Source organism: Ursus maritimus, unplaced genomic scaffold, assembly GCF_017311325.1.
Source record: "Ursus maritimus isolate PB19 unplaced genomic scaffold, ASM1731132v1 scaffold_10, whole genome shotgun sequence".
Classification (NCBI taxonomy): domain Eukaryota; kingdom Metazoa; phylum Chordata; class Mammalia; order Carnivora; family Ursidae; genus Ursus; species Ursus maritimus.
Window position 1 is genome coordinate 78,957,619 of NW_024423344.1, and position 62,495 is coordinate 79,020,113.

The window sequence follows — 62,495 nt, forward strand, 5'->3', positions numbered from 1 at the left end:
GGTGTAGCCCGGCTGGAAGTAAGTTTAGATTATACGAAGAGAAATGCAGAGGACTAGTAAACTATATAAAAGATGTTCATTCTCATCAGGAATTTTTTTAAATTGAAATTAAGATAATATTCTACTTTTCACTATCAATTAGGAAATGTTTGGAAGTTTGATAGTATCCAGAGTTGGCAAGTATGTGAGAAAACAGGTGTTTTCTTTATGTTTTTATTTTTTAAAAGATGCTTTTAGTGGGCAATTTGATATACTTGTTAAAGATTTAAATGCATATATTCTTTGCTCCATCTTTTTTAATATTAGGGATTTCTGGTAGAGTGATTAAAAGGTGTACAGTTTTGGAGTTATAGTTTCAAAGTGGGACTGTCCTCTCTCTCCCCTAGAGGTAACCTCTACTGCCACTTTCATTTGCACTCTCGTAGCTCTTTCCTGTGATGTAAATATATAATCTTTTCTTTCTTCAATGGGATTACTCTGTATATGCCATTTGTGTGTATATCTTGTAACCTGTTCTTATTCTCTATTGTGGGCCTCTTTCCATGTCAGGACTTGGTTTTTCATGGGCACAGAGTAGTTGGCTGTGTGAATGTACGGGAGCTTGGCAGTGCCCTTGTTGAAAGGCATTTAAGTTCCTTCCATCTTTGCTGGAAATAACTTTACGTAAAACATCCTGGCACAGAGATTCCTATATGCTTGTTAGATTGTTTCTTTAGTATAAAATCGTTGCCCATTGGCGCACCTGGGGGCTCGGTCGGTGAAGCGTCTGCCGTCAGCTCAGGTCATGATCTCAGGGGCCCGGGATCAAGTCCCAGATCAGGCTCCCTGCTCAGCGGGGAGTCTGCTTCTCCCTCTCCCTCTGCCCCCCCCCACTTGTGTTCCCTCTCGCTCGCTCTCTCTAATACATGTCTTTTAAAACCTAAGTAAATAAATAATAAAATTGTTTCCCTGGAGTTACAGGGTCAAAGAATGTGTACTTTTGTTAGTTTGACCACCCTTTGCCAAATGGAAGTCTGACAGATTTTTACCAGATTTCAGCGTCTAGTGTTACAGGGGGGCCAGCCCTCCATCCACCTGCCCTTTGCCCACCCTGTTCTTACAAAAATAGTTCATTGCCATTTTTGCTTGAATTTCTTTGAGCATCTTTATGCCATTTGGTAGCTTATGCAAATTATGTAGTCTTTTCTGATCCTCAATTCTTCGTCTTTTAAAGTAGACATAATACCACCACAGGTCGTGTGAATTAAATAACAGTGTTTACAAACCCTCTTGGCCAAGCACCTGTCAGCACTTTAGAAACGTTGATGACTCTAGTACCAGGAGCCATTTGTGTTTTTGTCTAATTAATTCCTTGTTCAAGTCACTGGCGCACATGCTGGCATATTCTTTCTCTTCTTAGTGCTTGTCCTTTATATATTAAAGAGATTGACCCTTCATCATTTGTGACAGATAATTTTGTGTTTTGAGATTTTTTTTTCCTTTCCCCAACGTGGAAGTTTTTAAGTTCTTAAGTATAGTCTTTTCCTTTATAGTTTCTGACTTCAGGATCGTGCCTAGGAAAAACCTTCCTTTACTCCAACATTTAAAAATAATTACTTGTATTTTTCTAGTAGTTTTTACATTTAAGTTTTTCTTTGAGCAACGTAGAAATTATTTTAATATCAAAAAGCACTCTTTCTATTCTAAAACTGAATTGAAAATACCATTTTCTGACAACTTATTTGAATTGTCACCTTTATTTATTAAATTCACATGTTATGGGTCAATTTCTCAATTCTGTTCTATAAATTCTGTTGATCTGTTCCATAGCCAGCACCCAAATTCTTTTCATTAATGTACCTATTCCTATAAATTTATTCTCCCAGTGAGCTTGAGATTAATTTTGTCCTGTCTTTGTCCCTCAAATAACATGGGCATTTTTTATTCAGACTGCATTACACTAATTTTCAGTTTTTATTTTTACCATATACTAAATCTGATTCATAGCCATGTTTGTATATACAGGAGTATAAATCTCTTCTCTCCGTGGGAGTGTTCTACTTAGAGTCTTGCATATTTCTTTATTAGATAGTTCAACAAATACTTATTAAGCACCTTCTCTGGGCCAGGTCCTCTGTGAAGCACTGAGAATTCATCCATTAACAATAATATATTCTCACAAATCTCTGTTTCAAGGAATTTTGAGCAGACAGGTACCCGATGATTACACATTGATGAACTTGTTAGACTTGAGGTCAAAGTTAGGGTGGAGAAGTACAGGAAAGGCTAATGCCGTGGGCCAGGGAAGACTTTCCCACCAAAGGCAGAGCTGAGCCGGGTGAGGCCTGAAGAGGCAGGTCACAGACAGCTCTGTAGAGACTGGTCACACCTACGAAGGGTTTGGGGAAGGCGCCGAAGACTTGAGGCAAGAAGGGCCAAGAAAATGCACCGGATAAAGGGGCATCTTCTCTGTTGACATGCATGACTAGTTATTACCAGTATGTATATATGAGCACCGTTTATCTTGTATCCAGCCACTTCACTAAACTCTCATCATCTTTGACGGTTTCTCCGTTGGTTTTCTTGGCGTTTTGGATTTGTAGCTCTTGTACAAACACTTACCATGTGTCTGCTTCTTCTCAGTAGCCTCTCTAGTTCTCTCAGTGCGTAGCTAGGACCTCTGAAATGACTTTGTTTTTAAGTAGGCTCCAAACCCGGTGCGGATCAAGGTCAGAGTCGGATGCGTAACTGACTGAGCCGCCCGGGCGTGCACCCCCACCCCCGAAATAACATTTTTAGGAAGTAATAGTGCTGCCAGGCATTTTCTTCACTTCCTGATTTATTTATTTTAAATCTCAGGTACAGGAAACATTAACCTTTTTGGGGTCATGGATCCCTTTGGAAAGCTTGGCTTCTGTCTTTCTGAAGCGTACTTACCTCGCGTACGTGCACGGCCCTGCCTCTCCCCTGCCTGCCCGAGATCTGCGGATCTCCATCAGGTTGCTCTGTAACATGAAGTTGTTACCAGTATTTGCCATTTGCTTCTGATAATAGCTTTTTATCCTGTTGAGGTTTTTTTTTAATTGCTCCTTATATGTTAACATTTGTTTTAGGTCAAGACTAGGCTGAGTTTTACTGTGTCTTCGCAGCATCTGTCAAGAGGGTCATGTACTCTAACCTTGAAACTGCTGTGATACTAGTTACACGAGTAGGTTTCCTGATGTTGAGCAAAGCTTCCAGAATAAACTCTGCTAGCTGTTACACTTTTATTTTGATTTGTTTTTTTCCTGGCTACCAGATCTAATCCAGGATTATATAGAGTTGATGTAGTATTTTGTAGCTTTTTTAGAAGAGAAACCTAAGTTTATTTTTCAAGGTTTGATGTTGAAGTCTTGCTGTCCTTGGGAAGCTAGGTTTTGCTTGAACAGGTAAAAATGCAGAACACAGCAGAACAGAATTTACCCAAAGTTTGGTCTTTCTTTGCATCAGAAGTTTTTCATCAGGGGCGCCTGGGTGGCTCAGTCGTTAAGCGTCTGCCTTTGGCTCAGGGCATGATCCCGGCGTTCTGGGATCGAGCCCCACATCAGGCTCCTCTGCTATGACCCTGCTTCTTCCTCTCCCACTCCCCCTGCTTGTGTTCCCTCTCTCGCTGGCTGTCTCTATCTCTGTCAAATAAATAAATAAAATCTTTAAAAAAAAAAAAAGTTTCTCATCAAACTCAGCAATATGAAATGACACTGAAATACACCTTTCACTTCACTCTCTCGTGCGTATGCAGGTGGAGGAACAAGTCAGCACCACTGAGCGCGTGTTTCAGGACAGACAGTATCAGATTGACGCTGCTATTGTCAGAATAATGAAGATGAGAAAGACTCTTGGCCATAATCTTCTCGTTTCCGAATTGTATAATCAGCTGAAATTTCCAGTAAAGGTAAATGTGTATGAGCTTACTTAAACTTGTAGGATGGTGCTGGACATTGAAAAGCACAATCAGTTCTTAACACCATAGACCCCTTTGTCCTGTGTCACAGGTGATGGTTTCCTGCACAAATATACCTTTGTGTGCCCACCAGGTGTCCAACAACCGGCAAGTGATGACAGTAGGGTCTTTATCTCAGATGTGGTTCATCAGCGTCATAGGAATGAGAAGTCCCTAAAACTCCCCCTTGTAGGGATGTTGTACTCGTTACCTTTTCAGGAGGGGAAGAGGAGGTGCGTGGCGGTGCTCCAGTCGGTGTTTCTCAGTAGTGTAGCTGTTCAGGTTATGCCATGGGAATTTGAGGAAATCCTGCTGACAGCTCATTTACTCAGCATTGACAAACTCCAGAGCATTTTCTGTTTTGACATATCTTCTTATTTCTGTGCATGAGAAAGACAACCCTGAAACCGCTCAGTCCATGCGTGTTTCTAGGACTGAGAGCTACTGCCCTGGGCATAGGGATGTATGTAGAGTACAAACCAGTTAGGGAAGCATTAGGAAAAGCTCTTTAAAACATGAGCCTCCACCTAGAAAGTATGGGACTCGCATGAGACCTGGCTTTTCAGCGCCTGGGCCTGGCCCTGTGTTTCTCTGGGCTGGAAGTTCCCTGATGCTGTGTTGTCCAGTTGGGTAGAGGAGCAGCTGAGCCTCCATCTTCACCGAGGGGGTCGAGTTGAGGTGGATCAGTGAGCAGACCGCCGATACGGCCGGAGCTGTCTTACCTGAGCAAGCACGGGGCTGCTGTGCCCTGCAGCAACAGCGCGTTCTCCGCAGTCTCGCGCAGTCACAAAACCCTTCTGCAGACACCATGCTTTCCTACCTCTAGCCAGGGCGAGTGTTCGTTTTCCCTTTGCCGATGAGACCCAGCAGGTAAAGGGCTAAATGGTGGGTGAGGTGTGCGGCAGCCGTAGTGGCAGTGCAGCCCTGATCCATATCTTGTGAACGTATGATCTGTCACTGAGCGGTTAGGCCTTTTGAGAGAGAGCGTGTGCTCTTGTACAGGGAGAAGCTGCTCATAAGTGACACAAGTGTGCTTCCTACCACAGCAGAGCCGGGGGCGCCCTTCCCGAGCAGCCCCGTCCTGATGCCGTCACCTGCTTTCAGCTCGGGAGCACTCGCGGTCTGGGGTCCCCCTCCCTCCGCAGAGCACAGATAGTCAGTACACACTAACACAACACAGTACTTAAGGAGACAGGTCCTTACAGAGGATGAAGATGCCCTGAGACGTCATCACATTTCCCCATCAGACAAACGAAATGTGTTACCCTGCAGTAGGGTCTGCCGTGCTTGTGAGTGAGTGAGTGAGTGAGTGAGTGAGTGCTGGCAAAGAGTGCGCTCACCCTTGACCACTTGTGGCTGCTCTGACTGTCAGTGCACACAGGAGCACTTCCATCAAGAGGTAACGTTAGCATTGTCTTTGAAGTGTAGGGACTTCCATTGGGTTCATTTTATAATTAGCTTATGATTATAAATAGTTTACATATAGATTTGTACATTTTCTATAATTATGTATGTAATATGTGTACATAATTAAAACCACATACTTCGTGGTGTTCTGTTGCCCTATGTGTGTAAATTTAATGCCTCTATAATGAAGGGGTTTTGTTTTTCTTTTTCAGCCTGGAGATTTGAAAAAGAGAATTGAATCTCTTATAGACAGAGACTATATGGAGAGAGACAAGGACAATCCGAATCAGTACCATTATGTGGCCTGACGTGTCGGCCAGCTGTTTTCTCTCAGCGAGACACTAGAATGTATCTTCAGAGCAGTGACGCACTTCCGTGCTGTTTCCAGGACTTCTGACACAGCCAGCACGGAGACTTTGGGATTAGAAGGAAAAGAGATGATTCTTGGATCACCCTTCACAAAGCTTAAGGGTTTGCAAACGGCATATGTGTCTTTCCCTCCAGTTCTTCCTCTTACTCTCTTTGGTGTTTAAATCGTTTCTGTTGCTCTGTTGCAGAATAACTGAGATTGGACAAGAAGATATTGGTTAAAAGAGTTTCCTTTGTAAGATGTTGCTCTTGCGGCGGAAGGCTGAAGGTTTGGTTTGGGGTGTGTGTGATCATGAGTGCACAGCTGAACAGACCTCCGTGCTGCATGTGCGGGCCGCAGAAGCGGCTGCTGGACTCCTGAAGGCAGGCGCTCTCGGTGGGCGGGACGCTTGGGTTAGAAATGAGCCCCTCGTGGGTGAGCGTTAGGAAGAAATAGTCGGTGTCAGACACTGGCTGATCGATTATGCAACCTCATACTGGCATCTGTTTGTTTATTTTCCATACGTTTTAAGCTCTGATGATTGACTTCAGAGCGAGGTTTCTCAGTGAGACTGTCCCGTGTGCCGGGACAACACCGGGTCGGGCGTGCCTGCTGCGGGAGCCCACGCGCGTCTTTGTTCTACTTCCACTGGGTTGTTTGTGAATTTTCTGTTTAGGGTTTGGGGCGGTGTGTTTGTGTTTACTCTGCTAAGATTGCGTCCAGCAGCCCCTGTTTTTGCATCGGGGTAACTGCTGTTTGATTTGTTTAATTGCTCGAATAAAGTTTGGTTTGTTTTTACAGTCCTGCGCAGGGACAGCCGTTTGCTCTCTGTGCTGTGACCAGTGTAAAAAGTTTTATAGGAGACTCCAAGTCTTGATATTGTGAAGCAGAGGTTATTTTGTCAAAAGATTAAAAGGATTTTGTTGGCACCTGGTTTCGTGTTGTGTGTGTATAGGCGAGGTTGAGCAGGGGGACGATGATGTTGGTACCGTAACTGTAACAAAGATACTTTTCTGGTAACATTTAAAAGTACTTTATATTTTACATAATAGCATGTTTCATTTTGATTAAAAGCTACCAAAGGAATTTTGATCATGGTATAAGTGTTTAAAGCAATATTTTCTGGGATATACCAAGTTTATATAATTTAATTTTGTGCTAAATTATTAAAAGTTTCTCCCTTTTTGAAACATGCGTGTTTAAAATACGACATCTTGTGGATTTCCATGTGAAAACCCTCACCCTTGAAGTATCATTATTTCTATATTTGAAAATTTTCATTTGTCAGTTCTATAATATGTGGTCTGTAAAAGACCAAATAGATTTCTACTTCTTAAACTCTGCGTTCGTTGTCTCTAGAGATTGTTAATCTTGTAATTTAATGTAGATTTAACTCTGAATAAAATTAGTTTAATTGGCCTTAAAATTACGTTAATAAAACTTGTGGTATGCAAGCTGCACATTCCTCATAACTCTTCAACTTAAAGTCCACGTCCAGGACAGCGGACAGAGAGACACAGAAGTGGAGCAGACGGGGCCACCGTCTCGGGAGTTGAGCTGTCCCGTCCTCTCATGAATCAGGGCTCGGGGACGGTGTTGTTGCAGTAAAGGCCAATGTGGCCGAACAAATGGTGTGGGAAGTGAGGGAGAAAGAAGCCGTGAAATTGGAGAGGAGGCGAGTCCAGAAAATCTAAGAGAAGCAGAGAAAAAGCTGTGACCAAAAAAAAGAACTAAGTTTTTAACAGAACACAAAATTAACAGAAAAGCCAAAATATAATGGAAAGTCATGTTTTCAATAGCCACAAAACCGTGACAAAATTCCTAGTAGCAAACAGGGAAATACGCACATGAAAAGCGTGTTTACATGACGTGGGAGCAGAGAGAAAGCCTGAGGAAGGAACGTAGTGGCTGACCTTAACGCTTATCTGCAGCGTCTGAGGACGCCATACGGCCCTCAACGTAGAAGACAGACCAGGTGACTCTGGAGTCGCAGGAGAAAACAGACGGGCAATTGCCACAAGTTTTAGAGCCTGTCCTAGCGTGGTGTCAATGAAATGACATGCTCCTGGCACGGTGCCGCGTGAGGGGCGCGTCGTGGAGCGGGACCTGAATTACCACCTCGAGAAAACCACAGTTGGATCATCTCCTTCTTGACACCAAACTAAATTGCCGTGGTCAAAGATTGAAGTGTTAGCAAAAAAAACGAAGCCATAAATAGAAGAAAACATGAGATACAAGTTTTTTTTAATTCTCATTGGAAAAAAGTCTAACCATGAATTAAGATACATTCTTTTCTCAAGTGACAAGCGTTCTGAAAGTTTTCATGGGGAACGGTGTGCCTGGGGCTTCCGGATAGGACTCGAGTACTCATTACTTGAGTGCGCATACAGTGGCCGGTGGACGAGCGTAGGCCAGCAACCTGTGTGTGCATGGAGGGTGCGTGCTCTGGGTGAGCTTTAAGAGAAGGGGCCAGGCCGAGGAGATGGTTACGATGAGCGCCCACCCACTGTGGTTTCCAGAAGGGAGAGAAGCCACGGCTCGCGGCAGAGTGGATTCCAAGGGATCGTTTTGAGACACGTCAGTTCAGAGCTTTGCAGATGTTTGGGCACCATCGTGCGGAGAGGCTTCCTGAGCCAGAAGGGGTGCCACCTGGGTGGCCTGGAATGGGGGACAGGCCAAGTCTGCCCCTGGGGGTGAGCCGGCTCCACGAAGGCTGGCCGCCGGGTGAGGAATTGTGAGGGTCTGGGCCGAGAGGGAGGGGCGGAGGGAGATGGGAGGGCTGGGACGACTGGGGCCTAGACACAGAAGCCAGGGTTCACAGACTGGTCAGACTGGCCTACGGGGGCAGTGAGTGGAAGGGAAGCCCCATACCCCGTGTCTAGGCCCAGTGGCCAACATCCCTGGTCGATGCCGTCACTACCCGCAGGGGAGAAGGGGAGGTGCGCAACCCGCCTCCCCTGCCCCCCCCTCCTCCCGCGGGAACTGAGGAGGCCTGGCGGGAAGAACCACGACCTGGGCAGACGTGGGGGCTGGGCCAGCAGAGGCGGGAGGTTGGGGCGGCCACGCGGCCGTGGAGGGAAGCACGTGTGGCAGACCAGGCGTGCCCTTGGCAGTGATGTGGAGTGACGGGGTCTCAGCGAACATACAGGCCTGTCTCAGCTTCGGAGGTGCCCGTACCTTTGACCCAAGAGATTCCATTTCCAGGTAATTACTGTGCGACGTGCTGCCACTCACTTCCTGGAAGCACATCTGGTGCCGTCACGTTACAGAAGAATTCCTGGGTGTCCACCAGCACGTTTCAGTGTGTGTCCCAGCGAGTGTGCGAGGGACCGAGGGGCGAGTGTGCATGGCGTCCTGGAGGGCGAGGAACAGGGCAGAGTGGGCTTGCACTGCGTACCCTTCCCACTGTCTGAATTTCTGTCAAAACAACGTAAGTACCATTAATGACAAATGAAGAAAAACAGAGTGGCGCCCCCTCTGGCCCCACACCCCAGCTGCGTCATTTACTTCCTGTCATTGTTCGAACCTCCGATTCCTTGAAACCAAATTTGCTGTTTCTCAAGAGAATCTGTGAACAAGAGGACGTTAGGCCCGTATTTGCCCCCAGCGCTTCTCCCCTACGTCTGTCCCGATTCTGAGCGCTTCGGTCAGATTACTGTACGTATTTGTATTAATCAGACTTTGCACATTTTTGTCTAAAAGCCGAATGCTTGTCCCCGGCGTGGTGGTATTGTGATTCACCCCAGAGCCGAGGAGCCGGCCTGGCCCTGCATCCGCCACACACGGCCCCGCTCAGCGCCGTGCTCAGAGTCCCAGACACACCAGCTCCCGGCGCTCAGAGTCCACGTCCCGGGCACGCGCTGTGTGGGCGTTGGCTTCGTGCTCTCTCGGGGTCTCCACTTGTTCTGCCCACGAGAGAAGCGCATGTCTCGTCCTGTCGCTAGGGTCGGCCGTGTCCTGACCACCTGCCCTTCCCCCCGCGGGCCCCCTCGCGGCCCTGCGCGGTGACTCTCGGAGAGGAGGCATGGGGGATGCCCGTTCTGGGTCCCTGCCGGTCTTGTTTGCGTAGAAAGCTCTAGGATCCAAGTCGTTTTCCTCAGGACTGTGGAGGCTTTGCTCTGAAGTTTCCAGCTAAAGTCTACTGCCATTTTGTAACCTGTTGTTTCGAGTTTTTCCACAAAATTTTGAAGCCTTCTGTTCCTGAATTTTGTGCTGCTGTTCCACCAGAACTCCTGGCTCCATTCTGGGAAGTGTTCTCCCTACCTTGCATCTTCCCATCCCACCTTCTTTGAGAGAAACTCGTTCAGCAGACAGACCACAAGATGTATCGAGAAGCAGCAGCCGTGGCCCCTGTCGCCCCTGCCCGCGGCGCACTGCTCCACGTGTGTTTCTGCGTCGGACTATTATCTCTTGTTTTCTGAGCTCTCCGTCTTAACAGCAGCCCCTTTTATGGCCACGGTATCTTCTTGTACCTCAGAGACCCGGTTTCGAAGTTGTTCTCAGGTTCTCAGGGTTGGTAAAGGGCTGGACGGTAGGGAGCTCGGGCTCGGTTGGCTGTGTGCAGTCGCTGTTGTGTCTCCCCCTTTATCTGACTTGCGGTGTGTGTCGGGGTCACGGGGCTGGGCTCGGGACCCCCCTCACAGCCTGCGTCCCTCCGGTCCCAGCTTGGCAGGACTGTCTCCTCGAGGAGAGTCTTCCCGGCCCAGTTTGGCCCTGCACGGGCAGCGTCTGGTGAACGGTCCACATTCCCTAAACACCGATGTGAGTGATGAGGTGCCGGTATGACACACGAGCAAGGACTAGAGCCAAAGAATAAACACAAGTGTGGGTGCTGAGGAGCTGAGGAAGGAGTTTGAGCAAAGACATGGTTCCTGCACCAGGAGCTGGGAAACATCCAATTTTTGTAGCAACCAGGGGCCACTGCTGCTGGGACAGCCCGTGGCAGGTGGAGGCCGGGGCACAGGCAGCGTTTCTTCTGGATGAGGAATCGAGCAGGTGTACAGACTGGGAGGAAGGGGCTGCGGAGGGGAGGGGTGAAGCCCAGGGGCATATGTGTGTGTACGTGTGTGGGAGCGAGTTTGCACATGTCTCTGTGTGTGCGTGTGCCTCTGTGTATACACACATGTGCACATTTGTGTATACACGTGTGTGCATGTGCGTGTGTTTTTGCTAAGACAGGCCCTCATGTAAACATAGGCAAAGATACGGATGAATGCAAAGCAACAGGCTGAAGACCTGAGGAGGTCTGTAAGGATCCCTGTTATCAGTGATGTGCAGATCAAGGTCAACTGCTTTGTAGCCGAGACCTTGCATTTTACATGGACGCGGTGTTCGGTCTGCTTCTCAATGATGGCACATTCTTGAGGCACCAGAGTCCGTGCAGAGAGATGGTTTCAGGCTGCAGCTTTGAAGTCAGACGGCCCAGGGGTCCGAGCCTGGCTCTGTCACCATCGGGTGCCCCTACAAAAATTACTTAAACTCTCTCAACCTGGTTTTCTTGTCTTCTTGAAGGGCATAGTGCTGGTTGGCTGGTGGGCTTGTTCTGAGTTAACACGTACAAAGGTACCCCTACTACGTACCGCCCGCCACAAAAGGGTGAGTGGGGTCAGTGCACATCACAGACGAAACCAGCCCGCAGGAGGGCAGGGAAGTGTGGGAAGGGAATAAAGAGCAGAAATAAAGTGACCCAAACACCCTGAGAGACAAAGATTCCCAGACCGAGAATTAAGACCTATGTCTCCATAATCCACCAGACAGGCAGGGTAAATAGAAAAACACACATGGGGTAAAATAAACAATGAAAAACTACCTACCACAAAAACGGATCAGGAAAGCTGCAGTGGCCTCACTCATGCCAAGCAGTTCCGAGGACAAGGAGCTCTCCCAGGGACGGAGGGCCCACTTCAGAAAGAGAAAGGACACATGGGTCACCTTGAACCCTGACTGCAGGCCTCTAGGAACAGACCTTCGGAATGCACGGAGCAAGACCCGACGGAGCGGGAGAGGAGCAACGGGGACGGACAAATCCGTACTGGAAGGCGGGGGCGTCAACGCTCTTCTTTCAGTACTCGAGAAACAGAAAATCAGGAAGAACCCAAAATGTGACTGGGCCCTTACAGAGTACTGCCCCCACAGCAGAACATTCTTTTCGAGTGCACGGGGACATGCGTGAAGGGAGGCCTACGGTGGGACATTAAACAGTCTCAGGTTTAAAAGGATAAAATTATACAGAATATGTCATCTGAACACAAATTAAATTAGAAATCTAACAAAGATTACTGTAAATAACCAAATGTTTGGAAATTAACCAATACATTTTTTTTTCTTTTTGAAGATTTTATTTTTAAGCAATGTCTACCCCATGTGGGGCTTGAACTCAGAAACCTGAGATCAAGAGTCGTACGCTGCACTGACTGAGCCAGCCAGGTGCCCCTAGCAATACACGTCTAAATAAATAATCCAGTAATTCTAATATAAATAAATAACGTAAGTAAATTACACACTTTTAAGTCACCCATGACTCAAATAAAACAAGGAAAATTAGAAAGTATTTTGAGTAAATAGGAAAACACAACATGTAAAAGTTTATTTAAAAAACAGCTAAAGAAATGCTTACAGGGAAATTGATAGCTTCAAACGTTTACAGTAAAAGAGATGGAAGTTTTAAATACAGTGACCGAAGCATCCACCTTCAAAAACTAGAAACAGAAGAACAACTTAAAGCCAAAGTAAATGGGAAGAAATAATAAAAGTAGAAATTAAAGAACTAGAATACGAGCAGATAGAGAAGACCCACAAAACTGACGAGCCTCTAGCCAGCCTAGTTGGAGAGGAAACAAAAACGAGCGATACCAGGACGGAAAGGACACGGTTCCAGGTCCTGCGGAGAAGGCTCTGAGTCGTTCACGCCAGTAAATTCTACAGCTTATAGCTGGCAAGGCCAAATTCCATGAGAGTCAAGCTGTCCAGATGCACACAAGAAGAAACAGAAAATAGTTGAATTTGTCATTTTAAATCTTTCCACACACACACATACACGCACACGCAAAGTCCACAACTGGAGGGTGTACTGGTGAATTCTCTTCAACTTCTGGGGAAGAAGCAACACCAATCTTACACAGTCTTTCCGAAACACAGGAGAGAATACCTCACAACTATTTTATGAGTCCAGCATTACCCTGACACAAAAACCAGACAAAAATATTACAAGAAAAGAAAATGACAGGCCAATAGCCCTTCACCAAATATTAGCAGTTTGAATCCAGCAATATATAAAATAAGTAATACACCAAAACCAAGTGAAATCTGGTGCAGAAGTGCATGGTTAACTTAACATTTGACAATCTAAAAAACAAAATAACAATCATCTCAATAGAAGCAGCATTTGATGAAATTCAACAGTGTTGATTTAAAGAACAGCTCCCAGCAAAGTAGGAGTAGAAAGGCACTTCCCTGAGCTGAGCAAGGACATTGACGTCATGCCTCAAACAGACGGAAAGCTTTCCCCCTGCGGCTGGGACGAGGGCGTGGAAGGAGGTGGTAGCCGCTGCGCTAAGACGGGAAAAAGAAAGAAAATGCAAACAGGTGGGAGGCAGTTTGTAAAGTCGTCTTCAGTCACACACAGCAGGAGCATGTGGGAAAGGAAGAAATCTACCAAACTGCTACTAGAGCCAATAGGCCAACTGAGCGCACTCACGGGAGGTCGCGAAACAAAGGTCAGCTGTAGTTCCACATTCTAGCGGCAGCTGGAGAATGGAACTTAACGGTGCAGCCCCATTCGCAACAGTATCCAGAAACGTGTGAGATACTTGGGTTACAAACCGCACAAAAACACATTCACTAGAAACTACAAAGCATTGCTGAAAATTATTCAAAGAAGAAAGCAAACGAAGAGCTGCATCATGTCTGTTTTCTCCAACTTGGTATGTGCGATCAATCAGTGCCCACCAAAATCCCAACGGGGTTTTCCTTTATAGAACAATGATGAGCTCGTCTTAGAATATATGTGGAGGGGCACCTGGGTGGCTCAGCGGTTAAGCGTCTGTCTTCGGCTCGGGGCGTGATCCCGGCGTTCTGGGATCGAGCCCCATATCGGGCTCCTCTGCTGGGAGCCTGCTTCTCCCTCTCCCACTCCCCCTGCTTGTGTTCCCTCTCTCGCTGGCTGTCTCTCTCTCTGTCAAATAAATAAAATCTTTTTTTAAAAAATATATGTGGAAATGAGTCAAGGCAACTTGTAAAAGAACAGCTGTAGATCTAACTCTCCCTAATTTAGAGACTTGCTCTGAAGAGGAAGAGACACAGATGAGCCAAAGGGAGCGGGGAGCATCAGGGCAGCTGCCCACGGTGGGCCGCTGTGTCACTTTCTGCAAAGGTGCCCAGGGAACTTAAGGCTGAGTCTTTGTATCAAAGAGCTATCTATCTGTTTGTCCGTGGGGGGGGGGGCGGTGAACACTGATTTTTATCTCACACCATCCACAAAATTTAATTTGATCACAGGTCCAATTGTAGAAGCTAAAACCATAAAACTTCTAGAAGAAAACATAGATGAAAATCATTATAATGTTGGGAAATGCAGAGATTTCTTAGGACACAAAAAGCATGAATCATGAAACACATACTGATAAGTTGGATTTTAATTAAATTGAAAGCTTGCTTTTTGAAAGATGCTATTAAGAAATAAAATAGCAAGCTACATCATGGGAGAAAATATTTACAATACTGGGAAGTAGCACATTCAGAACATATTTTTTAAAAAAACACTTAGAATTCAAGAAAAGTAATAACCATTTTTAAAAATTAGGACAAAGTTTGAAGGGACACTTAACCAAAGAAGATACGTGAATGGTGATGACGTGCGTGAAAGGATCATTTCATCTCGCTAGTCCTCAGGAAAACGCAAACTAGTCACGATGAGAGAATCACACAGCTATCGGAAAAGATGTGAAAGAGAGCGTTGACCAGGACGGTATGGATGGAAAAGCATCTGACAGTTTCTTCTTAAACATGCATTCCCTGATGACCCGGCTCCTCCATTCCGAGATATTTACCCAAGAGAAATGAAAGCCTTGTCCATCCAGCGATGTGGTTTTGATTGTTCATCACAGTTTTATTGGTGGTAACGACTCAGATGTCCTTCTGCAGGTGCTCAGGTGAGCTCATGGCCTTGCAGTGGGATCCGCCCCATCCCCTCTGAGCACCGTCGTGGGTTACAAATGTTGAAATATCTTTGTGCTGATTTCAGTTCCCATCTTGTCTCCCACTATTAGGAAAGGGCTGTGGTTAACCACATTTCATTTCTCAAACAAGCATAGGCCCTCGGTAACGTCACCCCCGACCCCAGGGCCCCCAGACCACGACCAGGTGAGCATGTCACTGGGAACATGAGCTTAACTGAAGTTACGCAGTTACTCCTGCAGCAAATGACTTGGGACTGTGTGAGTTACTCTGCTTTCCAAGAAAGTAAGTGTTTTGGTTCTTTTTTAATGGGAGAGTTCCTTTTTCATAAGCATCTAAAAGGAAGACTACCATGATTGGGGTATTTCAAGGAATCTATCAAAAGGAAGTTGTCAGAGATGTCCACAAGACGTGCAGAGAAGACGTTCTCAGTGACGTTATTTTAAACAGCAAAAAAGGACAGGCAGTGTAAGTGTCCTAAAGGAGAGGGCTGGTCTTCACAAGCGCCGTGTGACAGACTCTCGCTTCTCTCCCCACTCGTGAGCACACGTTTCACTTGAAAAGTTGATGGTTTTCTATTTTTCTAACGTGTCCCTCATTAATTTACCCTATAGCTTTTACACTTTCCAGCCACGATTTACTTGCCTTTTGTACCAGTAAGCCAAAATAAATATTCTTGAGGCAAGAGAAAGAGAAGTGAAAAATCTTGTCCCCTGGTAGTAAACGATAGGAGCGTGGCACAGACCCAGCTGTGACCCTGAACGGCACCATGGACTGCCCTGCCTGCTCGCAGGCCCAGTGCTGGCAAACCTCATCCTTCTGTGAGTGTCTGCCACCTAGTTCTTGGGTAAAGGAAAAATGACAGATACCTTCCATGAAACAGAAATATGAACAAATGATCCAGCCTGTGTGATGAACAACCAGGCAAAAGAAAACGTCATGCCCTCTAATGGTCGCTGGTGGGGGTATAAACTGCCAATAGGTACTAAACATGGTTACTTTTTACCTAGTAAATTTATTCTGTTTATTTCCACCTCTGTCCATCTTCTGCCAGTTCCAGCATCACAGGGCCCATTCTCACCCCTCCTTATTTGTAACTTCTTTCTTCACAGGGAGAAACCTGCAAATTACTATTATCTGCGAAGCATCTACTTATTTGTTCAACACCAGTAAGTATACAAAGTAGTTAAAAACTGTTTTTTTTTTTTTTTAAGATTTATTTGAGAGAGAGAGCGTGAACAGGGGAAGAGGCAGAAGCAGACTTCCCACTGAGCAGGGAGCCCCACGTGGGGCTTTGATCCCAGGACCCTGGGATCATGACCTGAGCCAAAGGCAGACACTCAACCGACTGAGCCACCCAGGCGCCCCAAGAACTACTAACTCTTGCCCCTGTGAACATTAATAGAGGGAAATCTGGTTTAGAGTGGAGTCTGGGGGTTTGGGGGGGGCACGCCCTGCCTCTGTCCTCAACTGCAGACCCAGCTGAAGTCTGACCATATGTTAGAAGCTGGAGGGAAGGGGAGGGGAGCTGGACAAAAATGACAAGACGACGAAATTTACTAAAAACAAGCAAATGTAAAACTAAGGGGGAAAAACCCCAAGAATCAAGGACTGTTCGGTAGAGCAACAGTAATCAACAAACCGGCGCCCAAGTGGCTCAAGGAATGGTTCCAGAGCAGATGAGAGGCGAAGGCCTCAGTGAGGAAGGAGGACAGGAGAAGGAAGGAGGAGCCGGGACATTCCGGTTTGCGTAACTGCAGGAGCAAGGGGTGGAGGCGGGCGAAGGAAGGGGAGTGTGGCCAGAGCTCCAGACAGCAACGAAAGAGAAGACCCAGAAAGCCTCTAGGCAAACCGAGGGCTCAGGTAATAGGGCGTGAGCAGGAGAGGTATTTCGGGAAGGCTCTAGGACCAGGGAGACTGCCATTTCCTTTCCTGGGGCCTGTAGGGATATACGCGCTGTACCAGTGTTCCCGAACTTTCTTGATGAACGATGCCCCCCACCCCCATACGTCCTTTAGGAGGGTATCACAGCTGGCAATTCCTGTGACCTCGAATTCCCTTCAACCAGGATTTTGTCCCGCCTTAATTCCGTCCTTTGAGGTGCTGATGTTTTGTCTCAAACACGAATTGCAGCACTGAATACGCGTGTTCAAGTCGTCCCCTTTCTCACCCCCACCCCCGTTAGAGAGTCCAGGGCCACAAGAGAGGAAATGCTTCGTGTTGAGGCCCTGGAGGAAACCCTCACTGCTCTCGGTGGGACCGGTCCCTGGGGGACGCGTGTCGGGCCCGGGCCTGAGCAGAGAGCCGCCATTCGGGGCACACCCGTCTCCTCCTTCGGCTGACGCCGGAAAGGGCGCTGTGGAACCCTCCTCCCCGTGCGCCGGCTGCATCCACTTTTCGCTTCAAGCCGCCAGGCCCCTCCCCGGCTGGGGAGCCGGCGCAGGGGTCACGTGGAGCCTCGGTCACGTGTCTGTAGTCACGTGCCTGTGGGTCACGTGCGAGGCGGGCGCTAGCCGGGACGAAGACGTCTTGTCCTCGTGCTCTCGCGAGATCTGCGGGGTCACGTGATAACGCGGGCGCGGCGCGGCCTCACGTGACGGGCGCCGCCGGCCGAAGGGTCTCTTACCTGCCGAGGGCGCCGCAGCGGCCGGGCCTCTGGACTGCGGGACCCTCGCCCTCACGTCGCCCCCCGGCCCGCCCGCCTGCCTCTGGCGCCCGCCCGCGTCCCAACCGCCCCCGACCCCCTCGGTTCCCGCTCCGGCCTCGGCAGCCCTCGCGCCCATGGCGGCCCTCGGCGGCGCTCGGCGGCGGTCTCTGCTCCTGCTGCTGCTCGGTGAGGGGCTGCGGGGCGGGAGTTCCCGGGCGTGCTGGGGTGGGCCGGGGGTGGGGAGGCCGACGACATGAGGGGCCCGGGGAGGGGGGCGGCGGGCCCGCGAGTCGTCTTCGCCCCGGCGGAGGTCGGCGCCCGAGGTCTGGCGCGGAGCCCTCTGGCCTCTGCCTGAGGAGTTGGGTCGAGATGTCATCTGAGGGCCAGTTCCGCTGTCGGGTCACTGAACTCGTGTTCTGGGTGTGAAGTTGGAAAATAAGTGGTTTGTTGGTTTCGGGACGGCTGTGGTTTATCCACGCGGGACACGTGAAGCAGTGCAGCCGAGGCGGCAGGACCTGCGTGGTCCCTCTGCCCTCCCCGGTGACACGGGTCTCACCGAGAGGAGAGTAGGGCGGCGCGGTGATCCCCGCCTTTTAGAATTAGTCTTTTGTGCTGTGAGCTCCTTCCCCCTCTGGTCGGGCTCGGAGCGCTTCCCGGCGTGTGCTTGTGTGACTGTGAGCTTAAAGTTGTCCTTCCATGTTCAGGGAAAGCACGGTGGTAAAATGAGGGGTGGCAGGACGGGGCCTCGGCCTCACAATGGCAGCGTTCATTTCTAGTGAGGGGTCGTAAAGAGCGCTGCCACTGTTCCGTGGGCGCTGGTTCCGGAGTCAAAACGTGGGACTCCGTCAGTAGAGACCTCGGAAGCAGCCGGGGGTGCTCAGTGTGTTGCTGAGTGAGGGATTATGTTCTTACCTTCTTGTCTCGGTAAGAAGAATATGTGCTGTGTCTTAAAGGGGAGTCACTGCGTGATTTGATTTCAAGTCTGTTTAGATGCCCTTGATGAACCTGTATGTGGCACCTTTTGTGAGCCCCCTCCCAGTGAATACGGGAAGATTATCTAAAAGGCAGAGTCTGAAATGTGATACAGAAGACAACTCGTGGGAGCTCCCATGAGTGACGTGGATGTGGATACACATTACGGTACCTACCTGCCCACGAATTCTCCATCTCTGCCTCTAAACTCTACAATTCTGTTATTGAGACTGGATGGATTTTAGTTCCACGTTTTGTTTTGCCTATTGTGTAAAATGAGTTCTTTGAGCTGTATGAATAGCCACAGGGATGACCATATTCCAGCAGCAGACCCGGAGCTTTGCCCTTCCCTGGCAGGTGTAATTACTTACAGGAGAAGTTGCTGGAACAAGTTCTGTCAGGTCAGAACGGTAGCACTGCTCCTTATTAGAAGACTTCACAAGCATTAGAATATTCATATTTTATGTTTTAAAACTCACCTTGAAAATGAAGAGATAGCCTTCATTCCCTGCATCATGGTAGCCGGGAGTACTGTCCGTGGCCTAAGCTTTCTAATGCTTATTCCATTGCGTCTTTTTAGGTTTTATATTCAGTTGAAATCCAACTTTTAGAAAAGGTACATTCATTTGGATTTGGGTCTTTTTATTTTTTATTTATTTATTTATTTTTTTAAAGATTTTATTTATTTATTCGACAGAGATAGAGACAGCCAGTGAGAGAGGGAACACAGGCAGGGGAAGTGGGAGAGGAAGAAGCAGGCTCACAGCAGAGGAGCCCGATGTGGGGCTCGATCCCACAACGCCGGGATCACGCCCTGAGCTGAAGGCAGACGCTTAACTGTTGTGCCACCCAGGCGCCCCTGGATTTGGGTCTTTTTAAAATGTTTATTTTGATGAATAATTTTACCAAAAAGCATCTTTTCTAAAAAATATTTCAAGCTTCAAAACTATGAATTCTTCCTGCATTTATAATTAGATAATTCTTAAAGCTTCATTTGTGTTTGAATACTTGGTAGAAAGCAAAGGCGAGGGTGAACTGAAAGCGTCCGACACTTGGGATTAGGTGACATTGCGTAATGTGACTCTTTAAACCACTGGTGTCAACTAGATGACTTCCTTCCCCTTTCCAAATGAAGAACTGTCACTTAGGAAGTTTGAAAAGTTTTCTAATTAATACTCTTTTTTGGGGGGCGCCTGGGTCGCGCAGTCGTTAAGGCGTCTGCCTTCGGCTCAGGGCGTGATCCCGGCGTTCCGGGATCGAGTCCCACGTCGGACTCCTCCGCTGGGAGTCTGCTTCTTCCTCTCCCACTCCCCCTGCTTGTGTTCCCTCTCTCGCTGGCTGTCTCTCTGTCACATAAACAAATAAAATCTTTAAAAAAAAAATACTCTTTTTTTAAAGATTTTATTCACTTGAGAGAGAGAGAGAGAGAGAACACAAGCGGCGGGGAGGGCCAGAGGCAGAGGGAGAAGCAGACTCCCTACTGAGCAGGGAGCCCCACATGGGACTCGATCCCGGGACCCTGAGATCATGACCTGAGCCAAAGTCAGACTTAACTGACTGAGCCACCCAGGCGCCCCTAATTAATATTATTTTTGATTGTGGGTCTTTTGTCAGTTACTTGGGTTGGTGACCAAATTCTTAACTATATTTGAGGACCGTGGTTTCGAATCTATCGTTAGACGCTCCCTTCTCTCTGCATCCACGGAACTTGACTACATGCATATGTAGTATGAGCTTTTCCTAGAACATCATTTCAGTTGTGCTGTGATTACACACAGGTCTCCCTTCCTCATCTTACAGCCGCCCATCTTGTGTCTCACACATAGTAAGTGTTCCGTATATACGCATAGACGCCCGGTTTTACAGCAGCAGTCCCTACCAGATGTGCATACATCAGGTCTTCAGAAGTGTCCACACTTGGGCCCTGCCTCTGTGGGTTGTGATTCCCTGTGAGGGATGGAACCTTGGTCTTTTTTTCTTTTTTCCTTTAAATCTTTGTAGATGATTATGTATTAATGATTAAGAAGAAAAATATTAGATTTAGAAGCATCAATCCAAGACAAACTAGGAAGTATTTCTTTAAAAAATTTTTTTTGAAGATTTTATTTATTTGAGAGATCGTGCATGAGCAGGGGGGAGGGGCAGAGGGAGCGGGAGAAGCAGACTCCCTGCCCAGCAGGGAGCCCAGTGCAGGACTGGATCCCAGGACCCTGGAATCATGACCTGAGCCAAAGTCAGATGCCTAACTGACTGAGCCACCCAGGCGCCCCTCTTATAAAAATTTTAATGTAGAAATTTATTGACGTGTTCCTTTGGATGGCAGTCTCTTCATTTCAAAAATGAGTGTTTCATAATTTGAAACTTACTTGCTCACTTGGCAAGTGTTGGAGAGAAAGCACAGTTCAGATGTGGCACCAGTTCCAGGTTGCTCAGCACCACTCACTAGCTATGTGACCTTGAGCAGGTTAATGTCCCTGTCTCTTAGTCTCCACAGCTGTACAAGGGAATCATAATAGCATTTACCTGTTAAGGTTGTCATGATAATTAACTGCAGAATGCTTGGAGCAGGGCCTGGCACATAGCAAGTGCTTGTGTCAGGTACTGAGGGTTCAGTGATGAACTTGGTAGCAGAGGTCTGAACAGTTTTATTTAAATAACGTCAGTGAGCACTAAAGCCAGTGCTAATGTCCTGTGCTGAGTGCTCTGTGTACACTAGCTCATTTGATACTCTGATAACCCCGAGGGGTCAGCACGCTTGTTCTAGTTCACAGGCGCATAAACTGGAGGCAGCGATTGCTACTGGCCCAAGGTCACACAACTGGTAAGTGATGGAGGAGTCTGTCATAGTCATGCTTCTCACAGCTCTGTTTATTTTAGAGAATGGAATTTTTACCAGTGGGAGTACTTTGAAGGAATAAGCCAAAGTTACTCCTTTGTATGATTCCTGGAGAAATGATCAAGTTCATGCCTGTGGGAAGGACTGCTTGAGGTTAGCCATTGCCAGCAGGCCAGGGACCTAGCTTTGAAGAAGGACACCCACTCCTCAAATCATTGCAACATTTTAATTTAAGAAGAGTTTTTTTCTTCTTAAGCGGCTATCACTGTTACAGATTTAAGAAAAAAAAAAAAAAAACTTAAGACCTTTAGGGGCAGCTGGGTGGCTCAGTTTCAGTGAAGCGTCTGCCTTTGGCTCAGGTTGTCATCCCAGGGTCCTGGGATCAAGTCCCACGTCTGGCTCCCTGCTCAGCAGGGAGTCTGCTTCTCCCTCTCCCTCTGCCCCTCGCCCTATTCCTGCTTGCACACTCACACGCACACACCCTCTCACTCTCTTTTTCAAATGAATACATTTTTTAAAATCTTAAAAAAAAAACAAAAAACTTCTGGCCATTAGCATACACACGCTTCTCTTATAATTTTATGTTCTAATGCTCTCGTAGACCTCTTTTTCTTGACCAAAATTTGGCTTCTGGGGCTAAGTTTCTTATTTGAACAATTGAAAATTTCTGGATCTCTCCAAAATAATTGTGGGTATCTAGTGCTGGTAAAATTTACTTTAAACTTGTTTTTGTACTACTTCTTCGTGTTACTTTGAAGCCTCGTACCCTCAGCATATTTACTAAGTGAAAAAAATGCTGTGTTTGAAAACTTATTTAATGTGAAATATTTCCTAATGAAGTGCTTTGAGTCAGTAGAAAGTGTTTTAATGATTTAGGGAACTCATTTATGGAAGTGCAGCTTGGTAAAAAGTGATACGTGCATGATCCCATGAGGGCAGCGTCCTGCTGAGTGCATGGCATGCGCACTCACATATGACTCTGCAGCAGCCAGGCTAGGGCCACAGCCATGTGAGGGCGTCTCAGGCCCGAGAGAGCCTTTGACCAGGGCAGGGAGTAGCCCGTGTACACACGACCTGGGTCAGTGTCCAGTGTCTCTCTGGCTTCAGTGCCCATGCTTTAACACACATGCTCCTGCCTGGTGAACGTGCTTTTGCCTTGCTGGTGTCTCTCTGGACCACTGGTACACTTAACCCGTCCCTCTCTGAAGGCATGAGGATGATTTGTCTGTTTTTCTAAAATCTTTACTGAGTCAGAAATGAGCTGTGGAATTTTCTTTAGGTTTTACAATGGAAATTCATTTATCAGAGTTTCCTTTAGTGTAGTCTTGCCTGAGTTCTCTGGAATGTAGGTTAAAATTTTGCAAAGCAAAACAGAAACTACACAGCTTTCTTATTTGCCCAGTTTGCTTCATTCTCATGCAGCAGCTTCTTGTGAATGTAGATTTTGGTATTTCATGTACCAGAAGCTTATGGGAGGGTATGTAGGGTTTCTGGCTACTTTTTGCTTTGTGCTTGAATAGCAGTTGGCTTTAAAAATTTTATTTTGTGAAAGTTCCAAGGGTAAAATGAGTTGTTTGTTGGAATCATTTACTTTGCTAGGGACAGAGATTTTAGAATGAAAAGTTAATTGAGTGTCTACTGAGCATATGCCTTCACAATGTGCCTGTGTCACATTGACCCTTGGAGTGGTGAGGGCACAGTTAGAGGGCATGCAGGGACTGGCAGCAGCAAGGAGGGGAGGGCATGTCAGTTCTGAACCATATGGTACCTGGTGCTGGCTGACAGCTGTTTGGCTTTCGAACTAGTGGAAACACCTATTTTTGCCTATGTATAAGAGAGGAGTGTACTAACCCGCGTGGCTTGGAAGAATTACCTACTGCTCTACAACAGTGGTCAGATTACATTTGCTGCTAACCTGCTCAAGGCTGTGGTATGTCGCAAAGCCAGACATTGCACTGACCCTGAGAATTTAAGGGAGAAACAGCCACCATCGCTGCCAAGGTGGAGGAACGTGTGAAGGTTTCATTCTGTCCCTCCCTTTTGGGATATGGCAGCCCTTCCTGAACATGTCGACTGATGTCCTAACGTCACACAGCCAAGTCCAGGTTCAGTCGAATCGCTGTTTTTTGAGAAGCCTTCTCAATCTCAGATCTGTAAGTCCATGGCTTTTCCTGCCATGCCAGCAGCCCACAAGAGGTAACGAGATCTGATTTTAAATCGTAGTTTAGGACCATAGCGAAAGGTAGCACCCATTCTCCCATGGGCTTCTGCAGAAGGTCAGTATTTAGGTTGAGTTGTGCCTCCAGGGCCCTAGCACATCTTCCAGAGGCCCTCTGAGGACTGAGCGTGGAGCAGTGTGTGCCCAGGGTGACCTGGAAGTTGACAGGCGACCTCCCCAGCAGTATCCTGACATCGAGCATTAAAGAGCTGTCGACCAGGTTGGCAGACTGATCGATGAGTTTAGAGTTAACATTTCCAGACTTGTATCTGGGAGGGACAGGACAGAAGACCCAGCTGAACCCAGCCTGGGTAATCCAAGTATCTCGTTTTTTTAAGAAGCACAGTGGTATATCCTAATAAAGCCCATTATTTCCACGGCTAGAGGCAACAGAAGCACCCAGTTGTATTTTCAAAACTGTGTTTGGATATTTCTGTCTTTCCTGGAGTTAGCAGGCCTCATACACGGCGCAGCAGCGATATTTGTGGTGAAGGATGCCAACGGGACAGCTTGCATCATGGCCAACTTCTCCGCTGCCTTCACAGCCAGTTATGACACCAGAAGCGGGCCTAAGGTAGGAAACACCGGGTCCTTCATGCAGTGGGTGGGTTTTTTAAATTATTATTTTAAATAAGTGTTTGGAAAAGGACCTCACTGTAACAGTTGGCATATGCATGTGCCCTGCTGGGGACTCCTGTGTGCTCCTGTGTACCCTGAAGCTGCAGTCGTGACATGTAAACCATCCTGTCATCTGCTCTCACTGTCCAGTAGGAGCCTTGTCCCAGACTCGTGCACGGTTCCCTTCTGTGGTCACAGTGCTGACCAGCCTGATGTGTTAGAGCCTGTCCTGGGACCCTGGTGGTCTCACATACTCTTTCAGGCACAGGGCACAGCTGTGTCTGCTGTTTGCCCAGCCGTCTGCAAGCTCTGTGCTCCTCTAAGATGCCCCTCAGTTGTCCTCTTAAAACAGCTTGTACTTCTGCAGGATAAAAGACGCTTTTTGCATTTGTAGATTTCTAACAAATAAGCTGCATTTGTATTTCTTTCTTTGTTAATTACCTGTTGGTGGACGTTTCACTTCTATTTAATGTTGACTCTTAAATGTATCTCTAAACCGCATGTTTTCAGTTCTTTGTTGAAACCACCATTTTTCCTGCCCCTCGCCATGTTGACAGCATCGGATCATCTTACTACCACTCGGGGGCAGTAGTGGGGCCTGCCGTTGGTGGGAAGGACAGCTCTTCTTCGGAGCACTCGGGACTTTGTGCCAGGTGCTCAGGCCTCACCAGCTCGGTGTGCTGGTCTCCACGTAAACGTGCTTGGGCACCCAAGACGGAAGAGGCTGGGCAGGTTCTGTCCCGCAGAAGCGTCTCAAGTTACAGAGACCAGTCCAGACACCTTTTGTGGTCGTTGCTACTTTACATTTTTTGTGTTTGGATTTTTTTAACGTCATTTTGATATATATTATGTCCACAAATGGGATCACCTGCGTGCTGCTGTGTACCTTACTTTTTATCACCGTATCTCTGTCACCTCGTGGGGTTCTGTCATTCCTTGGGAGCAGCATTAGTGGGCAGCATCACTGCGGTTTGGTTAGCCAGTCCAGTTCCTTTGGGGTCTCTAGGTGGCTTTGTAGTGGCTCGGTTTGCCTGTAGTGCTCCGCTCAAATACTTCTGCAGCAAACACTCTCTTTTTTTTTTTTTTTAAGATTTCATTTATTTATGTGACAGAGAGACAGCCAGCGAGAGAGGGAACACAGCAGGGGGAGTGGGAGAGGAAGAAGCAGGCTCCCAGCCGAGGAGCCCGATGTGGGGCTCGATCCCGGAACGCCGGGATCACTCCCTGAGCCGAAGGCAGGTGCCCAACGACTGCGCTACCCAGGCGCCCCACACTCTCTTTTCTTTGTTTAAAGAGACGACTTTTTTTTAAGTACAAGTGACACACAGTGTGTTAGTTTCAGGTGTACACCTTAGTGATTTGACAAGTGTGTCCATTATGCTGTGCTCCCTGCACGTGTAGCTGTCATCTGTCCCATAAAGAGACATATTTCTTAAACATTTTTATAGCAAAGTAGTACTAGTTACTTTTTCAGATGTAAATACACAGCTCACTTGAAGCCTGGTAAGAATTACTTCAGTTTACCAAAATCATTTTAGTTTTAATTCTGCTATCAATTAAAATTATGTTAACAAAGAACATTTAATTATTTGAATAATTGTCAGCTTTGTCTTACTTGTTTTTCAGTCTGTACCGACATGTAATACTGACTTCGTTTGTGATTTTATTAATGATAAAAATGAATACGCTAACGGTGGCATCTAGGAAGGAGCTGAGGTCCGACTTCCTGAATGTCTTCCTTCGGCGCATCTGAATCCATTTCGTGACTTGCATTCTGACTGGGTCTGTCATCCTTTGTTCTAGAATGTAACCTTCGACCTGCCGTCCAATGCAGCAGTGTTAAATAGCAGCTCTTGTGGTAAAGAGGGAGCTTCTGACCCCATTCTTGTCATTGCTTTTGGAAGAGGACATGAGCTGACCCTCAATTTCACAAGAAATGCAACACGTTACAGTGTTCGGCTGATGAGTTTTATTTACAACTTGTCTGACACACAGATTTTCCCCAATGCAAGCTCCAAGGGTAAGAACCAAAACTGACCGGTTATAAAGTTAAGAAAATTGGGTTGGAGAGCATCTAAAAGTTTAACTAAGTACTTCAAGTAGTTAAAAGTTGGGTTTTTTTTTAATACAGATATCAAGACTGTGGAATCTGCAACTGACATCAGGGCAGACATAAATAAAAAATACAGATGTGTGAGCAACAACCAGATTCACATGCGCAACGTCACTGTCACGCTCCGTGATGCCACCATCCAGGCGTACCTTGCCAACAGTAGCTTCAGCAAGGAAGGTAGGACACTGCCTTTGATCTGGGTGCCCAGGCCCGACTCCAGTGCATGCAGACATGGCTTTGAGCCCATGCCTGAGGAAGATGTGTATGTGAGGATGCGTGCAGCCAGGGACTGAGCTGGCAGCTCGCACTTAGAATTGCTCACCAAACATTTTTCTCTACAGAAGGTGATCTCTTTAGGTGATGCTGGACAATTAACTGATTTAAAAGGGCAAAGCGGTTGCATCCCTTGTTGGGGAACTGATGAGGTCAGGGTCGCAGGGTCTCTTCCAGTTCAAGCCAGATGTCTTTTCACCAAGATCTAGGCTTAATCTCTGTCCAGCTTGGTAGGCCAAGGGGCAGATGGTGGAAGGAGCTTGAGAGCCTTTTGGGGGGGGGGGGGCTGGGCGGATGACCCACCAGGGAGGCACCTGCCCACCCAGCTCCACTGATGGGCTCTGGGTCCCAACGACACAAGGCTCCAGGCCCCTCCTAGCTCTGTGTCTTGGGTAAGGTGGTCAGCCTCTTGTTTCCTTCTCTTGTGAAGTAAGAATAATAGCCTGTGTTAGCAGATCCTAAGGTTAAAAAGGAAATTTATGCAAAGTGCTGATCTCAGGGCCCGGCTCAGAGTTGGTAGTAAAGAGTGTTGTCATTCAACTATGACTGAAGAAAGCTCTCTTCCTCAGTCCTACCAGTCAGCTCCCAGATCGCTGTCCTCTTCCTGAAGGGTGAGGAAGTCGTCCCTCCTTCTCAGTGGTTAGCCGCGCTCTTGGGAGCCTTCAGTTTGCCATGTCCCCAGCGGTGTGGCTGGATCCTCAGAGGTGCCTGCCGGCGTGTAACTGATTTCCATAAGTCCCTGGTGCTCAGGGGCACAATGGACCAGTTAGCGCTTCATGTGGTTGGGTGCAGCCCTCCTGAGCGGCATGCGTGCTCTGAGCAGGGCCAGAACCTGGCCTGCAGGTGCCATCCAGCCCACCTCCAGTTTCTGTATGGCCAGTAAGCTGAAAATGGATGTTGTGCTTATCAATTTAAGGTTAAGAAAGATCAAAAGAACATTTCACAGCACATGAAAATGACATGAAAGTCAAGTTTCAGTGCCTGTAACTAGAGTTTCCTTGGCACACAGCCATGTTCCTTCACACACCTGTTTCTGTGGCTGCTTTCACACTCCTGTGGCAGAACCAGGCCAGCACAGACACCAGACAGCCACAGAGTCTAAAATGTTTGCTGTCTGTGACTGGGAAAAACACGTCCAGCAGCAAGTGTACAGGGCATAAAGGCAGGTCTGTGTGAGCTGGAGCAGCTCTCAAGGAGAACGGCTGGACGGGCCCTGTCTGCACCCCCCTTGTCTGGGGAGCTGCGTGTGTGTATGTCCGTCAGCAGGCCCAAGTGTGCACGCTAACACACACCTGCTTAGGCCGAAGAGTGACTGACTGCGCAGGGGTTAGAAGCATGCAAAATGCCTCGAGCTGATGCTCACTGTCTCAGATCTCCAGGGGACTGGGTTTCGTTCCAGCAGTGTCCTCCCTTCAGCCTTGAGGAGAAGGGAAAAGAAAGAACTGCCAGAAGCCTTGGGAAATGAGAGCATCCTGCTTTGCTGGCTCTGTTGAGTGACCTCACTACTACCTGGGCCTCAGGCAGTCATGGAGTAGAGCTCCTCACCTATGCAACCTGTTTTCTTCTGCTTGGAAAGCTGCTGACTGCAGGCAGAGATGACCTGGCCTCCCCTGTTCGGGGTGCCCAGCTGCTGGGGTTCCTGAGGGCACTGGAGCCCAGGACAGGACTCCAGCTTCTGGTCTAAAATCACATGTGACAATGTGGAGAGGCTAATTTCTTTTAAGGTTAATTATTTTGTTTTTTAAGTAGATTTTATCCTTGAGAGCAGTTTTAGGTTCACGGTTAAACAGAGAGCACAGGGTTCCCACATAGCCCTGTCCCCATGCGCACACAAGCCCTCACTGTCGGCATCCTGCATGTTACTACCAGTGGAGGATGTATGCATGTGATTCTAGGTGGAAAAGCTGCCTCACAGAGGCGTTCCCTCCCCACGCCTGTGTCCCAGCCGCTGGCCCCCTCTTACGCCTGCTCCCATCCTACAGAGGATTACCTGGGGGTGGGCAGCTACCTGCTGTATTCTGTGAGGTGTTGATCAGAAACTTGGTCACTAAGCTCAGCCTCACTCCCCACCTCCCCTTGTGTCCCACGGTTCATCAGAGCTTTCTTTCATTTTATGTTAAATCTGTCTCTGCTGATGTGTCCGTGTTTTGGAAAGGAAACTTGCTTCCTTTTAAAGACACTAGTGCACTCTCTCAGTGAGTCTGCTGGGAAGAGGAGGGTTAGAGGCATCCCAGAATTGCACAGAATGTCCTCTGTAAGTTGGCATGCCCCTGTGACAGGCTGGAGGGCTTGGTGAGATCTTGGCATGCCTGCATACTCTTCATTGGACCGGAAGGAGTCCCCATAGCGCTTTTGGGTTCCTGTCACTATCAAGTCACATCCTCTATAGTCACCCTGATCGGTCTTTAAGAAGCTGGCTTGCTAAGAAATGAAATCCGCAAACAACAAATCTGTGCCCCGAGCTCCAGGGGCTCCCCCTTCCCCTGCCACACACACTACCCCATGATGTCTCCTTTGTTTCCCGGGAGGTGGTCCTCTGGCGGCCTGGGTCCAGGCCTAGTGACTGGGGGAGTTCTCAGAGCAGCCGTTTGGGCAGCAGGGAGGAGCTCCAGAATGGGTGTCTGCTGTATGGGTGGGGGCCGCAGTCCTCCCAGAAATTACTGCAGCGGACCTTGAAGAGCACAGGTGTGAGCTGTGTGGGTCCACTTACATGTGGACGTGTGTCAGTAAACGCAGTTCAGTACTGTAAATGTATTCTCAGGAATTTTTTTTCTCTACCTTCGTTGGAAGAATACAGTATGCAATGTCTATAACATACAAAATGTGTGTTAATTGAGTGTGCTATTGATAAGGCTTCTGGTCAACAGTAGGCTTTTATGATTAAGTTTTCGGGGGAGTCAGAAGCTATGTGGATTTTCGACTTTTTGGGGTCAGCTGTACTTGATGACATGACCTGAGCCGTGTTGGAGCTCAGCTGCTAGCATCTTCCACTGCTCCTCACCTCCCTGTGAGCTTGCGGTCTGATCTTTGGTGAGCCCTCTGGCTAGCTAGCACCTGTCACACCGCTTTTTGTCTGTGCTGCTGTTTCTGACTGTGGTTTGCAATCAAAGGACCTGGTGTGTTTTCCCTGCAAGCAGGAGAGTGATGTAACTGACCACGTGTACCACGACAGCATAAATCGCTTTTAGAAATATTTGACTTCTGTAAAGTTGAGCCATTTGTTTATCTCCTCTTGTGCCAGTTTCATTTCTTTGGTTCTTAGGCACAGGCCTTTTGGGGGCGGGGGAAGTCTGTTACCTAAATCATAAGCTTTTTCAGGGCAAAGAGTTCATCTCAAGTATGTTAAGTATGTTTTACATTCTCGTAGTTCTACTTGTGGATTTTTTTTTTTTAATTAAAGATTTTATTTATTTGACAGAGACATAGCAAGAGAGGGAACACAAGCAGGGGAAATGGGAGAGGGAGAAGCAGGCTTCCCGTCGAGCAGGGAGCCCAATGTGGGGCTTGATCCCAGGACCCCAGGATCATGACCTGAGCCAAAGGCAGACGCTTAATGGCTGAGCCACCCAGGCACCCCATCTACTCAGGGATTCTTAATGAAGAATTGTTACATGAAGATATATCCAAAAATTAGTAAATTTTTGGTCATAAAAACCAAAGTTTTTTTTTACTTCTGTTCATTTTATTTATTATTATTTTTTTAATAATGATTTTTTATTATATTATGTTAGTCACCATACAGTACATCCCCGGTTTTCGATGTAAGGCTCGATGATTCATTAGTTGCGTATAACACCCAGTGCACCATGCAATACGTGCCCTCCTTACTACCCATCACCGGTCTATCCCATTCCCCCACCCCCCTCCCCTCTGTATCCCTCAGTTTGTTTCTCATAGTCCATAGTCTCTCATGTTTCATTCCCCCTTCTGATTACCCCCCCTTTCTTTATCCCTTTCTTCCCCTACTGATCATTCTAGTTCTTATGTTCCATAGATGAGAGAAATCATATGATAGTTGTCTTTCTCTGTTTGACTTATTTCACTAAGCATTATCTCCTCCAGTGCCGTCCATGTTGTAGCAAATGTTGAGAACTCGTTCTTTCTGATAGCTGAGTAATATTCCATTGTATATATGGACCACAACTTCTTAATCCAGTCATCTGTTGCAGGGCATCTCGGCTCCTTCCATGATTTAGCCATTGTGGACATTGCTGCTATGAACATTGGGGTGCATATGGCCCTTCTCTTCACTACGTCTGTATCTTTGGGGTAAACACCCAGTAGTGCAATGGCTGGATCATAGGGTAGCTCAATTTTTAACTTTTTAAGGGACCTCCACACTGTTTTCCAGAGTGGCTGTACCAACTTGCATTCCCACCAACAATGTAGGAGGGATCCCCTTTCTCCACATCCTCTCCAACAATTGTTGAAAAACCAAAGTTTTTATTTGATGAACTGTCGGTGTTGGGGCAGGCTTCTGTGGCCTCACTCATCTGCAGTGTCATTGGGAGCCTGGACCAGAGAGCCTTGGTCACTCTGCCTCTCCACGTGCACTGTCCTGTCTGAGAAACCTCAGGTACTTACAGATTTTAATTTAAAAGGAATCAAGCACAGGCCAGGGCTGCCGAACCGTCCTGTCGGTTTTGTTGGTGAGAGTGAGCACTGAGGAAAGCAGCGGTGTCTTCTTTCCCAGAGGTCTGTAAAGGAGGGCAGGGGGTCCTCATTCTGGAGTGGTCTGGGGATAGCTCTGCCTGGAGGCTGAGGTGGAGCGGGGGAGCATGTCCCACTCTGCGTCTGTGGGGACAGCATTTCCTGCCCCAGGCCCAGCAGAGGGTTCGTGTTTGTTTATCTTTGCAGCTTTAAGATGTGGCACGTGGGCACTTGTGGATGCTTCTGTGCCTGTTAGTTCAGAACAGGAACTCCTGAGTATGGTTCACCCCAAGTTCACGTTCCACCCAGTCCCACCCAGTTTGGCAGCATTTCTCCCTTAGGAGTGATTCCCAGGTGGCTCATGGTGAGGGGCTGATGCCAAAGTATCTCTCTCCGTGGGAGACTCTTTCTGACTGTAGCACACAGGCTTCCCTGGAAGTTGGCTGCTGGCAGATCATTTGAGGCCTCCAGGGCACTGAAGCTTTTGAAAATCATGCGAAGAGGAATCGTGGAAGGAGGCACAGCCTGCATTTCCTGGGGCCCCTGGTCTTCCCAGAGGCCTCTTCAAGTGCAGGTAGCACTTAGCACACACACTGTGATTTCCTCATCGTGGACTGAGCACTCTGCAAGCAGGACTGTCGTTTCTGCTTTGAGACGGGCTGTTCAGAGTGCGGACTTTGCATTTGCAGCTAGAAGGAGGAGGGAGCTTCGTCCATGCAGATTTCCGCTGTCTTGACGGTACATTGTCCGTGCTCCCAGGCTGACATTCTGCAGCCCGCTTTATGAAAACAGTGGCTCGTGTGTAAAAGTGCTGGTCAAATGCGTGTAGGTTAGTCTCCCCTGTGCGTGCGGTGTGCTCATCTAGGCCAGGATTTGGAGGCCACCTGTTCTTGTTTTGCACATTTAATTATGTCATGTTGTGTAACAATTTGTAAAGTAATGATGAGGCTGTTCTTAACAGCTCAGCTATAACCTCAGCCTGCAGCTTAGCTCCGGGGGAGAGGCGGGTGGTGTGGCTAGCACACCCTGAGGGGGACGTCCCTGGCAGCATTTGCCCTGCCACCGTGAGCCCAGGTTACACCCACTCCATCATGCACTTCCCATCTTTATCTTCTGTCTAGAAAGGCACTGGATTACACAGGATTGTATTGTGTGAAGGCACACTGCATGAGTGAACTTTGCAGAGTGTGTGGAATCCCTTCTGTGTCGAAGTCCTACAGGGTGAACTTTCCCGTCTCTCCCCAGCTCCCGGCTCGACCCCCCCACCCAGGCAGATGGGATGTGGGGAAGGAAGGGGCCAAGCTTCCTTTGAGCTCGGAGTGAGAAGTGATCAGGTGGTCGGAAGTTTGAGCATCTTCCCGGTGGGCGCCGTGGCCCTGGACGTGGTGGGCCCACTCCCACAGCTCAGCGGGGCAGAGATGGGGACAGGGTGGGAATTAGATGGAGATCGTAGAAGTACTGTTCTAAAATTCTTGATTATGCAAAGAAACAGGGTGGTAAAACAGAGCTGAGTTTGGGGATGACGGTGTCCTGGAAATGCTGAGGAATGTCGGTCATCTTCACGGAAGGCAGTGGTCCTGGCTACACCTGGAGAGGACGTTCATTTAGCTTTGATTTTGATTCAGTCTGCCTTGATTTTGAATATAGGTTTTTGTTGTAAATCATAGTGGATCAAACTCTTGAGAGTCTGAATCACATTTAAACTCCTCAGATCTCCTGTGGGGGCACCATGTGTCCTCCGCCAAGGCCTGTCCTGCTCCAGCTTCCCTCACTCCTGGATTGTGGTCTCCTTCCTGGCAGTTTTCACTCACACTTACTGGGCCTTCTCCCTGCGTGAGGGTGCCTGCCTGTGGGTGTCTTCCCCCCATCTTGCTCCAAGTCACCCACCGCTGGCTAACTCATGTACCTGGTCTCAGCTCTGGTCTTGTGCCGCAGGGACCCACCTGACGCTCATCCCTCTCAGGGCCTCCTGGTTTCTCTCCCACGGGCACCATGCTGACCACACTAGCTTTGTCCTGGCATGTGTATCTGGGGCTGTCTGCCCCTTGGAGCCTGTGAGATCTCTGGCACCATGCCTAGCATGCAGCTGCACAGAGAACGTTGTTTCGAACTATTGCCCTTTGCAGTGGTGTGTGGCTGCCTGTCCCAGTGGCAGGTGACAGTTAAGGTTTTCTTAACTTCACAGTACGAAGGAAGGTTTGTCGTGCAGAGGGGATAGATCTGTGAGGGCAGGGGTGCCCAGAGGCTGAGCTGGAAGAGCATCCAGTCAGAAGTGGTGGCAGAAGTGGGGACGGCCCTGTGGGACAGCGGCGCCTGCCTGTCCTGTACTTCCAGAGTGGGGTTGGCACGTGCCATCCTTGGGCAGACTGCGAAATCACGTTCTGCGGGTGCGGCTAGCTGAGAGTCTGCGAGGGTGCCATAGCCTGGGTGGCCTGAGGAACTAGGACTTTGTCTCTCTTCCCACTTGTCCGTCCAGAGACGCGCTGTGAGCAAGACGGGCCTTTCCCGACAACAGCGCCGCCGCCGCCCCCCCACCCTTCGCCATCCCCAACGCCGGAGAGTCCCTCTGTGTACAAGTACAACGTCAGTGGCACCAATGGGACCTGCCTGCTGGCCAGCATGGGGCTGCAGCTGAACATCACCTACAAGAAGAAGGACAACACGGTAGGCTCAGCCCCCAGAGCCCTTCTTTCTTGGTTGGAGTATTGGTACATGAACGTCATGGCTCTGCACGCAAGTCTGAGAACATGGTTGTGCGTGTGCTGTGCTCAGCCTCTCGGCACACAGCCGTAGGCATCTGTCTGCATACCAGGGCTGCTTTTCTGTGAAACTGAATCGGGGAGTCGTCGGGTGGTCCCCAAAGACGCATGTTGTTTGGCACTCTGCAGGACAAGTTTATTGACCCTTAAGACAACGTTAACTTTTGCTTTAAACTTCACCGCTCCAATGTTTTTTATACCTTTCCTTTGGAATAATATTTCTCCCTACTTGGTGACCAAGTCTTTGGGGCTGTGCAGGGACCATGCTTGTGATGGGTGTGAAGCGTGTGGCTGTGGGGAGATGGGGTGGAGGGGCAAGTGTGCGCCCTTGTGAAAATAGCAACCAGGAGGAGCAGGAAAAATGGTTTCGGAACCCAGAAATCTGCGCTAGAGTAAACTTTGGATGTTTTCTTTCTGGTTTTGGTTAAAATGATTGTGGCCTTGAAGTTCTTGTTTTAAGATTACTTTTGTTTTTTCCCAGAGTATAGAGAACCCAGGGCACGAAATGGAACGGTCACTTGTCTCCTTTTCTTACTTAGACCGTGGCGGGAGTGTTCAGCATCAACCCCAACAAGACCACTGCTGGAGGGAGCTGCAGCCCCCAGCTGGTGACCCTGGAGCTCCGCAGCGAAAGCGTCCCTCTCCTGGCTTTCCAGTTTGGAATGGTGAGTCTCCATGTTCCTTTGTGCTCTGGGGGCTTTGGTGTCAGAGCTGCCTCGCGGCTCCGCCTGCCGCTCACTGTGGCTCTCCCCGTGCCCTCACGTGCTCCTGCACGGGGCAGCGGCTGAGCCAAGGGCAGCGTGCACTGGCTGCGGTGAAGATCAGAGTAAGGTGCCAAAACTCACAGCTCTGCCTTAGCGAGGAAGGCGGAGTCTGCTTTAGAGAAAGAAAAGCTGCCTTTTTTTGTGGGTGTTTTGGACCCTCGCCCCCCCCCCCCATTCTGTTTTCACTAAGGAACGCCTCGGTCGGTCCTTTATGCAGCAGATGTGAGGGAGGGCCTGCGGCCTGCCCAAAGCCGCCTTCCACGGCCAGCTGCGCGCTCAGCCCAGCCTCCCGCCTCACACGCTGTTGTCACCCCCTCTTGGAGGGGCAGCGTCTCTGGATCATGGGTCTTCTCTTCCTTATACCCATCTGGGATGAACCCTCTGGGAAGTTAGCAGAATCTTAGGGGAAGAACGGAAGTGCTGTCCGTGAGCGTTTACAGTACACGCTGCAAATGAGCTGATGAACGGTTGGGCTTCTCCTGATAAAGTTGACACTCCTGAAGTTCAGCAAACACTGGGGAAAGCTTGCTTGTTTAGAGTATGGCTTCTTCAATCCCATTTTTAGCAGAGTGTGATTCTATAAAAAGGTCTAGAAGGAACTAACCAGCATTCGTGTTCTCGAGATTTATGCGATGCCTTTTACAGACCGCGTACCCCAGAGCTTCATGCCGGAGCTAGAAATACAGGAGTCAGATTTATTACCAGCTGACCCTTCAGGTTTGACAGTAAACATGTGAATCTGGCAAGTGGTTAAGGGTTATCTTCTTTTCTTTCAGAACACAAGTACTAGCCGGTATTTCCTGCAAGGAATACAGTTGAATATGACTCTTCCCGACGCCAGAGGTAAGACCCTCACAACCCACCTGCCCGTCCAGGTGCCCCAGAGCACTCACTGTCACCTGCCTTTGCAGACCCCACCTTTAAGGCCGCCAACAACTCTCTGAGGGCACTTCAGGCCACCATCGGGAATTCGTACAAGTGTAACGCTGAGGAGCGCGTGCAGGTCACAGAGGCCTTTTCTGTCAACATCTTCAAAGTGTGGGTCCAGGCTTTCCAGGTGCAAGGTGACAAGTTTGGGTCTGGTGAGTAACATCGAGGGCAGAATTCAGACTCTGCATGGGGTCTGCAGGCTGTGGTTCTCTTTGGGTATTTAATCATTTAGACCAAATTCCCCTTCCCGCATCACCTTGCCTTCGAAAGGCCCGGCGTCTTACAGATGTGAGCACATGGTACCGTTTGAACAAAGGTCATTTTAAGAACTGGTGTGTGTCATCCCCTGGAAAGCAGGATATAGGAATGCTGCTGTGTGGTGTGATGTGTCCAGGTGGTAGTCGATTAGAATTAGAGCCCGTCCTGTTCCATTCTCCGGCCAGGCTGTGGGAAGGGGTAGGGAGGAGGGAGAGGCCCGTGAGGTCACACCGTGACAGGTGGTGTGAGCGCGGTGCGTCCCTGTCTCCGCAGTGGAGGAATGCCAGCTGGATGAGAACAGCATGCTGATCCCCATCGCCGTGGGTGGTGCCCTGGCGGGTCTGGTCCTCATCGTGCTCATCGCCTACCTCATCGGAAGGAAGAGGAGCCATGCCGGCTACCAGACTATCTAGCACGGCCGCGAGAGGCACAGACCGGCAGCCGCCGCGGGGCCTCTGCTCATTTTCCTGAGCTTAGATTGGTGTTGAGGGAGGCACACTTTCTTGCAAACTGATTTTCAAATCTGCTTTATCCAATGTGAAGTTCATCTTGCAACATTTACTATGCACAAGAGTAACTTTGAAATGACGGTGTTAATTTTGCTAACTGGGTTAAATATTTTGCTAATGGTTCAACGTTAATATTTACCAAAGTAGAACTTTAAGGTGGGGGAGGGTAAGAGTGCTTTTCTAAGAGGGCACTGGCTCCACTGTCATTTGGCTTTTTAAGATTCTGGTGTTTGGCCTCTTCATTCTTGACTGAGATTTCAGCCTCGCCAAGGGAGGGTCCCTGGTTTTGACCTTAGGACTGAGGAGGGCTGGGTAGGTGTTAGGCTGGTGTGCTTGAGAAACTAGTAGAGAAAGAAGATCTTAAAACAGAAGTACTCCAGAAGATGAAAATCGGAACGCTTAAATTAAGCTTTAGAAGCCAGGACAGGCCCAGCCCTCCCGCCCCCCGGCGGCACAGCTCAGTCCTCAGGCACGGGCGCTCCTACGCGTCAGGGCCTTTGGTCTTTCCATGCTCTGCCACTCAAGAGCTGGCACTTTTTTAAAATAGATAAATGGGTGTTATTTTTATTTACCTGTTTGTAAAGTGACTTTCAGTCTTCTGTTTGAGGTCCGGGGTGGCCTGTGCTGCGCTGGTGTTAATACTGGGTACCGCGCTCCGATCCAGGGGTGGCCTGTGCTGCGCTGGTGTAAATACTGGGTATCGCGCTCCGATCCACCCACTTGCGCTCGGGTGGCTGTGCACCGAGGACCCTTCATGTCACGCATTGCTGTAACAATGCTAATAAAACGTCTCTTTCTTTCTTTGTCTGGACCTCGTCCTTCTGTCTGCTCTCATGAGAGGTCTGGATGAAGATGCACGGTGGAGGGCAGGTGCCTGCCGGTGCCCCAGCTTTTGGGAGAGCTGATGTTGCTGCTGGTCTGCTGGGTAACTTGAAGGAGAAACAGGAATTGTGATTGAATAGCCAGGGCGTTGTGTCCCACCCACACTGTGAGGAGGGTGCTGCGACTCCTGCAGGGCACTGTTTGGAGCCCTGTGGCCCCACCCCTTTGAAGATGGGCCACCTTAATCTCCTCCAGAATGGTGGCAGCAGGAGGCTCCGCTGGCTGTGCTCAGAGCTTTCAGACCAGGAGCTGAAGCGTAAGATTTATTTTAATCTTTCCTTTTAAGCAAAGACCTATGCCTTCCAGAATTTACAGACCTTGCTGGCTGAGGCTGGAGCCAGCCTGCCTGCTAGGCAGCCCTGGGACTAGAGTGTCCAGAAGCAGCTCCCACCCCAGAGCTGCCTTCCTGGGAGGGAGGGGCTTGGGGCCACATGGCAGGTGTGTGTCAGGCCTCGCCGGGCAACTGTGCCGACCCCACACCGGTGAGCCCGTGCTGGACTGCACCATGAAGGGCAGCCTCTGGGACTCCCCAGGCTTTGGCAGCCTGCCCGAGCCACCACTTCCTCCCCACGAGAGCGTCTACGCGTGCAGTTTGCTCCCAGTGCAGCAGCATCTGTGACGCAGGGGAAGGGCAGCGCCTCTGCTGTGGCTTGGCTGGAAGTAGGACAGCCAGGCCCCTGCCGTGGGCACGGCTGCCATGGCCCAGTGCCTTGGCTGCACTTCCTGTTAGGGGTGAAACCACAGCCGCAGGGCTGCTGACAGGTTAACACCTCTCCCGTGTGGGGCTTTCTCCGCAGCCAGAGGCAGCGCCACTGTCAGCACCAGGAGACGGGTCGGGGTTAGGGAGAAGGCTGTCTCGCTGGGCCTTCCTCCAGGGATCCGGGCTGACGGCGGCTGCAGTTAGCATTTGCAGGCCGAGGGCGACGCTTGCCATTCCCTAAAGCTCACCCACTTCTGTTTGCTTTATTCACCTGATACGGTAACTTCAAGAATCATTTTAAAAATCACCTGTCTAAAGAGCAGTCGGGTGCTGTGTGCAGAAACCTCACATCATGGTAAGTGCTGTGCCGCGGGAGGAGCAGAAGGCTATCCGATCGGCATTCACACAAAGGACAGTCTGCGGTTCTGGGTTTCACTTTTTTTTTTTTTTTTAAGATTTTATTTATTTGACAGAGACAGAGACAGCCAGCGAGAGAGGGAACACAAGCAGGGGGAGTGGGAGAGGAAGAAGCAGGCTCCTAGCGGAGGAGCCTGATGTGAGGCTCGATCCCACAACGTGGGGATCACGCCCTGAGCCGAAGGCAGACGCCTAACCGCTGTGCCACCCAGGCGCCCCTCTGGGTTTCACTTTCAATCAGCAGATAAGACAATCACAAACTCACAGTGTTGACATACTTTATGATAAATACGTACATCTCACATTTTATGGGTGAACATCTCAAGTAAAAATACATTTTTAGAAATTTATGACTTCATAGCCCATAACTGAGTTACAGAATGACAGAATTCTAAATCGTTCTTTTAAAAAATTCACAAGTGTAGAGACACAGTATTCACAGCACTAAGAAGGGAAGCAGTAGAAACTGGTCAGCCCTGGAAATGAAGCCTCGCGGTGCGCAGCAGGCAGGGTCCCGGGTCAGCCCTGTGCCAGCAGCCTGGCCCTGCAGCTCTCGCGCAGCCTGGTGATGGTGGCCATGGACAAGCTCCCAGGCTCAGAGAATATTTTCTGGAACAGAAACGAATCCGTATAAGAAAAAGCTCAGTGGCACCCCACCCGCGCCAAGTAAGGGCTTGCCAGCAGCGGGGAGCCTCACCCCTGCTGCTGTGCAAGGGAGGCGGGGCTGTGCTTGTGCTGACCTTTGAACCCTGAGTGCCTGTGGCAACTCTGAAGCCAGCCTGAGCCCTTGGGGAGCGGAGGGCCATGCCATCACATCTTTTATGCCTAATAATTTAATAATTTTTGCAGTTATGGCTGAGAAATTCATGGTTACAAACTAGGCCAAACACAAGGCTAGCATCAAAAAGGTTTTTTTAAAGAAATTCCAGAAATTCTTCCATAGGTGCATGTTAAGTTGGAGCTAAGGTCAGGGTGGCGTGTTTATGTTCTAACCGGCTGCATTCCTGAAGGGGGGAGCAGGCACATCATCTGCGGGGTGCTGGGCGTGGAGCTGCGTTCTTTCCAGGACGGCGGCAGGGAGCTCATGTGAGGTCACTGCTTATTCTCCAGAATGTTCCAGACGTTCTAGTGCAGGATTGCGGAGAGCACGGACACACGAGCTGCAATTACCGTGCTCGCGTGCTTTAATGCAGAAATACACGTTGGACTCCTGTCCCAAGGCCATTTCCCAACTTCCCTCGAAGGGGCACGTCCGCGGTTTCCTGTCCCTCCGGGCAGATGATGGAGCCGGCCTGGCAGCCGTGCTCGTCTGCGCTTCCCTCAGACGGCTCTGGGAATACCTGAGGCGCTCTATACAAGCTAGCGCTTACGGGGCACTTGCTGTGTGTGCGTGCGCGTGCAGGTCCTCGGCTACAGTCCCACACGGAGGCAAACCCAGACAGACTGGGGGCTGCTGGGTGGGGAGCGGGGCTGTGGGTGACGGCCACACAACCTGGGAATGTACCGGAGACCGCCGAGCCGTCATACGTGTTAAAGGGGGGAGCCCTACCTCATTCAGACAGAAAACCCCTGAGCCGCCGCCATCGCGGGCCCCTGGCGCACAAGGGGCTTGCGGTGGGGATGCAGACAGGGCGGGCTAGGGTCCCGTCCAGGCCAGCGTTCCGTCTCCTCTGAACTGGACATAAAATCGCAGACTCGTTTCCACACTCACTCCCCTGCTGCTTGACTCTGCCCCTAACTAAATGGCTCCCAGGGACAGAGAACCCCTTCTGGACAAGGCACCGGGTCACGCGTGATGGGCTCCAGTTCCTCCTGACCAGCCTCCCAATGAGTCGGCCGCAGGCTTCTGTCCCACGTTTCCCATCCAGGCGCCACCATTCAAAAAACACTTGTAGCCCGTGGTGACCAGGGTCCCCGACAGCAGCCAGACAGCAGGTCACCCTGCATCCTCAAGGCCAGCTACAGCAGGGCCCCTCCCCCAAGCCCCAGGGCAGAGGCCCCAGCTTCTCTCTGGCTCTGTCTAGGCTGCTCCGCGCAGCAGGAGAAAGCTCCAGGCACACACTGCAAGGTCCTCGATTCTAGGGTAGGCCCGATGAAGGCTGCCCATCAGTCACCGGACAGCAGAGCTAGGGGCTTGCTCCCTCCTGGAGGCAGGCAGAGTCCCCTGGCCTTCCTGGCACCCTCTGCCACCTCCCCTGCACTGGTGATTCTTTCAGACAGGAAGGTAGAAACCTAAAATTTGCCTCTCCCGGCCTCCACGGCCTCCTCAGAAGGCCTGTCAGGCTTTTCAGCTCCTGCTTCATTCACTCAGCAGATCTGAGTGGTATACACGCCTGTCCCGGGTCTGGGGTAGGACAGAAAACAGACACCTGCGACCCCACTGGGACCAAGGACAGCCATCTGGAACCAGAGACGCCGGCAGCATGGGAAGGGCTCCAAACAGGACGGTGGCTCAGACGGGTTTCTGCTCCGACCCGGTGAACCTGGACGGACCCGACGGGGTCCCAGCCGCCCTGGAGCCCGCCATGGGGCTTGCAACCCAGCAGGGGCTCTGGGAGGAGGTGGGTCTGGGAGGGCTGAGGGGCCCACGGAGGCAGAGGCCCAGAGGGCACAGGGACAGGCAGACTGGCTCACCCTCAGGCTGACACTCACCTGCATGAAGGTGTGGCACTCGGTCACAAAACTCCCCCTGGTGATCTCCTTGAACCTCTCACAGATGTCCGCCACGCTGCTCGCTTCCAAAATAAAGGCCTGGTGCTGCTTAATCAGGGTCAGGGCCACCCGGAAGATGATCTTGGACCCTTCATTGAACAAACAGTCCCAGATTCGGAGCACCGTCTGTAGAGAAACAGCGTGTCATGGGGGGCAGCCCGGGCGGCCCTGGTCCCAGCGAGGCACACGCCGCACTCACCTCCACGGGCAGGATGTCCACAAACAGGCAGATGAACCAGCGCGACACCACCAGAGTCCACAGGACGCCGTGCCCGTCCATCAGGGCCGCCACCGCCGGCAGCTTGGTCCTCACCAGCTCCCCCAGGACCTCCTGGTCTGTTTTCAGACCCAGCATGGCGGGACTGTAGTAATCTGCCACACGGACGAGAGCAGAAACCCAGGCTCTGTGTCCCTGGCCCCCTCTCCGCCAGGAGGGAAGCAAGGCTGTCGCGGAGAGCCCTTTCCTGAAGACGAGTCCCAGGGAGCCTCTGCAGCAAGAGCCCTGGGAGCGGCTCCCAAAGCAAGGCCCCACCGTGCCGCAGGGAGAGTCTGCTGGCGGTACGCAGGGACATCTGCATACCACGTTCACAGCAGCAGTGCCCACAACCACCACACGGCGGACGCAGCCCGTGTCCGCCTCGGGGGGAATGGATAAAAGGTGTGCATTGTGCACACAGTGGAATAGCACTCAGCCTCAGCAAGGAGATCCTGACACCTGCTACCACATGGGCGAAACTCGAGGATGCTGTGCTCAGGGAACAAAATACGCTGGACACAGGACAGGTGCTGCACGATCCCTCTCACACGCGGTCCCTGGAGCTGACACATTCACACGGGAAGTGGGAACCAACAGCCGGGGCCACCTGAGCCTTGGGGACAGTGCTGACAGCGAGCCCCTGCCTGGGAGTCAGAGAAGCTGTGGGTCCAGGCGGCCCCGCAGAGGACGGGACTTGGGTACAAATGTCTACCCTGGCACCCTCAAGGCCTGTCGGCTCACAGAGTCAGTCCTATGTGCTGTCTGCACACTTGAGGGCCCAGGACATTACATTTCTCTAGAAGGAGCCAAACATCCCCACCCCTCCAACTGCAGAAGGACAGAGACAGTGTGACGTCTGGGGTCTGTTCTGTTCATTCCCAAGGAGAACCGATGGCTTAATCTGGAGAAATTCCTTAGTGGAGTTAGAGGCTTGGGGGCCCCAGGCCATGGGAGCACGGAAAGCACAACTCACTTGCCTTCTGCCAGGGCCGGCGCCCACGGCAGCTCGGATAGGACGCGCCTCTCACGGCGGCTACTTGGGATGCACGTTCGTCTTGCCAAAGAACTTTTTAGTTCATTAACGCCAACATATTATAATAAATTTTAATGCTTAGTTTTAGCTATTAAAGTTCAGGATGTAATCTCTGTCATAAAATAGGAAAATCTGGCTGGACAGTTTCTGGTCCTGCTGCCCCTCCACACACTGGCCGTTCACCGCAGCAAATGGACGAGATGTTAATTAACTAACCAGCCCGGTGAAAACAGGATCCTTAAGGACACTGACACGGTACCATGGTCACATTACTGATTTTCAAAGGGCATGCAGTAGGCCACATTTAATACCAAAGGCCCCTGGAAATGATTTAATAGAAGCCAATTTGGTTATAAAATACAGGGATTCTCAAAGTTTTTCCTGCTCATATCCTCATTTTGCATCTGTCTCCTCCTCTTAACCTGAGCAACGTCCTGGTCCACCCAGGGAGACCGGAGCAGAGTCTCTGTTGTCCCTTCGGAGTGTCCTGCACTCGACCCAGTTCCCTGAGTGACGTCCCCAAGGGAGCTGGGGTTAAGCCCTGGATGGGTAAGAGGGTTTGCTGAGCTCCCAGCACAGTGGCCTCATTCTGGGCCCCAGAGAGGCTTATAGCAGCTTCCAAAAATAGACCCGTTGAACTTGTACCCAGACTGCCACAGGCCCAGGCCAGTCACCAGGGCAGGAGCGCCAAGACCTTCCCTCCCCACATCCTACCCTGACGCAAAGGCAGACGGACCCCATGCCTTGGCCCATCTGAGCAGAAGAGCACACGTCAGGGCCAGCGTTCAGCTGAGTGCAGAATGGAGAAACCTCGTACATAGCCCTGAACAGGGCCCTGTGTCAGGGTATCCTGGGGACGGCATGCTTTTGCAAATAGTCTCATGGCCACATCAGCACATCGGAGGGCTGGGCTGGGCTGGGGGACAGGGTGGGGGTGGGGAGCACAGACTGAGAAAGAGCCAAGTGACTACTGCTGAGCAGTAAACAGAGCTAGGATCCAAGCCTGCGTAATCGAATTCCAAAACTGATGCTCTTCGGCCCCACGCAAAGGCAAAAAGCATGACCCACAGGCCAGGGGCACAGGCCATGAGGTGCGGCCAGCAGGCGGGACAACCCTCTGGGGCACGTTCATCCACAGGACCCAGGACTCACGCCGGCCCCTCTGCTCCCCAGGACCCTTGAGCCTCCCCGACGCACACTGCCTGGGTCCTCACCTGGACCACCGAGCTTGAACTGGGCTACAAACAACCTGTTTCCCTACGTTTGGAGGTAGCCGCTCAGGACACCAATACATTCATTCATTGGCGTCGGCTCGTGACTCCGTGTGCTGTCCTGCATCGGCACTCCCCCTGCGTCCCTGAGGTCAGACAGCGCCGTCGGCACCAGGGAGCTGCAGGCCCAGGAGGCCTCTTCCTGTCCCTTCCTCCTTCCGCCGGAGGCCTGGGTTTGAGTGGTGACAACCCAGAAGAGGCTGCCTGGCGTCACAGGAGGCTGGCATGAGCTGCCGGGTCTGCGCGCGCAGGGCCAAGTCGAGTGTACGGACATCGTGTGCTGACGTTCCAGAACGTGACTCCTATCCCATGTCGACTCCAAAACCGGGGTGTCACTGGCCCGGGGCGGTGGCCGCTGGTGGCTGTGCTGAGGCTCTGCCAGCTACTTCACAGGTGTCGAGCCCACTCCTCCTTGCTCACCGGAGACCGCGGCCGGCCACGCAGGCTTCCTCTGCTGCAAACGGACGGATTTTCTATGGAGCTGCTGCTGCTCAGTCTTAGGGGATCCTTCACGTGTTCACTACATGATGACAGACACCTTCCCCAAAACTGCAGCTGCTCTTTTCACTTTGCTTACGATGTGTCAAAATCAGTTTTTCATTTTAATGTAATTAAAATTATCAATCACATCTCTTACAGAATTTCATTCAAGAACGTCCTCCGTACTCAGCAATCGTGAAACCATTGTGCGTCTTATTTTCTTGGTATCAAAGTTTTGCTTTTTCACCTACGTCTTGAATTCATCTGGAATACAAATGAGGGTCTGTTCCCTTCACACGGACAACTGCCACAGAATGAAGCTGTAGACGGCCTGTGGTTTCCCCGTTAACTGACCTATGTCCCATACCAGTTCCCACCGACTTAGGGATGAGCAGACTGATTTCTGGGCTCCGCGCTGTGCTGTCCATCCCTGCCCGGCCACCACACTATTCCCACAATCACAGCATCAGGATGCATCCCCAGGATTCTTTCCAGCCTGCCTGGCTTCACTCCGCCCTCGAGCATCTCACGGTTGGGCCCCGCTTGCATCCCGAGAGAACCCCTAGCCCGTCAAGACGCCAGCTGCTGCCGGCTCTGCGAGTGTGCACGTGTGTGGTGGGGAGGTGGTGCGGGCCCGTACTGGGACCTGACGGGCGTTTCTTCCTCTATTTGCTGCAAGATTGATAAAGAAACGATCCGTTCCTCTGAGATTTGATGTGACTGTGTCTGCCCACAGGTCATCTCAGACATTGTAGGTTCCCTCAAATCAGTTTTGTTAGGTGGTATTTTCCTCAAAGTTTTCCATCTGGCCTCTTCATTTTATTCATATTCTCTTGGAGTTCTTAAAAGCCTCTACAGATTTCCAAATTACAGCACCTTTTTTTTTTTTTAAGATTTTTTAAATTTATTTATTTGACAAAGATAGACACAGCCAGCGAGAGAGGGAACACAAGCAGGGGGAGTGGGAGAGGAAGAAGCAGGCTCATAGCGGAGGAGCCTGATGTGGGGCTCGATCCCAGAACGCAGGGATCACGCCCTGAGCCGAACGCAGACGCTTAACGACTGAGCCACCCAGGCGCCCCCCGTTTTCATTTCTAAATACCTGACCTGCTTTTTCTGGTAGTCCTGCCTGTTCTGCCTGTTTTTCCAAAGAATCAGCTTTCATCTCCCCTCCGCTTTCCGACTGCTTGTGCTCCGTGTTGCTGGTCCTCACTGTGCCATCCGTGTGTCTCCGTGCATGTGAACACAAACCCCGGGAACGCACACAGCACATGCAGGCCATCTCCGGGGAGGAAGGGATCGGGTGCACTGGCCCAGGTTCTAGTCTACGCTCCGCACCACCTCCTCAACTTCTCACGGGAGGGCCTATCGGCGCATTTCTCTGGGGACATGGAAGGAAACAAGTCAAAGCAGGACACTGGCGCTGGAACCGTCCGGCTCGTGTGACTGACGAGCAGCACCTCAGTCCCCTTCCAAACTGGCAGTTTTATTTGGATATTTTGGTTTTGAATCAAGACCTGTTTATACTGCAGTTTGGTTCAATAGCACCTCGTGATGACAGAAAATGACATTTTATGGGCCAAAAAAGGGTCAGTCTGGAGCCCCTCTGGTTCTCTAAGTCGGCACCTACCGCCTCCTGACACCTGTTCTACTCGTCCGTGTCACGCTGTGCGTGGCAGCCGCGGCTGCAGCCGTGGGATGGCGCCAGAGCAGGACTTTCACGCTCCCTTCATGGATGTTCCTGAGGCCCCAGAGCAACACTGGGACCCGGCAGGTTCTCAACAAATCTTTGCAGACGGGAACTGAATTGATCCGGGACCAAACACTCATCATAATTCAGTCTCTGGACGCGGCTGTGTCCCCACGTCACCTGGCGTCCTGCCCCTGCATCCTCGCCATTCCCGCTCCCGCAGCTCAGGCCCCCACAGCGGAGCTGGGACGCCTTCCTCGAAGGTGGCCCATCCGGGAGGGTGCAAGCGTGGGCGCTTGTGCCCTCGTGAATGGCGGCATGGGAGCTGAGGAAGCCCCGTCTGTCTAGATGCGTCCTTTCTGTCATGGTGCCACTCTGGTTCACGCTTCCGTGAGACACGTGCCAAGATCTGACAGTCGTGGGGTCGAGGCCTCAAGTGTCCTCATCTGTAAAACGGATTCAAGAGTTGGGCCGCGCCGTACGGCTGTTCTGACACGACACGTGCTGCATGCTGCGGGGCGGAAACCACGGCGCACACGCCCATGCAGTCCGCATGGGGCTGCCCGGCCGCGGCCCGCTTTCCTGCGCGAGCGGGCGGCCGAGCCCGACGGGGGCACTGCCATCCACGCCCCAGGATCCGTCACGGCCGCCGAGGGCACAGGTCTACCCCTGCCCGAGACGGCTCCGGCCACTTCTCTCCCCAACGCCATCTCATCCACGCTGCGCATCACCCAAACCAATGGTTTTTATTAACCGATGAAGTGACCATTAACTTGTAATTAAAACAGTTACTATTTGTTACTAAACAGAAAGGTAGAAAGGTGTGAAAAGAACGACTTTCACCTCAGCAATAGTACCAGTCCCAGCGCGCAACTACTCTCAGGACGACTCCCGAACTCGGGAGCAAGGGCCTCCGTCGGGTTCCGGGACCAGCAGGACCCGCCCGAAGCCGCACGAGTGTCCCCACGCGGTTCAGGCCGGACCGGGCCGAGTCCCCGACGCAGGAAAGCAAGCTCTTCGGTGCAGCGCGAAGACAGCGCGGCTGGCTGCTGGGCTGAGGCGCGTCCCCTCTGTCCCCTCCGTCCCTCTGTCCCTCTGTCCCTCCGTCCCTCCGCGCAGCCGCGAGGGCAGCGGCCACGGCCCGAAGGCGCGCGAACGGTGCACGTACCCGGCAGGATCCTTCCCACGAGCGCGTCCAACAGCCAGAAGGCCTCTTCCTCGCTCTTCGTGACGAGGATCAGATAGCCCGCTACGAAGTTCATTCCCTGCGCGAGACGGGCGCTTTGAAGACCTTTGCCTCGCGCGCAATCCGGGCGGCCTCGCGAGGCGCTGGGCGCGAAGGCAGGCCGAGCTGGGGTGACGGGCTGGCTCGGCCTGTAAGGCACCCGGCGCTCCCTTCGCCAGCCCGGCGCCCTCGACAGTCGGGGACGCACGCGTCCCAGACGGCCAGACCGCTGACCGAATTTCATCCCCAGCACGACGAACGCGGCTATTGACAAACACTGTGCCGGAGTGGAGCCGGTTCTGCGGCGGTGGACGGAGGGGAGCACCCGGTCACCTAGCGCGACCTGTGCGTGTCCGCGTGCGACTGTCTCGCCAGCCTCCCCGTCCTCCTCGAGTGCGGGGACAGCCGCGGCCGAGATCAAGCGCGTTAGCGACGCAGCCGGCCAGGGGCCGCGTGGCCGGCCGGAGAGCCGCCAGCGGCCGCCAGGGCCGCCCGAGGCGCGAGGCAGCCGCCTGCAAGGAGAGACGATGCCGCGCCAATCCCGGCGGCCCCGCTGCGACGCTCCACATTCGCGGCGCGCTGCACTGGCTCTTGGCGCTCACCGAACGAGGCGCCTCACGAGCATGGCGCTCACGAACACGCGCGCTCACGAACACGGGCGCTCACCGAACACGAGGCGCTCCACGACGCGAGGCGCTCACGAACACGCCAGGGCCGCGCTCCCACGAACGGCGCGCTCACCTGCAGCTCATGAGGCGCTCAGGGTCTGGGGCGCTCACGCACACGGGCGCTCCACAGAACGGCCACGAGCCGCGACGGGCTGCAGGGCGGGGCTCACGGAACACCAGCGCTCACGGTACCGACGAGCGCTCCGAGAACGAGGCGCTCAGTGCACGGGCGCTCACGAACACAGCGGGCGCTCCACGAACTACAGGCGCGCCGCGCGTGCCTCCGGCACCATGCCGATGCTTAAAGCCGTCCGGGCTGTTTACAGCCATGGTTCACAGCTGCAAGGACGGCTCCTTCGCTACGTGAATGCAGCTTCTCGGCCACGTGCTCTCCTCGGCTCCTCCAGGCCAGTCCTCGGCCGGGAGCCTCCGTGAGCGCGGTAACGGAAGCCCCGCGCAGCCCCTGTTTGGCATCGCCCACGGGTACCAGAGCAACAGGAAAACAGCCTGGCGCGTAGGTCAGCGAACAGCGCTCTCTGGTACGTGTGTTTGCTGCCGGTCTCTGCAAAAGGACCTACCCCCCCCATCTCTGCAGCCCCTGCTCTCGCCCCCGCCCCCACCCCTGCCAGCGAGCTCATGGAGCCTTCCCCATGACTGTCCGATGCAAACTTCCCATCCCTGAAACTGCAGAAGCAGGAGCTCGGGAAGCAGGACGCTGCTCCCACCACGGGCCACAGGCAGAACGTGCGGTGCGGTCACGGGCAGCTCACACACCCCAGCAGCACAGGCCCGCACGGGAAGGACGCTGTGTCCCACACAGGCGCACAGAGAGTACTCCTGCAGCCCCGCACTCGGGCCCTTCTCTCTTTCCCTCCCCCACACCCCAGAGTGACGTCTGGGAGGAACAAGGAATGATTGGTCCACACGTAACGTGCTGCTTCCTGCAGCAAATCCACACAAGGTAACAAACAGGCAGGTAATGAAGCTTGCTGTTACCTGCGACTGCAGGGAAGATCTGACGCATCGCGCACGCGCACACACGTGCGTATACATACACCTACACACATGCACAGACGTGTGCACACATGCACACCCATGCATACACGCATATACAGGCACGTACACATGCACAGACACGCACAGACATGCACAGATGCACGCCCATGCACACACATGCATATACATACACGTACACACATGCACACACATGCACACACGCGTACACATGCAGACGTGCACACGTGTATATGCAGGCACATGCACAGATGCATGCATACACATACATGTACACACATGCGTGCACACATGCACACATATACATGCACACACATGCACAGACACACACACACGTGTGCACACACTCACTACGCACTGAGGCCAGGAGGTGCTAGGCATTCATTCCAGTAACTACAGCCCTGTTCACATAAGTGACTTCCTGTCTGCTTCCCAAGCTCATCCTCACCCCTCTCTACGGTCTGGCACCAAAAGAAATCATAAGTAGATGTTTTACTGCTTCTCTACCTGGGAAACATTTCAAGGTCACAGCCCTGCGTCTGGGGCTCTGCCTCAGGGAGCTCAGGAATGGGATGGAACACTTAGCCTTCAGCAGGAGACTGTCCCTGCTATACGCTGTGGGGCGCTGATCACACTCACCTTCCCCCCCCATGTGCTACTTTCCTGGCGCTTACCTGGCAGTAGCCCACACCTTGGTTGTGGCGCCCATAGGCCAAAAGCACGTTGTACAGGGTCTTTTGTAAGCACGGATCTGCGCTCTTCCGGAATCTTATGTTGTCCGGGAAGGTCCTGTTCATATCTGCAGGGAAATTCACGACACGGAATTATCCAGAGGGTGGAGACGGAAAACTGGCCTGTGATGTACAAAGTAGTCCTTGTGTCTACCCCCAACGAGGCCTAAAACCCTGCCTGGCGACACTGGCTTCCCTTCATGCGCAACGGGGCCACGACAACAGGAGTCAGGAAGGAAGACAAAGGTGTTGGCGGGGTCCCCCGCCCTGTCCAGCTGCAGCCTGGGGGCCCTGGCGGCCCCAACAGCACGTTCTCTTCAAGGGGGCTTCTCCCGCCACATGGCCCCCGCCTCTCCTCACGGTCCTCTGCCCTGCACCCCATCTGTACCACCCCCCCTCCCTTAGCCAGGGAGGGCTTTCAACTCTAGGACCCCCGGTGACAGGTGAACTCTGTTCACAAAACTAGAAAATCTTCCCAATTCTGAAGATAGAAAACACACTAAGAATCCCTTTCAGAGATAAAGGACATGACTCAACACAGAGATGAATAAACCCGGCCGGCCTCCCTCTGCCCATAGGACACCCTGGCCCTGGCCCACCTTCTGCCCCCACGCTGGACAGGCCGGGCCCCATGCGGACCCAATACCTGGCCCATGTGTGTTAGCCCTGCAGACAGGTGGAAGGGAAAATGAGGGTATGTGTCTTTCTTCTGAACCCACTGACCCCACCTGGATGAGATTAGTGGTGTGTTTGCTGCCGTGCTAGGTGCAATCACAGAAAGGACCGGGACATGCCAGACCCTTAGCTCCCCACTCCGCCGTCGGGTGAGGCGCCTATGGGCTGGCCTCTGCTCACGCCAGCGTCCCCACCACTGGTGGGACAGTGCCTCTGTTCCTACCTACAGCGCCAGAGCTGAACCTCTGCTCATCAAAGAACAGACCTGAGCTAAATTTTAGTGCCTCAAAGCACATTATTTTTCATTGTATGTTTGTTAACAAAAAAAGTTTTTTCCTGGAATTCTATACATTTCAAAGCTTGAATCCACCAGCAGAAAATCAGTGTTTGAGTTTTTTTTAAAGATTTTGTTTATTTATTTGACACAAAGACAGCCAGTGAGAGAGACAGCCAGCGAGAGAGAGACAAGCAGGGGGAGTGGGAGAGGAAGAAGCAGGCTCCCAGTGGAGGAGCCTGATGCGGGGCTCGATCCCATAACGCCGGGATCACGCCCTGAGCGGAAGGCAGACGCTTAATGACTGAGCCACCCAGGCACCCCCAAAATTAGTGTTTTTTACTAATTCAGACTCTGGAGTGACCGGCTGCACTCATTCTTATATAATATTCTTTATTAGGAGCTTTTCCACGTTTTGAAACTTTTCTCTGGGAATGGCCCCTCTTCCCTTTGTGGGAGGAGGTGTGGACAGGGACGTTCAGCCTGTGCTCATACTCTGTCCCTGTAAAGTGATTTCTCCGGGTTTCTCAAAAAACCAACTCAGAACGACCACATGGTCCAGCAGTCCCACTTCTGGGCACATCCCCAGAAGGACTGGAAGTAAGCCTCAGAAACCTCTGGACACCGGTTGCTGACAGCAGACTCACGAGCAGGAGGCGACTGGAGCGCCCATCACCAGCAAAGCAGAGACCCCGAACGGGTTCTGTCCCGACAACCAAACAGTACTCAGCCCTCAAAAGGAAGGGGACCCTGACTCGTGCGACAATATGGACGACCTCGAGGACCCCACACTGAGCCAAGTGGGCCAGACACAAATTCTGCATGATGTCACTTACCTGAGACAAAAAGGAGGAGGCCGGGCCAGGGGTGGGGAAGTCGCTGGTGTTTAATGGGGACAGACTTTCAGTTTGGGAAGACGAACAGTAAATTCTGTTATGTATATTTTACCACAATAAAAAACTTTTATCCAAAAATGCCGGCACCAAACAGAGCCCTGAAGTTCACTTTTGCCAATAGCAACATTCTGTTCTATTTGCTATGGGCAGCCTCCCTTGGACCCGAGGCCTCCCACAACCTGAGGCAGCCCAGTGGCCCCTCCTCCCCGGGTTCTGGTGCTGAGGCTGCCTTGAGGGCCGAGGGACCCCCTTCCTTAGGCTGGGGACACACCCCAATCTCACTCCACCAGGGAGCCCCACCTCTCAGCACATTCAAGTAATTGGGTTTTAAAAAATTATTTCGCGGGGCGCCTGGGTGGCTCAGTCAGTGAAGCATCTGCCTTCGGCTCGGGTCATGATCCCAGGGTCCTGGGATCGAGTCCCGCATCGGGCTCCCTGCTCAGTGGGGAGTCTGCTTCTCCCTCTCCCTCTGCTGCTGTCCCCACTCATGTGTGTGCTCTCTCTCAAATAAAAATAAAAAATTATTTTGTGTTTAAGTTTGTATTTCTCAAAAATAAAATCAGAAAAGCAGATACACTTCCCCAAAATCTCATTATTCAGTTTAGGTTAAGTATTTGTTTGGGGCACTTTGGACATTTAAGAGTTGGGGAGCCAATGTGGCCAATGAGAAGATCTGGCGACCCGCCAGCACCCTAGACGAGGACGGGAGTCTGACACCGAGGCGGGCAGCTGTGGTGTGCAGCGTCAGGACACGCGCGTCCCCGTGTCTGGAAGTCCGAGGGCGCTGCCATCAGCACAAATTCCTCACAGTGATTACCCTCCGCGTCCTGACCGCCGGCTCGGCAGCCCGCTCACCCGCCTCGGGTTCTCCACGGAAGCAACCAGGTCCTTCCCTCACCCGCGTCCGCACTGGCTAGCTGGGCGCTCCAGCGTTTGCCGACACAACTACAACCACCGTTCTCCCCTCACGATGCTTAAGCTTTGGTCTTCCTTTAAGAAAAATAAAACTTCAACTTAAAAGCAGCAGGTCCCGCGTTTCCGCTCCAGCATCACAATTCCGGGCGGCTCACCTGTCCTGATGGCCTCCTCCAGCCTGTCGCGCCGCTCTCCCTGGAGGAGTCGCTGGTAATAGCCAGGGTTCTGGTCCATCTGGGCCTGGGCTCCACTCACCCCCATCCAGACACGGGCCCGGTGCTCGAGGGGCACGCCTTTCCGGATATAGCGCTTCACTGAAACGGACAGAAGGGGCTGCTTCAGGTGGACAGACGCGTGGACAGACACGCGTTGCCTGGGCTCAGAAACCAGCAGAGGCCTTTGAGCCAGGGGCGCGGATTTCCGTGCTTTCAGCTCACTCCCCCCGCGTCCAACGGGCGAAGCCTGGTACACACACGTCACAGACCCGCTCGCCGTCCCCACGCTGTGACAGGCAGGAACGTGACACAAGCAGCCCTGGGGCCTCCCTCGCCACCAGCATGGACTGCGCCGGACGCCGCAGGCCAGGCCCCAAGCTCCAGGTCAGGGCCATGCAGGCCAGGATCCACACACAGGAGGAGACACCAGGAAAGCTGGAGGGACAGAGGCCACGCGGAGTGAAGGGACAGAAGCAGGAAGAGGCCCTTGCTGGTCGGGGAGTTGGCAGCAGTGCAGTGAGGGTCAGAGGGACAGCTGTGGGCAGGGACAGAAGCTCAGGTGCAGGGTCCAGCCCTGGAGTGACAGGGAAACAGGGAACCGTGGTGAGAGGATGAGCGGGAGGCAGAGAGCGGGAGGAGGCCCAGCAGGTTTCGGGGCTGGGGTCTGTGTGGCCGTGCAGGCTGGCCGGGGCTCCAGCAGCAGGGGTCACTGTCCCGTTCTATACCTGAAGTGTGTAAGTGGAGAACTACTGTGTTGGGGGAGAATACCTCTATCGATGACAACTATGTGAAAAAGTAACCGTTAATTTTCTCCTGACCAGAGGAACATACAGGAAAAGAAGCCAGAAACCACAAGCTACCTCAATGAATCACCGATCTCCCAGGTAGACGGGGGAGATTGTGAGACCAATGCTCAAATGGGTTACAGTAAGCCCGGGGCGCCACATTATGCTTTTAATGACCTTAATTTAACTCTTAGAACAGCTCGTTTTCAAAGGAAATATTCAAAGCTTTGTGGTTTTCCTTTCACATTATATTTTAAGTACCACTCTTAAAAAAGAAATGCACTTTAAAAATATATAAAATTTTAAAAACTGACTTTAAGAAAAAATAAAAGGTCATACAATGAAAGAAGTTCCACAGTAAGGCAACAGCTGCCTTTAACGGAAGAACACTACAGGAGTAACGCACGGAGCAGCCAAGACACACAGCACGGAGAAAGCCTAGCCCGTCCAGCTCCGGGCGGACTCACAACCGAGGAGTGCCCGGCGTGAAGCCGCAGGAGGCGCGCTGAGCGCGCAGGGGGCCACGAACAGACTCTGGTGCTGCTCCGTGAGGCCACAGAGAAGGAGAGAATGTCTTTGCCGGCGTGGCAGCAGTGTCCGCGTGGCAGCAGTGTCCGCGCCGCTGCGTGCTCGCTGCTCGGGAGCGGGGAGCAGAGGCTCGTGTGGTTCTCCCGCGCACCGAGCACTTTGTACCAAAGGAGCCGCCGACACGCGGCTGCCCGAGCAGCGGCCGCTCCCTGAGTTCAAGGGAGCCCAGACAGCGTGGCGCCAGCGGACACACACACACACACCACGTGGAACATCCCACACAAGCAGAAGCAACTGCCTTTTGACAAAGCTGCAAAGGAAACACATGCAGGCAGAGCGGTCTTTCCCACAAAGGCGGCGGAGCGGCCGGAGCCCTGGCCCACGGCTGGCAGGAAGGCGCACCGCGAGGCCACCGGGGAAGGCTGCGGTTCCTTGCGCGTCAGGCACACAGTTCCCATGCGACCCAGCACCCCCACTCCTGGGCGTTGCCCTAAGAGAAGCAAGCGCTTGTCGGGTTCCCGCCACAGCCTGCGTGGACACGTTCGCCATGCTGGCCTGCACCGCCCGCAGGTCCCCCAGCCGCTGCACGCATGCAGACCCCGTGGTCACAGGAGACTGGAATGTTCCTCAGACCCAAGATCTGGGGCAAAAGCGGCACAAGGCGGAAGGAGCCAGCCTCGATGGCCAGGGGCCATGTGGGGCTGCTTACGTGCCATCCTCAAAGGCCCCAGCTCGCAGCGCGGGGAGGGACCGGGCAGCAGGAGGGGCTGTTTTCAGTCTTGCTGGAGGGACACGGGGCTCTGTGTGTTTGTCTAAACTCACGGAAGTATAAACAGGTAAGCGTGAATTTCCCTGCAAATTATTTTTTTTTTAATAGAAAGGGGAAAAAAAAGGCAAGTGCAAAATGCTTAAACCCCTCCTCCGAGTCAGACACTGGGCTCTGCGGGGACCCGCCAGCCCCATCCCGAGGTGAAGTCAGGCCAAGAGGCCAAGGCCACTGAGCTGTTACAAGTTTCCAAGAACAAAGGCTTCTGCTACTTTTGTCGTTGGTCACCTGGAGTTACAGTGTTTCTTCAGAACAGAATGAAACCAGCTCACGTGTTCCCAGAGACTGACCTTCCCCAGTGGGGCTCGCCCGCTGCACCCCTGACCTCGGGGAATGCCAGCAGCGCCTCTGTGAAGAAGGTGGACGCCAGACGATTCACCTCCAACCGTCTGTCCCCACAAGTGAAGCGAATCCCTGTGTTTACTGGCATTTGCCTTTGAAGGTCTGTTTTTGCAGCTTAATTCTAACTCAGATGGTGTTGATACTCTGAGCCACTAGGAAGGAGACGGGCAGCAGCAAAAGGCCCAGCAGCTCTTGCCCAGGAGACACCCCTGGTGCCAGCGTGGGCGGGAGCAGGAGAAAGGATGACTGCCCAAGGCCAGGCTGAGTTTGTCCAACTGAGGTTTCCTAGATAGAGGGAAAGAAAGACACCGTCTTACAGTTCCCGGTGGTTATTTGCTATGGACGAAAAGAAAAAAGAGAAGGATAAAGCAGACCTTCATCGTGTCCACAAATGGGCAGCCAAGCCAGAAGTCTGGGCTGCCCTCTGCAGACACGGCCGACACCAAGATCCGGAGGTCACTTCGTTACTGGTGACGCGAAGGTCGGCGTCCAGATGAAAGTCCTCCAAAACAGAGCAACACAGCAAGATGAAGAAAACAAGACTGGGCCCCAAGATGGGACCAAAGGGGGCGTGCAGGTGCGGCTGGAAGCCAGGAGGCTCTGAACTGGCTCCCAGGCTGTGAACTTGCACCTGCAGGTCCCATCGCACTGCTGCCACCACCGCCACCTCCCTGGGATGCCACAGGCCGGACTAAGCTGCGTTCCGCCTGGAGCCGGCGGGAGAACTGGATTCTCATTGTTGGAATGACTCCTGCACTCTTGCTCACGCCCGACAGCCACTAACTGGCTGCCCGCCCGTCACGCCAAGCGCCAGCATCACAGAACCGTACGAGCCCACACGCCTCTCACAGATTGATCTGTGCCCCTGTATCCTGAAGACAACAGGCCGCGAGCCCCCCTGACACTGACTGCCAGGCCCCAGGCTGCAGGCTTGTCAGGAATCAAACATTCCTGCTTCCAAACCTGCTATCCCACTTATACTCGTCACCACAATCACACACTAACATTACAGGAGTCAAAGAAACATTAAGGCAAAAAAGAAGTATCTCACTAAAACCAACTTAAATCCTTAAAGGTGACAGATACCAGTGCTCAAAGAAAGCAGAAGCAAGAACAAGACAAACCCTTTGAGCCAGGTAAGAGAACTGAAAAGATGGGAAGGACGAGCATCTGGTGCGTTCTGCGTCTGGTTGCTCTCACTCCTGCCCAGCTTGGCGAGAACAGATGCTAGATAACAGACACAGGACACAGAGTGTGGCTTCGGTAGGCGTGGCAGACCGTCAATCAGTGGGCCCACCTCGTTCAAAGGGAAGGATGGGACTCCCTAGAACCAAACGATAAAACCAAAAACAGAGGAAGATGAAGGCATGTCTGTGTTTCACGTGAAAACACAGGCTTATGCACGCACACACATGACAGCGACGGCGCTTTCCCTGACCGCTGGGTCAGCAGTCCGGAGCCAGCCACGGTGGGTGGGAGGCCTTCTCCTGCGTTAAGACAAACTCCCCAGCCATGGGTGCCGCTGCATTTGCACGTGTGCGTGCGCCCTGCTCACAGAGACTCAGGGTGGTCCCCACGATCGCCTCTGCTTCACACAAGGGTCTGGGCCAGGAGAGGAACTCAGGGTCACTTTACATCTTTCACCACGATTAACGTGTTTTACCATGTACAGAAATCATGTTTACTTTATACACTTGTATTTTTTTAAGAACAAAAGACCAGTCAACTTTTAAGAATAAATGAAAAGTGAAACAAAAGCAGATAGAGCCAGTGGAAACACAGTTAACACCGGGGTGACGCGGGGATGGCCGTTAGTGATCCCTCGATGGGCACACGGTGCGCTGGCCTCCAGGATCCACAGGGCAACACGGGATCAGCCTGAGCCCCTCCCGACACCACCCCCCAACCGCAGACCTCCTGGAATGATGCCAGCTTACCTGGGTGCTTACCAAACCCTCACCCATCAGTAACAGATCCAACGAAGGGCCCCAGCAAGGGAGAGGCCCCTTGGTGGTGGGACCCAATGTCAAGCAAGAGCCTCCCTCCCCCACGAGCACCGCCTCCCCAAAATCAACCCGCCTCCACCAACCCTCCTGTTCAACTGGGCTATGCACTGGGACCACTCTGGGCCCTGTTCACTAACCCCTTTACAAGCAAAGATTGATCTTGTCACCCCTTTGCTTAAAAACCCTTCTACAGGTGGCCTCTCTCTGCCAGGTCATGTGATGGAACCCTGGTTCCAAGTCCAGCACGCCCTCATTCCATCCCCAGTGCTGGTCACACGGCTCTGTCCCTGCAGCTCACCCCTTCTTCGTCATTCCTGTCCTATTTCGGAAAGTCCCTTATCTTAACCCCTGGAGGCACACACCTGCCAACGCCCTCAGCACCGCCAGCAGGTTCCACCAGCCCTTTATGCGCAGCCTGGGGACAGGGCGGGCAAATCCTTCCTTCATTCATTTAACAAGTATCGAAGCAATTATAGAGACCAACACCAGACCAGATAATGCCCCAGTTACACAGACAGAGGGCAACAGAAGCAGGAGAGAGGGTAGGACTGTGTGGGTGTGTGGTGCAACAGGAAGGACCTGCCATCCCAGACAGGAGCTTGGGAGGGCCTCCTGGAGGCGGCATTCCAGTTGAAACCCGGAGGAGGGGAGAAGCCCCGAGAGAGGCAGGTGCAGGCCAGGTGCTCCAGGCCAGGTGCTCCTGGGAAACAGGGAGGCGGCAGCAGGCCTGGACCCTGAGGGAAGCAGGTAGGAAGGGCTGCACTGCAGGTATAGGCCCAGGGAGAACCTTCCCTCACTCTCCTCCTGAGGAGCAGGAAAGCGGTCTTCTTGCCAGCCATCCCCCGCACCCCAGATCTGAGCCCCTGTTTGGGAGGAAGGCCAGGGTCCCCATCTCGAAGGGAGGGAAGGGTCTCCTGCGCCTCACCAGAGCAAGTTCTAGCGAGTTGGAAGCTTTGCGCGGCCAGGTGAGGGCTCAGGGAGCCCGGGGCCTCTCCGCGGGCAGGCCCGGCGGTCCAGGTTTCCCACTCACCTGTCCCACTTCTCTGGACACGACCACTCCCCTTCAGAAGTTTAGACCACTTTATTGCTCTCCTGGTGAGTATCACGAGGTAAGTGGAAAAAAACTCCTCATAAGCGGCATAATCGAAGTCTTCAGGCCTTTCAAACCCGTATGGATCAATCCTACAACCCATGAATAAAAACAACCTGTAAGCCCCAAATAAAGTTTCGCGCGCACGTGCGCCCCGTGGCCCTGCCCAGGGTCCCCGCGGGGACGAGGCCTCGAGCGCGCCTGGGGCCGGAGCCCGAGCGCAGCGGGGGACCCCGGCCCCACACCCACTCGCACCCCACAGCCACCCGCGCCCCACAACCCCAGGTCCCCATCCCGCTCCCCGCACCCCAGGCTGGGCGAGACGCGCCCCGGCCCCCACGCGCCCACCTGGGGACCCGGTCCCGGGCGCGCCCCGCGGACTCCATGCCGGGAAGGTGGGGAGGGGGCGCCCGGAGGCGCAGGAACCGCGGGGTCGACGCCGACGGGTCCAAGGCCACCTCCCGGGACCGGAGCGCGTGTCCTTCCGCCGGGCCGCGGGCGCGGGAGGCGGGGCGGGGGGCGGGGCCCGAGGGATGAGCAGGGGGAGGGGCGGCGAGGGAGGGGCGGGGGCGGGGCTGCACCTGCTCCTGAGGCCCCAGCGGAGGGCGGTGTCCGGAGCTGCTGGAGCCTGGAGCGTGGGAGGGGTTAGGCCTGCAGGGAGGGGTGCGGGATGGGAGGCTGGGGGCGGGATCAGGGGGCCTTCGAGGGCGGAATGGGGTGTGGGGGGGACGCGGGGGCAGGGTGGGGTACAGGGGGGCATCTGGGGGCAGGATTCGATGTCTGGGGTGCACCCGGGGGCGGGGTGGAGTAGGCGGGGGGGGGCGCCCGCACGCGAGATGGGGTATGGGGGGGCACCCAGGGGAAGGATGGGGGGGCCCCCGCGGGAGGGATGGTAGGTGGCGCCCCGTGGGAGGGATGGTGGGGGGGCGCCCCGAGGGATGGAGGGGGTGCTTGGCGGAAGCTGGGTGTGGGATGGGGTGCACGCCACCGCCCCCCAGGCTGCGTAGGGTGCACGCCACTGCCCCCCTCACTCCCTTTAGGCCTTCTGGGCTTTGAGCAAAGGTTGGAGATAAATTCAGTTTGGATTTCTCTGAGATACCTTCAAACCTCAGTGCTGGGCATGTCCAAAGCTCAGAGTTCTGACCTATGACCCATATCTTTATTTTCTTTATGCAGAAAAAGAGCAAGTCTTATTTTTTACTTGCTCTTTTTCAGTCTACAGTTGTGATCTGAGAACAGCGTATTAATGAGACCATAATCCCTGCATCCACCTAGGGACCTGCCCCATTCTGTCCTGCCTTCCCACAGCAGACTGGGGAGAGGGGACCCCAGTTCCAGCCCTGCCCTAACTTCCTGGGAGCCAAGCCTGGGGAAATCGCTGGCTGTCTGTGGCTCCTGCAGCCCAGGAGATGAGGCACCAGTAGGATTGCCCCCTGGCATGACTTGGGGTTAACAGCTCAGGGTGTATGTACTCTGCTCCCCCCAGGAGGCAGAAGTCGGGGCTCCCTCCTCGGCGCCTCTTTCCAAACTTGTGGTCAGAACCTTGGGAGTGGGAGTCAAGGCCAGGTGCTGTTTGCAACCCAGGACAATGTAGACCCAAGGCTTTATGTGCTTGTTAACGCGGGACACAGGGGCCACCGAAGCGGGTCGCCAGCCACCCCCTGGCGCTCCAGCACCAGGGGTCTCCAGCACCATTACTCTGTCCTGAGATCTCAATATTGTGGCATGAAAACCACATCTAAGCTGCTTGTCAAATTGGGGAGACCATTGAAAATTTGCCCAAGCTGTTGTGTACTTTGGTTTAGAAATGTGGTGAGAAAGGGAGGGGATTTAAGATACTTTTGTGGGCGCCTGGGTGGCTCAGTTGGTCAAGCATCTGCTTTTGGCTCAGGTCAGGATCCTGAGGTCCTGGGATTGAGTCCTGACTCAGGCTCCGTGCTCAGCGGGGAGTCTGCTTCTCCTTCTCCCTCTGCTCCTCCCTCTGCTTGTGCGCACGTGCTCAGTCTCAAATAAATAAAATCCTTAAAAAAAAAAAAAAAGAAAAGATAACTTTGTAGCCTCAGCCCTCCTTATCCCAAGGGTCTTTTTTGAAAAAACGGGCCTGAATAGAAAGACACCCCTGTGCCACTCCACTAGCGACCAGCCTTGTCTGAGGACATGTCTTTGTGGGACACCCCACACACTTTCTCGTGGGAAGTCCCTCTGGGCCACGTCTAGATGTGGTGAAGACACAACAGCTCTCACTGCAAGTCTCCCCTGGGCGTCGGCGAACCTGCAGGCCCCTGACATGTTTCAGAGGCAGTCCGTCCCGGAAAGGACCTGGAGAGGAAATTGTGGAACACACCCTACCTCCAGCTGGAGACGTCCGTCCGGGTGTTTTTACGCTTCTGCAGACCCAGGAAGACTGCAGGAAATTTAGTGCTCCGGGGAACGTAACTTCAGAGGCCAGTTCTGCCAGCGTTCCTTGTTCTGGGGAAACCTTTCAAGCTCAGCTGAGTTCATGGCGTTTTGCTTTTGAAAGACAGTGTTCCTTCTTCCAAAGCCGCCTAGTACGTGCTCTGACCTCCTTGGGACACTCTCAACAAGGGTCCTTTCTTCCACAGACTCAAGTCCACAGATGGGGCGAATTTTCCTCACGGCACCTGCTGGATCTTACGGAGCAGGACAAGCACCCAGCCCCTCGCCCACCCCAGCCCTCTTGTTTTTGCCGCTTCCTTTCCTTGGCAGGTTGCTACCAAAGGAAATGACTCCCTGAATCCCCCTCCAGTTCTGAGTCTTCTTTGGGGCCAAACCCATTTCCTGCTTCCTGTCACCATCTCTAGTAGCGAGCCGACACTCCTGCCCCCCACTTTTCTTGTACTCAGCACCTCGTGCCCCCACACTGCCCAGCTTCCAGCCCGCCCAGCCGTCCTGGGACGCGCGTCCTTCCCTCCCCTGTAAGTTCTGCTCCTCTCCTGTTGGGTATCAGGAGATACCAGCTCACTCCCTGCCACATGCTTTCTCACAACTGCCTTGAGGGGCTTCGCGGGCCTTCGCTCTGATGCCGCTGCAGGACACCCAGACCATGGGACGTGTGCATTTGGATGTGAGTGGGATGGCGGTATTTTGGGGCCAGATGAAACTGGACAGCAAGCATTCTGTGGGGGGCACGTTAGGTAAGAGTGACCACCCCAGGAAGTGGGGGAGGGAAGAAAGAGGAAGGGGGCCCAAGTGGCCAGGACAGTCAGCAGCAGGAGAGCCTGGGGTTTAGGGCTGCTGGCCACTGGGCCCAGTGTCTGCCTGAGCTGCCCACGTAGGAGCAGGAGGCAGCTGGACACTGTGTCACCTCCCACGCCGAGGGCTCTGAGTTCCCCGGGCACCTGCACTGGCTAGAGCCCCTTTCCTGAAAGCTGGCAGCCACAGTTCTCCAAGACACCAAATCCCGCACCCCCAGCCAGCCAGCAAGTTCCCGGTCTCTCTGGAGCGCCCCCTCCCGGCGCCCCTGGGAAGGCTGAAGCTCCTGGGGGCCGTGGCCGGCCCTCCTGTGAGAGGAGGGGGGCCCCTAGCCCGGTGTTGATCACCACCCCACGGTGGCTTCTTCCTGCGGGAGCCCCGGTTCTCGGGGCCTGATTGTAAAAGCTGCCACTGTTTAGAAGTCAGAAAGGGCCTCAGAGAACTTTAGCTCTGGGGGTGCCGACCGCCGGGCCAGTCATGGCTGCCCTGGGTTTTGGAGGGCAGAGGGAGCATCACCTGAGCCTGCGCTCCCTGGAGACCACGGTAGCAGGCCGCCACATGTCCGCCTGCCGCGGGAGCGTCTGCGCAGGCGCCGTGGGCAGGGAGGGTGGGGTGGACAACTGCCGGGGCTCTGTGATGCACCCAGACAGGGACCGGTCCCTGACTCAGAGACTCTGCATTTCTCACGAGCTCTGACAGCCCGCGCCTGTACAACACTGTGACCCTGCTCTCAACAGGGGTCAAGGGGCAGCTGGTTCAGGGGAAAGAGGCCGGAGAGATGGGACCTCCAGGGGCAGCGTAGCCACACCCGTGAAGCTCCGGTGTCGTCAGGGAGGAGCCTGGTCCAGGACGGGTGGCCGGTGGGACAGGGGACGCTGGAGCTGGGTGGGGGTGGGGTTCCCGACAGTGAGGTGACGGGGTCAAGCCCTTATTTGCCGTGTGGAAACACACTGTTGAGATCTGCTGAGCCCTGTGACCCTGGCAGACAGTGAAGGGGGAGACACACATCCCCTTTGTGTTCTGCCAAAGAGATCCCCACAGAGAACACCCCCCCCCCGGGGCTGCAGGTGGGCCTCGGGGTCCCCATCGGTGCTGGGCTGGACTGTCGTCCCCGCTGATGGGGAACAGATGGCGTTTGCACCCCCCTGCTGACCCTGCTCAGCCTCCACGCCCGCTGTCCTGCAGGCCCAGCTGTGCTCTGTCAAGCGAGCCTCAG

General features: G+C 52.4%; 3 protein-coding genes across 13 annotated transcripts in view; 2 read left to right on the forward strand and 1 right to left on the reverse strand.

The window, feature by feature from the left end:
• CUL4A (cullin 4A) overlaps positions 1-6,643 on the forward strand; it is a 47,258-nt gene extending 40,615 nt beyond the window's left edge. For all 3 annotated transcript variants that reach the window (XM_040624822.1, XM_040624811.1, XM_040624816.1), the window contains 2 exons: positions 3,758-3,910; positions 5,578-6,643. In XM_040624822.1, coding sequence (XP_040480756.1) covers positions 3,758-3,910; positions 5,578-5,673 — 249 coding nt within the window. In that variant the 3' untranslated portion in view covers positions 5,674-6,643. The remainder of the gene's footprint in view (positions 1-3,757; positions 3,911-5,577) is intronic.
• A 10,877-nt stretch (positions 6,644-17,520) lies between these two features.
• On the forward strand, positions 17,521-37,235 carry LAMP1 (lysosomal associated membrane protein 1). Its single transcript, XM_040624823.1, has 9 exons — positions 17,521-17,721; positions 24,014-24,135; positions 25,983-26,199; positions 26,311-26,469; positions 33,692-33,879; positions 34,514-34,639; positions 35,515-35,581; positions 35,650-35,820; positions 36,200-37,235. The coding sequence occupies exons 1-9, from the start codon at positions 17,670-17,672 to the stop codon at positions 36,337-36,339; spliced, it is 1,242 nt and encodes a 413-aa protein (XP_040480757.1). The 5' UTR covers positions 17,521-17,669; the 3' UTR covers positions 36,340-37,235.
• A 1,463-nt stretch (positions 37,236-38,698) lies between these two features.
• Positions 38,699-58,569, reverse strand: GRTP1 (growth hormone regulated TBC protein 1). 9 transcript variants are annotated; one of them, XM_040624824.1, is made up of 8 exons: positions 58,415-58,569; positions 58,007-58,158; positions 52,430-52,588; positions 49,458-49,582; positions 47,045-47,141; positions 41,346-41,518; positions 41,087-41,272; positions 38,699-39,043 (listed from the first exon to the last, which is right to left on the reverse strand). In XM_040624824.1, exons 1-8 carry the CDS (start codon positions 58,450-58,452, stop codon positions 38,954-38,956), a joined length of 1,020 nt encoding a protein of 339 aa, XP_040480758.1. In that variant the 5' UTR covers positions 58,453-58,569; the 3' UTR covers positions 38,699-38,953. The 9 variants fall into 9 exon arrangements, with proteins under 9 accessions (XP_040480758.1, XP_040480763.1, XP_040480768.1 ...); XM_040624829.1 differs by lacking the exons at positions 47,045-47,141; positions 58,007-58,158; positions 58,415-58,569 and adding exons at positions 54,919-55,255; positions 55,345-55,472; positions 56,095-56,316; XM_040624828.1 differs by having other exon boundaries at positions 38,936-39,259.
• Positions 58,570-62,495: the final 3,926 nt, after the last annotated feature.

What these genes read in the sequence shown, in the direction of transcription:
- LAMP1 (XM_040624823.1), top strand. Translation starts at nt 17,670, where the DNA reads ATGGCGGCCCTCGGCGGCGCTCGGCGGCGGTCTCTGCTCCTGCTGCTG. An exon ending in TCTGCTCCTGCTGCTGCTCG is followed by an intron (nt 17,722 to 24,013) that starts GTGAGGGGCTGC and finishes TCCTGGAGTTAG; the next exon opens with CAGGCCTCATACACGGCGCA. An exon ending in CCCCAATGCAAGCTCCAAGG is followed by an intron (nt 26,200 to 26,310) that starts GTAAGAACCAAA and finishes TTTTTAATACAG; the next exon opens with ATATCAAGACTGTGGAATCT.
- GRTP1 (XM_040624824.1), bottom strand. Translation starts at nt 58,452, where the DNA reads ATGGAGTCCGCGGGGCGCGCCCGGGACCGGGTCCCCAG. An exon ending in CGTGGGAAGGATCCTGCCGG is followed by an intron (nt 41,519 to 47,044) that starts GTACGTGCACCG and finishes TCCGTGTGGCAG; the next exon opens with ATTACTACAGTCCCGCCATG. An exon ending in AGTGCCACACCTTCATGCAG is followed by an intron (nt 39,044 to 41,086) that starts GTGAGTGTCAGC and finishes TTTCTGTTCCAG; the next exon opens with AAAATATTCTCTGAGCCTGG.